At 32.1% G+C, this 72,089-nt stretch overlaps 2 long non-coding RNA genes and 1 other non-coding gene across 5 annotated transcripts; 2 read left to right on the top strand and 1 right to left on the bottom strand.

Annotated features, from left to right (window-relative positions):
- Positions 1-27,372: 27,372 nt before the first annotated feature.
- Positions 27,373-28,730, bottom strand: LOC125051706. Of its 2 annotated transcripts, none has more exons than XR_007117336.1 (2): positions 28,504-28,730; positions 27,373-27,402 (listed from the first exon to the last, which is right to left on the bottom strand). It is a non-coding gene; the product is annotated as an uncharacterized LOC125051706 (long non-coding RNA). The 2 variants fall into 2 exon arrangements; XR_007117337.1 differs by having other exon boundaries at positions 28,513-28,730.
- A 478-nt stretch (positions 28,731-29,208) lies between these two features.
- LOC125051976 lies at positions 29,209-30,667 on the top strand. 2 transcript variants are annotated; one of them, XR_007117387.1, is made up of 2 exons: positions 29,209-29,527; positions 30,638-30,667. It is a non-coding gene; the product is annotated as an uncharacterized LOC125051976 (long non-coding RNA). The 2 variants fall into 2 exon arrangements; XR_007117386.1 differs by having other exon boundaries at positions 29,209-29,536.
- Positions 30,668-37,324: 6,657 nt separating this feature from the next.
- Positions 37,325-37,397, top strand: Trnav-cac. Its single transcript has one exon. It is a non-coding gene; the product is annotated as a tRNA-Val (tRNA).
- Positions 37,398-72,089: the final 34,692 nt, after the last annotated feature.

Raw genomic sequence — 72,089 nt, 5'->3', positions numbered from 1 at the left:
ATTTAATCTTATTTCAGTAATATCACAGAGGTCAATAAATAATACCGTACGGTTAATCTTTATTAATTCAGTCCAAGAAGATAACCGTCGCATCCTAAGTAGGTACCATTTATTTATTTATTTATTTAATTATAAGTAATCTTACAGCTAACATACATAATATTACAAAACAAACACTTAGACATTACAGGAAGCCAACACAGATTACATAGATAAACAATATTATATACGAAAAATAAAACAAATAAGCGCATCAAATATAATATAATACTAATACTAATACAACAAATAATACTAAATATTTCGAATCACTACCTAAACAAAACTAGATTCTTCCCGCCTCTTCAAATATTTTCTCACATGTTCTTTGGTGAGGTGGAAAATATCAATATCCTCATAATTAGTGTCATAGTTAAATAAGACCATGATAATTTTTTTTCTTCTAATAGGTGCTTCCTTTGGAAAGCCTTTCGTATCTGACACACGCTGACATTTTTCTAATCTAAGGCATGCCGGTATCTTCGCGATGTTGTCATTAGCGTAAGATCGAGAATAAGGTAAGTCAAAAAGTCCATTGGTGCACAGCCGGGGATTAAACCTACGACCTCAAGATGAGTCGCCCGCCAATACTGCTCTAACCTAAACATGATAGCTTCATACAAATCTAATGTCAGAACGTTAGGGAAATGAAAGTGCAGAAATTTTCAGTATCTAATGAGTTCAAAGAAAAACTAGAACAGTATTTTATTTGCAAAACGTTTACATAAATCTAGTGGACTATTTAAGTATGTTTAGAAGTGCCTTTGCATACAAGCTCCGGTGTCGGCGATACGGCAACCTAGTTCCGACCTCCACTCTCTTCCTCTTGATAAGGAGTTTAGAAATGGATAAGTTATTTTCCATATTAACCTAAAGCGTGTTACTTCGCATGTCTAGTAATAATCTTGTTATACGGCAAATATGTCTCATATGGAATGATTTTCTCTAAATGTCTGTATGTAAAACCTTGGTTTAATGTAAGATTTTCCGTATAGGTATTTTACGCGTAAAATTATTGAACTTAACGTTCTACGGTCTCCGAATAAAGGCAGTGGTGCAAAGGCGACACAAATATGCAAATTAACTAATTAGTCATTACCTGTACCCTTTAAATTCCAATAGCGAAAGCGATACCGAGCTTATGTGTGTTGATGCAGTTCTCAGGGTAAAACTACCTAGCGCTGAAGGTAGCTTTAAATCTCGTAGTCATCAGTGGTAGTCTCTCAAAAACTCATTATTGATATCGGAATCGCTATCAGTATTGAAAGTTACAGAGGGGGGAACTATTAAAAAAATTGATAAAGTACTTTTTTTAAACAGTACAACAGATGTTTGGCTACAATCCCACCTGACGTTAAGTGACATGCGGTCTATTGGAGGGCACGCCTGTTCAGGAGATGACTATTTAACCACCGCCTGAATGAACCTATTTTAAACTGTCGAGGAAAGATGGAAGGGGGCAAGGAGTTACACTCCTTTGCTGTTTTTACAAGACACGACGATTCCAAAAGTGCGGTACCTGGGAATGTCAACAACGATCAAACTCCAGCTTGCTTCTAAATGAGTGTTGTTTGAAAGAGGACGACGGAATCAGTTTGTGTACTTCCATGGAGCATTCTCCGGAGTGAAATCTATAGAAGACTGAAGGGCGGGGATATGACCGGCGATAGGCAAGACTTAAGAGTTGAGATTGAATGAGTGAATCGTCGTCTATATTTCCCTGAGGCTGCCTCTCAATAGCATCCAAGGCTCCTTCATTTGACAGCACCGGCCCTGAGATACATGCAGTACTCCACGGACGAACGAACTTGGGTTTGATAAAGATTACGAAGCTGTTCTCGATGAAGAACAGCCAAAGTATCAAGATTTTTGCCTGCCACCTTAGATTCAATAAAACGCCCAAAGCTGAGATCAGCCGACAGGGTAACGCCATCCAACTCGAATCTGTCAGCTATTTCCATAGAAACACACCGGAAGTTTTTGAACTTATACTTATTTTGGCGCGTTAGAGAAAAATGATGAGAATAAATTTTTAAGATGTGCGCGCACACCGTCACAAAAAACCGACACCCTGAAGTAAGCTATAGTCAACTTTTTTTTGAAGTTATACTTCTTTTGGCGCGTTAGGGAAAAATTATGAGAGTATATTTGTTCTATTATAAGTATCGTTCTTTATACTAACGTAGAATAAGTCGAAAGATAAAATTTATGAAAATATTTTTATCCTGTTACGCCAAAGAATTATAACTTCTAACGCGTGTACACAAGTACAAACACGTTTTTTTCTTATATTTATACTCTTATTACTTATTATATACACTTCCATTTCAGTTAAAATAAGTATCAATTCAATTGAAAATATTAATTCCATGTAAAGTTAATTCCTCTGAGCGTTATGCAACGCATTCACCTATAACATGTTAATATGCAAATGGTGTTCTGATTATTCCATCATTACTAACGCATGTACCAATATATCACGGGTTCGACGGGTGTGTAAGCATTCACGACACCACCAACGAATTAATGGGCCCAATGTTACATTCGCCAACGCATCGAAAATATTGCCGACTCTAACGGTCGATTTCAGTACATTTAGTGCCAATTTGGGAATAGGTATTGGACTGTCTTGATGAGATTACAAGAAATATGGCTTTTGTAATACTTCCGAATTGCTTCTTTAATAATAAGGCGAAGTTTATAGTAAATATTGTAACAATATGGCTTATTAATATAAGGCTTTATAATAAACCAGTAGTTTAAAATATATAAGTTTTGTTTATAATTGATTAAGATTTGTTTGTATTAAAGAATACATTTCTTTTAGCTGTCTAGAGGTTTTGTACCGCCTTGCGATTCTGTAACTCACTTTTCGGACTCACACAGCGGTTTTCACAGCGGCAGGCCTCCTTATCAGAATGCCAAATCATAAAATGACTGCTTCACGACTGATTTGAGCGCGACCGATGCTGCGAAAACCGCTGTGAGAGTTCGAAAAGTGAGTTACAGAATCGCAAGGCAGTTTTGATTTAATTTTTTTTTATGTTCAGGATCATTGGATCATATTTGATCGAAAGAGATCGAGAGATTGTAACCCATATCTTTAACAAATGAAAAAAATATCGTACAAGAACTGAAGTAGCAGGTATAAAAACTTAATTCCATATATAATTACCGGAAGGACGAGAATGAAAAATATTAATTTTAATTTATTCATCCCGTAAGCCGAGGCATAGCAGTAAATTAAGTAAGCGGAAGAAAGTTCATTTATTTTTGGCCGGATGCGGCAGAATTCACATCCGCGTGAAAATACAACCGGGCGTAGGCACTCGGCACTGTTTTCAGTTAAAATTTAATTTCGGGCACAAATTACCGTCTTTTTGTTATTCGCTTTTTGAATTTTAGACGATGAGATTCATTAGTATCGTAATGTATGAAAGGTTCTATCGGTGATTTAAAGAAACCTATTTCTTCATCATTTCTGATCCAAAATAAAATTTAAAAAATAGATTCGAAGAAAACCAAAACCTTTATTATACTAGGTACTCTTAATTATAAGAGAAAGTAAGTTGTCAAGTATGCAGTTTTTGTGTTCGTTTATTTATTAGATACTTTGTTGCAAAAATCAGTATAGTAATTAAATAATAAGGAGAGCAAATGTGGCCTTATCGCTTTCGAGCGATCTCTTCCAGGTAATACAAAAATTAATTAAGGCCAGCGCAGAAAGTACAAAAATACACAACTTAAACAAAACATACATAGACACTGAAAATGTTCGATCTTCTGTATCACTTACTTACCTCATATATTATTATCAGTATCGCAATCCTAAGTTACATTCGTTAAACATCTTTAAGTATGTATGTTGATGCAGGAGGCTTACCTTTTGTTAAGTGGTACCTCCGTCTATATACATTGCTAGAGGATTCGCAAGTGCCAACGCACTTTTTAGAATTGGTACGCGCTTCTCTTACGGACCCTAAGACGAAATGGTTTGGAATAACATCAGTGGGCAGCTGGTTTCACATAGTGGTTGTGCGCGGCAAAAACTACCTTAAAAAACGCTAATTTGTGGAACGACGGATGTGGAGATGATGCGGGTGGAATTTCGTATTCTGCCTCGACGTCCGATAATGAAACTTAGCTGCTGTTATTAATCCGAACAACTAATAAGATCACTCTCCATGGTCAAAGCGGTAGAAGATAAAGAGACACCCCACAGTTCTACGCAACGCCAAGGGATCAAACCGCTTAGAAAACATATGTTCACGAGCAAGTGTGTGTGTCTTGACATGAATTGCACCACAATTTTATACAATAGCAGTATAATCTATGAAATTCAGGTTCATAAATACGTTTTCATTCTGTCGAAGCATGAGGTTTATGTGTATGTTTTAACACGAATTAAAGAGACAAAACTGTATCATAACATTATAAAAATCAATCTAGTCTCGACTGTCTGTATAAACGCGTTAATCTCAAAAACTAACGAACACATATGTTATGGTTGTGTTACGTATGTATGTATGTATTTCAGTCAAAAAATCTGGGTATGTACCACGCAGATGGAAGAAAATACTGTTTTTCGAATAACAATAGAATTTAGATTACTAACACAGATATAAACCTTAGGCTAATTTAGTTTCGATTAGTCCACGTATGTAATTGTTAAACAAATCATTGCAGTCGTTCGTCGACTGGTCCTATTCATTAACCCTCGACTGTATCGCATCTAAAATACAAGAGCTGGCCAATTAAAGTTGACCCGGCGTTCCAATGTACTTAATCAGAGTAGATACGTTAATTAATGCTTTTATTTTCCCTCAGAAAATTGGGTTTATGTTACACTTGTGACTCGCTCTGGCTTTTTTCTGCTTTACATTTTGGCTCCGTGGAATCGCATTTCAAAATACTTAGAATATAGAAGTTACATAATGATGGAAGATTCGTGTCAACTTATATTAATGGAATTTATTTTTGGAGTTTTAATTCAGACCTATAGATAATGATATTCTAGAATCAGAAAGTAAACCTATCCTGTTTTATTATTTGAATCTTATTAAAGTAATAATTATCAACGAACGAATAATAAATTATATCAACTTTTGGTCGTTAGATGAATTCTGAAGTTCCAAAACTCAAATGGAATGAAAGAATGCCTTTAGAATTCTTTCGTCTCTTTCTGTCAAATTGTCTGTACGCTGTGATGAAAAAGGACCAAGCTTTTAAGACGATGCAAAGACTGATTTAGTTTTTATATTAAAAGGTTTTATAGTTTGTAGGCTATTTGTAATTTTAAGTAAACATAACGATAACTTAATGTACTCTCTTTTCTATATCCAGTAAAATATCTAATTAATAGCCCCATTAAAAACGAGAAAATCTTAATGCCCTCCGATATTTTCGAAATCGGTTAAACGAAGTAAATTGGGTCTATGTATGTACATTGTATTTCGGGACTAATATGTTTTATTTCTCTCGCTCTGTAGAATTCTTTTGTTGCGACCTTAATGAGAACATTTTAGCTGTCAGGTTGTTTTGTTGAGTTTTTGTTAAGGATCTAAATTGGTTTTTCTTGTAGGCTGTGTGGAATGGCTAGAATGTGTTATTAATTAATGACTAGTTGCCTGTGTGCGGTATTACATTCCGCTTACTATAATCAATGTATTTAATCGAGAACTTATTGGTTTGATTACCAGAGTAACATTTTTTTTTTCTAGGTTAAATTAGATACCTGATTGTTAATAAAATGTTTGTGCTCATTTATGGTAACATGACGTATGTTTAGATTACAACATTAATTAATTTCAACAGAGCTGGTGCGGCTGAAAAAGCTAAAGCATGCACATACAGGGGTCTAGGCTACGAATTTTGTCCCATCCGGTGTCGAGACCCTTGGTCTGTGGGGTCCTAGCGCTAAAAGGCTTTTAAAGGAAATAGCAAAAAGGTTAGTCGACATCACAGGAGACCGACAAGCTGGCAGCTACCTCGGACAAAGAATTAGTTATTGAGTAGCTATACTCAAAGGGGGAACGATGCCAGTATCTTCGGAACCTTGCCTAAAGGGTCCACTATAATTATATATAATAACTAAAATATATATTACTATACATTTTAAGGTTAGTTATTGCTTTTTATTTTATTAATATTCTTAGGAGTAAAAAAGTAAACAGAAAAGAAATATTATTATGAATACGATATATTTCTATCAAACACAAAATTTTTAAATGTACCCACTTTCATGATATGACGGCATAAAGTCAGAAAATTTCGCATGAGGTTTTTCATTAGAAAAAAAATCTTTCAAACTTGCTTTGAAACAATCTACGACCCGTAGAAATTGCGACACTTAACTTGATCTAAACGAATTACACTTCCATGATTTAGGATAGAACAATAGTGTCATTTGTTAATCCTTAGGCAATTTACGTTTTCAGCAAAATAGGGGTGCATCCACGTTTAAATTACGGTACATTTGTAAATCAAAATATGCTATCAATGATTGCAGGCACGTCGCAACAACGAAGCAATTGAGTGACAGACCCCACAGCACGTAGTAATATTGTTAACTCCCTCACCCTTTAGGCTGCATATTCAATTTACTTAGCACTATACATTTACGTTTATATCGAAGTGTGTGACGCAATATATAGTTGAAAAACTAACACAATATTTAGGTAAAACAATAAAAAGTTATAAAAAAGCTTTATAGTTATAACACTAACATACTTGTCTTGTCTCCTTGCTGACGAAGACTGCTATAAAGCACTCCTACAGTATTAATAATCAAAAAGGTTTATTTAAAACAGTTCGAGTAGTGTTGGCCTAGTGGCTTGAGCATGCGCCTCTCAACTCTGACGTCATGCGTTCGGTTCACGGCTACGCATCACTGAAGTTTTCATTCTAAGTGCGTATTTGACACTCGCGTTTTAAGAAGGAGAGCAATAGTGAGGAAGCCGACAAGGGTGAAAAATCAACTTATTAAGAAAAGTTAACGATCACGAAACATACAGAAATCTCATTATATAATGTTGTAGCGCCACTCGCGTAAAGACAATAGCGACCTAAGATTTTAATTGTAAGCATATACCAACAATATTTATGAAATTTAAATGTTTATTCATTTCAAACACGTATGACAAGAGTTTTGTAAGTTGTAACATCTTGGAAACCAACATTTTCCTAGAGTCAACGTAATGCGTATTTTATTTCCATTGTTTTCCAAACAGGGAGCAATCAATTACAAAGTTAGCGAGTTCACTTAGAAATTACACTTTGTTGCCAACGTTTTACTTCTAGTCTCTAATTAAAGCTACTTTTATAAAAGTTGACTAGACATTCTTGTTGTTCATGTTCTTTGTGAACATTCTCTAATTAACTCCTAATTACGTTGTAGCACTAATTATACGTACATAATTGTTGAGAGGGGCGCAACCATGGAAATATGGACCGGCTGAGCGATCGTGCATCGAAACTCTTGATTTGTTGAAATGTTTCTAGTATTGGTGCTAATTGAGTTACTTTGGTTGGTACCATGCTTTACTGGTCAAAAAACTTCCAATTTACTGAAAGAGCGTGCATTAAATTTTGAATTGTATTAATATTATACATTTTAACCTTATTATAAAGATTTGTTGAGTTTTTAATAAAGGTTCTCTTTGAGTAAGTCTCGCTATGTCCCCCGGTTGATATTATTATTTATTTTTTTTAATTGGACAATTCACATCAATTGACCTAGTCCCATGCTAAGCTGGTGAAGCTTGTGTTATGGGCAACGGATATACATACATATTATACATAGATAGACCTAACACATATAAATACATATTTAAACACCTAAGTACAAAACCAAATGCTCATCACATCGATGTTTGTCTCAGCCGGGGATCGAACCCGGGACCCATGGATTTGCAGTCAGGGGTACTAACCACTAGACCAATGAGCCGTCTATATACTATATATTTTGTTTGCACAGATTTCACAATTTGTCCCGTTTTAGTGTTGATCCATTAATTAATAAGCTCGTTACTCTAATTCTACGTCGACGAATGTAAAATGGCACAAAAAACAAAGCTGTGTCAACTCAAAATATAACAATGCATGCATTCGTAACCAAGAGTTCAGAACTGTAAGCCCCGAAATTGGACTAAATCCCAGTTTACTTAAGCCGACTTGCATTTCCAACTAATAACAGCTTCTGTGTACAGCTCGATATGACTTTGTTGTAATATACTACATATAGTAAACATAGTGTTCTTAAACGCAAATATTTGAATACTTATTTAAAAATAAACAGTTCCAAATGCATATTTTTAAGTAAAAACCTCTGTTGTAACTTCTGAGGTCGTAGGTTGTGCACCAATAGACTTTCTTTTTATGTGCGCATTTAACATTCGCTCGAACGGTGAAGGAAAACATCGTGAGGAAACCGACATGTCTTAGACCCAAAAAGTCGACGGCGTGTGTCAGGCATCACCTACTTGCCTATTAGATTGAAAAATGATCATGAAACGGATTCAGAAATCTGAGGCCAGATCTGCACATCCGAGGAGTCGAACTACAGGGAAATAAAAGTCTAAACTAGGTCTGGAGGGCTTGGCGTCAGGTAGTAGGTTAATACAGTTTAGTAGTTCAGTACCTTAAGTATTCAGCTATAAGTTTAATATTTTATTTCTCTACATTCGCTGGTTGTTGTATAGGAAAGCAGGGCTTGAATGTTTAATACGTACGTAGCCAGAGATTTTGTGGATTACAAATATCGAAGTTGGCACTGTTTGACATGACTAAAGGTAAATAGAGGCATGCATAGTTTTCAATTCTCATTAAGTAGCATGATATTATTATTATTAATAATAATCCTTTATCACATAACCTAACTTAATCTTATACATCAGATGTGCCGGTTTTGATGATCAGCGTGTCCTGTGACATTGTTATTGTATTCTCTTTTTACATATTTTTTGTATAATATTGCTAATGCCTTGGAAATTAGTAAGTCCTTAAGGATTATTGATAGCGATTTTTTTTTATTTCTAGTAAGTTTTAAGTACACCGATGCAGTACATGAATTGCCTTAAGTGTGTGCAAGAATCGATCATCTTAATTTTAATATTTTTTCGAAGACTGCATTAAAAAAGCTGGAGATCTCGTTTTGAGATCGTCATTGAAAAACTTTTATAGAAAAATTAAACAAATAAGTCAGGACTAAAAGGTAAAAAAATTGTCCGTCATGTTTACAATACGTACATGTTTGAACATTTTAAATTTAAAGAATGGATACTGCAAATTTATAAAACATTTTGGTAAGTATTTGGCTGTCGTAATGCAGCCTTAGTGACAAAACCGCGTATTCACGAATGTTATAATCTCCAAAAGCCACTTTATAGGGCTTAAGTTGCGAACTTACAACTTATTCAAGCTTTTATACCAAAGCGGAAATTTTGACAACGTTGTTCTTTTTCTGTCAACATTTAAAACAACAAGGTTTTAATATAATTTGGTATAAGAGAAATGATGCCTGTAATTTTTGAATATTTCATTTCATTTATTTATTCAGAAGATTCACAGCACAATACATAAATAGATTTATATATATATATAACATTGTAGGCCAATTACAAATCTTTACATATAGTTTTTTTTTTCATAAAATAAGAAGGAAAACATGCCAAATATTTTTAGTGAAAAACAATAAAGAAAAAACAGAATTTAATTAGTTGACAATGAAAGGTTATCAATGCACTTCATTCATCATGGTAGAAATAATTTTGTGTCAAAGCTATCCTTGCTGTCCTCACACTCTCAGCGAACAAATCAATGTCAATTGATCAAATGTCAAATGTCAATGATGAGTCATTAAATTTGTTCGCCGCTCTAACCATAAAGTTGCTCCCTCTATAATTTGTGTTTACTCTGGATATATGCAATAGGTTCACGATTCTTATGGAACAACAACTCTCATATCCTTAAAAATAACAATCGTATTCTAACTTAACGATTTGAATACCTTGACGAACTATTACGTCTCTGCATTGGTTACGGATTACCTTTCTGAGCAGGTTCGAACACATTGAAAATCACCGTATTGTCACTAAGCCCGCAAAGTTCGGTAATAATATTTGCTGGTTGCAGAGAAATTGCACCCCGCATCAAGTTTAATCAACTCGATGGTTTGTCTTCGCAACTTCCACGTGTTCCAGAAATTTCTACACGGGAACAACGAGATTTGCTTTAGAAACATTCTTGAAGTTACAGGAGTGCTTAGGTAAACTTGGTGCATATTTTGCAGGCTTTAAAGTATGTGTAAGTTACGTTATAAGGCTTCAGGGGTAGACTGTAATAATGTCTTATTACTGATTCTAGGAACTTCATATACATAGCTGTATAGCTAACGTAGTCATATTTCAGAATATAAATTCGTTCAGTTTAATAAAAAATAGCACGTTTTCGGATGGTATAGTCTCTCGAAACCAAAGCACCACCACTATGTGGAACCAGCTGCCCACTGAAGTATTTCCGAACCAATACGACTTAGGGTCCTTCAAGAAACGAGCGTACCAATTCTTGAAAGGCCGGCAACGCACTTGCGAGCCTTCTGGAATTGTGAGTGTCCATGGGCGGCGGTATCACTTAACATCAGGTGAGCCTCCTGCCCGTTTGCCTCCTATTACATTAAAAAAAAGCAAAACTATAGCTGTTCCACATATTGCGAATATCTCTCTGGTTATTGGATGAAGTATCTTACTAAAATTTATATACAGATAATATTTTTTTTACGAATATGAGTTTCAAATAACAAAATACAGTAAGAATATTTTTTTAAACATTTCTTAAAACTATTTACCGTATAGTAAATTAATACAAATGATAAGGCACAATTAAGATGCTACATAAAATATATTTGTATTTATGTAAGGTCAAAAAGATTAAAGGGTTCAAACTAAAATATTAACAACTAAAAATATTGAAATAAAAATGCTATACAAAAACACGTAGATAATCTCAGAGCATAAAAAGCTTTATTAAAAAAGTCTTAAGCAGATTGGTTACATAGCTGAGATCAAGCTTCAAACTTTTATAATTTTGCGTTCCACAGATAAAGTTAACATTATAAATGAAATACCGGCTTTTCCATTAAGTTGTTAGAGGAAAAATAAAGGAAAGAGGAAATGGGAACCACTCAAGCCGCTCTAACGTCAAGTTTAGGCGTGAAAATTCTTTTCTCAATCGACTTACTTCCATGAATACTAATGTTTAGGGGAAAGCACCAATACAAATGGAAGAGACGATAATGGTGTGAAGCTACATTCACTAAATGCAATGGAATAATCTTTTTTACGTTCAGAATATTTTTTCATATTATCTTCTAAAGGGAATTAAGAGTAAATACATCTTTCATGTAACCAAGACAAAAGCAGCATAATAAATGAATTTTCCACCTATCTAATTTCATAAATGAGCACCGGCATCAGTCTTCACGAGGTTTAGCTTTGGATTTATATTCATAGAATAAGTGATGATAGTCAAGTCAAAGCAAGTCTTTACACGCTTTATATTAGCTTCACCTGTATGTATGTATGTAACCGACTCCTTCGGACTCGATTTTGACCCACTTTTAACAGACAGATTTAATTCAAACTTTGCGCACCTGTCAAAGATCGATGACAATGCAATAATCCGAAAAAAAAAAACTATTATTTATTTTAAAATAAAGTTTGTGCAATCACGTTTTGTTGATTTTTAAGACCCAGCTCGAGAAGGGACCTCTATTGATGAGACAGGCCATATAGATAATATTTGCTTAAAATTGTCTTTGGTGTACCCAAGTACTTGATATGTAAATAAAATTTCGGTTTCAGTAAATAATGATAGAATTAAGTCATCTTCATTATTTAATGATTTAATCATTTAAATGATTATGTAATGAAGGTGAATATCATAACTATAGTCGAGAGATAATTCGCAGACCGTGAATATAAAATGAATTCCCATTCTTAATCCGTTCAATTTTATTTTAATAACAAATTTTTAACAAGATCCTCTTTATTGCTGTTCACTAGCCGTTAAAAAGGCAAATAATAGCTTAAAGATTGTGCCTTCACACAATTTATATATTCCGAATTTAATAAAATGCTAGACTTTTTTTCATAGAAATATTAGGGCATAATATATATATATATTATGTCCTTATATGTTATTAGTTATATATATATATAATTAATAACTATTAGTTATATATATATATATCAAAATTTCGCTCAATTTAAATGCAAGTATTAAAATTCACAAGGGGAGTCTCATAATTGACTAGCTGTTACACCCAACGTCACTTGTATGCATTTAATTTTATACTAAAAATCACGTAGAATGTTTTGAAACTTAAATTGACCAATAAAAATATTAAAAATTGAGTGTTTTTTAGATGAGTGTGTTTTTCTTTCTTTTCCTTACTGATAAGTAGTGTTGGTCTAGTGCAACCTTCAGGTCGTGCGTTTGAGGCTTTGAATCAACGGTTTTTCTACCTAAAAGCCACTTGTACGGTAAAGGAATATATTGCAGGGAAACCGGCATGCCTTAGACCCAAAAATCAACAGGTGTCAGACAGAGAAGGCTGATCAACGACTTGCTTACCAAAAAAAAATCACAAATCAAGTACAGAAATCTGAGGCAAGGATTCAATAACGATTTTAGCGCCACAATTTTGTAATATTAACAGAGATACCACATTTCTAGAAATTATGCATGCTGTGTTAGCTATTATACTGTTTTATGTAGTATAAGAAAGTTTTTTTTTAATATCCAATCTACCAATCAATATTATATGGACATGGAGTAAACGTAAGTTATTTTTTCTAAGCTGTTAAAAAATACAAACTTATACTTACTTACTTATACACAAACAAACACATTTATTTGTATAGATGTGCACCTCCGTGCGTGGCCTTACAGTGGTTAATTTACATATAAATAAGTATCCTGAAACACCCTTCAGATTCAAATACCGCGCTTTGCATTTTTATGGCCGAAATTCCAATTATCGCTCGCAATTATTGAGTCAGCAAGAAGAGGATTTGATATTTGAAGTGTAAATGTCAACTATAAGGAATTAATGTTTCAGGTATATTATTTTTTTACAATAGGAAGGGTGTTTATAACGATTAATTCTTTAAAATATAATGTAAATATAAAACTAAATGTATATTTGTTTTGACACAATTTTCCGAGTGTAATTTTTCGAATTTTATTTTAATTTTATATGTTAAGCACAGTAAGTAAATATAGATAATATATATATAAAATTAAAATTAAAATTGGAAAAATTACACAGGCTGTTTTATTCATTAAAGTTTCGTTATTATAATATATTAGGTTATTGAAATCGCCAAATATATATATTTGCTAATGTCTTTGGATAGATTTTTGAATATCCTATACTATGCGTTTACTACATACGTGATACATTAGTCGTCCGTTCCACGAGGGGTATTTTCACTTTGGTACAAGGCATGAATTTCAGCGAAAACAAATATATTTACCTATATTATCCGATATTTAACTAAATAGTAAAAACTATACGATAAAAGCAATATGGTGCATTTTAAAAAGCAACTAATGATTTATTTTACGAATTTGTGATAAAACTAGTTTAAAATTTGATAAAACTCTTTTATTATTTTCCAAATGCAATTGCGATACTTAATTCGAAAATACAACAAAGATTTAGATTATATTACTGTTTGAATGGGTAATTTTTTCCGAGACTGGAATTTTTAATACCATTGAACTTTAACTATAATATGCTTATAAACATATTATATATCTGCGTTCAATTATATGTAGTGACATTTACATTTAATGTTATCCAGTAATCGAACTGATTAAAAGCTAAAACATTAACATTAGAAAATATAATCATTTCTATCATTAGAAATCAAAAATTAATTGCGACAAGATTTTAGCTATTAACGAGAATTTTAACTATTGATTTATTTGATAACATATTAAAATACGACTGAAACTTGACGAGGGAACATAAATTGGTTACAATCTGTACACCGTAGTTTTGACTTATATTACAATAATAAAAACGTGTGGCACTCGGGGACTGCCGCGGTAAAGCTATTGCATAGCAATTTTTATTAACTTATATTTTTTTATTTATTTTTTATTCATGCAGTATCTTTTTTTTCTTTGATATTAATTCAATCTACCACTCTACCAGACTCAGACTAACACGCCTGTATATAACGCGCCTCACTCTAACACGTACCGGCTGCACCGGCCGCGCTTACGTCACCGATCTTGTCAGAGAGATGTGAATACAGTATTCGTTCTGTCCCGCTCTATCGCGTATGGCCGCACCTATATTACGTCATCGTGTGTTAGGTTGCAAATGCTTAATATAATTCTTATGAATAAAATCATCCACTGAGAACTAAAAAAAAAAAAATTTCACAAATAATTGGTAGTCAATAAGTCGCCTTACGCCTATTACAATACCACCAATGATTGCTTGGGGGATGTAGGCTTGTAACGTCCATCGCTGGCCACAAGCCTGACGTGGCATGTGACATATATGAGATATTGTATGTTTGTTAAATACCCGACACAGCTGCACTTTACCCGCCTACACATCTCGATTGTGGCTTTATTTAACGCTTCAAATTGTAGGAGACAGTTATCGCTAAATGCAATTGGTCAACTTAATAATTTCTACATAATTGTGGATTAGTTAACCAGAGGTATTGTATAAAATTAACTTTAACTTTTAAAAGAAAATAATTGGATCGTATAATTAGACACAATATGGCTAGTTAGCTGTATAGTATAATAAGATGAATTCTTTTGACTGGTTATTAACACTTTGTTCGTACAGTTCGTAGCAATGATATTGTAATGTCGTAGACGACATTTACGCTGAAAATTATGCAATTGTTTCTATGATACATTTTATAATTCCAATTTTACAAGCCCTTAACATTTTGCGAGTTTTAGTAATTCAAAAGAAAAAAAACTTAAGTAATCTAAGACGTAAATTTAGATTTCCAAACTAAAATTTATTTCAATCAAACATAAATATTACGAAATTTATGTCTATTATGCATAAAACTTTTACAGAACATAGTAGTTATTGTATGACAATGGAAATTTGCCATACGTTACGATACTATTATTGTCGATTGAGTGAAAAGTTTTGTTATAGTGAGTTGTTTACATAGCATTATATCAGAGACTCGCAATAGCAAGTGTATTTTAAGATGATTTACGTTCGAAAGTTTTCGTAGTTTAATAGTATGTGCCGAACAAATGTGTAGCGTGGCATGTATAATGTATTTTTTCCGATGAGGAATTATTAATCTTGAGAAAGCGGAAATAGTTTGACATTTGCTTATAATTTAAAATCAATGAAATTAAATTCACAAAAAGGTGAAGTGATAACAATTATATTCATAAAAAATTATTAACGCGTTGTGAACTAGAAAAATATTATATGTTGTTTTTAAGAGTAAAAAGAAATAGATACCGTATATAGACCCAGAATGTTCTCTCACTATCCATTGTTTGAAAAATCACGTCACTGAAATTATGAACTGTATGAGCTATTGTATAAAGCTTCAGTCATTGATGTATAATAATACAATTAGTATACATAACAATTTAAATATTTATTGATATTAAACACGTAAAGATAACTGTAAATAATTATTCATTGAAATTTCTACTCGTTTTCGGCTCTGAATTTTATCAGTGTGTATTTACTGAAAACGTTGCCATAAGAGAATCCAAACAATAAAAACATTTTGTCGCTGTAATGCCAACTCGAATTCAGTGCAAATTGTATTACGTACATTGCTTACGTAATATACTCTTGAATCAGCATTTTATACGTTCATTATTAGTCTTTACGTCAGGTCTCCCTTATTTAAGTTACCTTCTCTATCACAAAAGGCTTCTGTTAAAAGTGTATATTTTAATGATATCAATAAACTTTGCAAGCATACATATTGATTTTATGTTGAAGTAAATTACGTGGATTATAATATGTTAGTCCTCAAAATATTTATAAGTGTTATATTGTTCAGCATAATTAATACTTTTGCATTTAAGGTACAAGAAAACATGTTTATCTCTCCATAATATGGCTAAATGTTTTTTGTTATGTCTATAACAAAGTTTAAGTACAAGATACAAAGTTGTTCAATAAAAAGTGACAATGGGAATAGCGAAATTATTTGTTATTAAATGCTATTTTATTTTTCAACCTCGAAGTTAACTCAATTTTATACACCATTTTTTCTAAAAGTAAAATTCTCTTTTAATAAAATCTTATTTCTGATCCCATAACATATCGTATGGCCTCCAAATTGTCCCTTTTACCTGAGAAATTACATATCACTAGAAGCTAGGTCCGGTGAATATGGAGGATGTTCCTTCAATTCGAAGGCAGCTTCATGAATGCAGCTCTGACAATATGCGCGGTGGCGTTATCTTGGTGAAACAAAATTTATTGAACCTTCTTCTTAGTGCATTACAGTTTAGTTTGCAGATTTATTGGTATTAGCAAAACAAATGATGACTCATATATGCAATTAAATTTTGAAGATTTTTGAAACCTATAGAATCTACACTAAAAAGGTTTCAGAGATTATTTATGAATTAAATAGTCGGAGGCATTCTAGATCGTGTCCCGAAGTAGTAAGTTACTTTGAGACACGCTACTGCAGTACGTAGTAATCTTGCCGGTTCTTTTTCAGCCAGAAATAAAATAATGCATTAACAAGCAATGTACCGCGCATATTTTATATCGTAAAGTTAAAGCGTTTAATAAACAAAGGTTGTCAAAGCGCTGAGTAGCGAAATTTGAAATTTTATATACGTCATAAAACTGAGGGTTACATTCGGAGATGTTTAGCCTGGCTTTATGCTTCGCTAATGAATGCAACCTTCCATGTTTTATTGTCCACTTAGCCTTATGCGAGCTCTTTATTCAAATAACAAATGAAATTAAAACTTAACAAAACGAGGTTATTACACGACGGTTTTTGTAACATGAAGTATTTTCTTTATTTCTTTATCAAGCTTATCGAAATAAAATGAATAAAAAGCTCTTATATCTATGGGGGACTACAGAAAACTATAGGGATTTCTAAAAATGTGAACCTATATTGAATATTTAATGTAATTGTATAAATATGATTTTACAAAGGATATAAATAGATTATTATAATAAAAAATACAGTAAAATATTTGTAGGATAATAACAATATAGTATAATTCAAAGCTAAATTATTTAGAATCTCTAAAAATGGATTAAAAATTATCTTCGGTAACTTTATATAACTTAATGTGTCTATTCCTAGTAGACACATTTTTATCACTAAATATATTTAAAATAAGAAATAAATTAACTTTTTACAACCTATAAGCCGATATACCTTTAACATAATTATTCTATTAACCACAAGAGCTCAGGCCGTCCGGTCTTCGCTCATCGGCTAAACCACGTCCACGATTATTCAAGAGAATTCACTAGCTGCAATATACCTACGTACCGAGTCAAAAGTTACCACGAGAAAAAAAAATACGTTGTTCCGCAAAAATTCATAGTAATAATACATAGTTGCAGTTTTATTGCGGGTTTTCGTATTAAAATTCACGCCGCTATGGGACATTGATCTACAACTTCCCCGCCAAAGTTCCGTCGAACTATGCAAATTTTAGTTAACACTACAAACTCGCTTTTATATTATTTCACACAACATACCGCAACGTTTCTCGTTGTTCTTTAGTATTATTTTAGTCGTCAACTTAAAGTATTCCCATAATGGCACGTTCTTGCAAGCAAGTTTAATTTTGGCGAATTAATTATACGCTTAAAAAATTTTCTTTATTTATTAGATATTACAATGTTATGATAGAATACTGATATAATAATGACGTGACATAATAATTATTAAGACCGCAATATTGTCGTAAATATTTAAAATAGAGGGTATAGTGTCAATATCGCTATCCCGTTTATTGATATATGTTAGTGATGTTCTGTTTACAAATACTCGACAAAGAGCGCCGTCTTCTTGTATGTCCTAACAAAATGAATACAATGTATTACATTTTATATAAACAATAACATTTACATATATTAATTACATTAAATAAAAAGATAGCTGTTAATAAATATTTCTTTTATTATTATATAATAAAGATAATATTTTTTTATATATATCATCAACACTTTTATTAATAAATAGTCAATCTAAAATGACAAACTTGTAAAGACAAAATATCTATGATATTTAATAACGACTTAATTAAATTATTCATAAACAAATCAACATAATATGTTCTCATCCACATAACATTTATACATTTTTCTTAAATATGAGGTAAAAAGCAAAATGTTACTTTGATTGCACGTACATGTATGATAACAGAATTTATAAAATTTCTAAAAATTTATTGCTTTATAGAATACAAAAACTAAAATAATTTGTCAATGTAATCATTTATACACAAAACCTAAGCAAATGCCATTTGTGAGAAACAAAAACAATCCTAATATCTTTATTAAGTACTTAGTAATATTTTTAATTAAAGGCACGTTGTGGTGTTCAATTATAAAGCTTCTGCTCTATCTGGTAGCAATCTATTTCTTTTGTTTCGTATATATTCCCAACCTCTGAAAAGAGTCGCTCACTGTAAACGGAACTTCCCGCAAGTAATAGCAAAGGTGAACAGACGGTTTAGGGCAGTGCAAGCGGGATATTGATCATTACCATTGTCACTTATCGTGCTTTATCACTGGTAACGCATGAGCTGCGCTTGAGCTGAAATATGAGACTATTTTTCGTAAAGTAAATTATTGGTAGCATTGCCAAAAAATCCTGTGTGTTGTTGTTTGAGTATCTCATTATTGCTAGCAGGATGGTGATTACCATTGTTGCTCTTTTCATCAGTCATGATTTTTTTTTGACATTATATTAACACAACCTAATGAGATCCTGTGTCTTGAAAAAAAAAGCACCAGTGCTAAGCGAAAAAGAAATAACAATGCGAAGTAAACAAAATATATTGTGACATGCTCGCGGGGAGCTAGTAGCGTGCAAATCGAATTGTGTTTTTTCTTTTGGCCGACCTATTACAAATTAACTAGTCGATTAGTCGCCCAAAGTCATAGTTGAAACATCGCTAATTATATATTAAGATATCAAAAAAATTTATATTATTAGTGAAATAATATTAGTAGCTACATGAATAATAGATATTTTGATTTTGAAAGTGAATTATTTAAGCGTAATTAAGCCTTGGTGACTAGGCTAGTATAGATAACTTATTGAACACTAATAAATGCCTGAAAAAATGGTACTTATAAATTCAAGAGCGTAGAAGGTTGGAGAACTATAAAATCTCCACTCTATTAAATCGCCAAGGTTTCAAGATACGTGGAACCTGCCTAAAAATGTAACACAAGAACTCCAAAATGTTTGTGCTTACATACAAAATTGATGCAATCCGAATTAATTAACACGGTGCGGCTCGCCTTGTTCTGTCTGACTTACTCAATATTTGTCTTTGTCGGAGTTCGTCCACAAATAGTAACTTAATATTACTGTTTGCGCCAAGTTACGTTTGTAATCTTATATCAAAGGGTGTTTGATGCACACAACTAACTAGATTTATACAATACCAGCTTCCTCTTACTCGCTAGAATCTACCCATGTAATAAGTTGCTCAAAGCACCATGTACTTTACTCAGTGTATTAATGTCAAGAAATTATTTATATCGGATTTTTTATGGTTTACTACTGTCAGCACGAAGACGTATCGAAAAGGTAACATTAAATTGTTTTTAAATTTGGACCGTAACTACGCATTAACAAATATTATCATCATTATCATTAACTATATCTGTCGTTATCATTAAACGCGTCTATCATTATCTAAGCCTTTAGCTTATGTTTGCCAGCATATGGTACGTCATAACCGTAAAATTTTATCGTTTCGATGCCGAAATGATACACGAAACTATCTAAAATATGTGCATTGGCACTGGGCCAGCGATCTTGATGACGGGGCTTTACAATTTGTGACGTCATCTATTGTCAAATAGTCCCACATAGATATTGCTTTCAATATCGATGTCGTGTTACACGATGTTTTAAATTGCTACTTTCGTATTGTCATTTGAACTGTACATATCTATTGTACTCCATAGAAACATAATATCTGTTGGCATGGGTTGTATTAGCGAACATCCAACAATACTCTTAGTATTAATTGTAAACTTAATTATCTACTGTCAAATGAGAATTAGGTATCGCAAAGGATTAATAATAATTCGGACCGTACGAATCTTTTCCTGAGTGGATATTTTGAATAAGTGATTTTCTTTAAACCATTGTGCAAGAGTATTAGTTAATTACTTACGTTAAAAGTACTTAGTCTCTTTAAATACATTCTTCTCCTTTTAATTTCAGGTGCCACTTTATTACTAAATGTTGCCCGTTAACTACTTGAAATGCCGGATATCTTGCGCTGGTATAAAAAGCTCCTTGGCCGGTCCACACCCGTTCGTTCCGCAACCACGATTTCTTCCTTCTACCAGCCCGTCTGTTGCCTTGAATTTTGCCCATCATTATAAGCTGCAACAAGTTGATGATGATGATGATCGATGATAACGAAAAACGTCTCCGAGATATGCGACTTTCCGTATTTTAATAGTCTGTAAATAAATAGTGGGTTTGATTTAATATTGGTTAACAGTCGAACGTTTTGTTTTAATTCAACATTTGATTTGACAGAATATTCCATATTTAAAATATGCAACGAAAGCTCCCTCAGTATAAAACTTCAATTCTAAACAAAAATAACAATATTTTGTTCTGATAGCATCGTTATGTTGGAACTATGTTACATTGCATGATAAAACAAACAGCCACTTTTTATCAGCGTTGACTGTCGATACAATCGCGATGCATATCGGTAGCATCAAATATCGCATGTGAGACTTTATAGTTGGAATATTAAACTACTTGCAACTTCTGCGTATTATATGAACCCTTTACATTAAAAGAAACAATAATTTGCCAGTATACTTCAGATTGTCTATGTACACATTTGCTAAAAGTATCAGCATTAAAGCCTAATAGATTTAGGGCAACGAACAACTTCATATATTGTTCCGCGCCTTTTTAATTGTTTACCCTCAAATCTTAAAATAGCACCCGAAAATTGCAAGTGTACCCTTAAAAGGTATTTTTGGCCAACCTGGGATGTGATTGATTGGCTCCATAAAGATGTATTAATGTTATGTTTAATGTATAAAAACTTTTTTCTCGCTCGGTTTGTGGTTATGCTTTCATTTGTTTTTTGTTTTTTTAATTGTATTTTTTTAACTCTTTAGTTCATAAGGAATTTAAAATTTGTACTGTGGCGTAGCCCTTCAGGCACCAAGGAAACTTCTTAGTGTTTATTTGGTGTTAGCACAGAATGCTTTTAGTTTATATATATAGCAATAATAAACTACTAACTAAACTTATGCCAAAGATTGGTGCAACTTTGTTATGAAATTGAAACCCCCATGAATTAAAACTAGAAAGCATTAATAATTAAACGATTTTTAGTTAAAGACAATTAAATTAATAGTTCAACTTAAAATCTAAAGTATAATGTGATTTACATATTTACACTTAATTTACAAGTGGCGTTACCCTTAAGGTCTGGATCTCAGATTTATATCTGCTTCGTGATCATTTATTCTACTTAGTAGGCATGAATTGTATATATCTATTGTACTCCATAGAAACATAATATCAGTTGGCATGGGTGGTAATAGCGAATATCCAACAATACTCTAAGTATTAATTATTGTGTACTCAATTATCTACTATCAAATGAGAATTAGGTATCGCAAAGGATTGATAATAATTGGTGACCAGGTGACCAGTCTTTTCTGTCTGACTCATGCCGTCAATTTTTGGATAGAAGCTACGCCGGTTCCCTCATGATGTTTTCGTTCATCGTACAACAGGTCCTAAATGTGCATATAGACGGAAACTTGGGCCACCTGCCGGGTTTAATACAGCAGTAGACAAATCATAGAAAGGCGTTTTAAACAAATTCCACGCAGACGAGGTCATTAGCTTAAAACGAAACAGCCGCAAATATAAAAAAAAACACAAGGGTTTAGAGAAAAACATTGAAAAACGAGGGTTAAGTACAATAAATATACGGGAACATTACATCGTTCAAAAAGAAAAAACATACCGCAAGCTTTTAAATCTGCAGTGATGATTAACCCTCAAGCTGCCATTAAAAATAGATAAAACAAAATACTGTCGGGACGGTCTCTAGAGCCCGCACGTGCTGAGCTTGCAATTCAATTATGTAGGTATTCGCAAGGAAATCGAATAGCTGGTTAGTTTGAAATGTCAGCTGGAGGGTTATTGAAATCTATAAGGCTATGGTATGGTGATGTTATAGGGATATTGTAACTTAATTCGTAAACTTCTATTCGGTTTATGACTACTTAGCGATAGAAGGGGTGGGTATGCAAAGGGATGTATAAATTGATACTGTTGGTGGTTTTAAGTATTTAATATGGTTAAATAGAATTATGTATGTGACGAGAAAACGGGACTACTAAAAAGCTGCATCTATTCCATTGATATTTGGTGCCACAGATAATTATTTTCTTATAATATTTCTTGACTGAAGTAGGAATGTATACTAGTATACTAACATAAAAGTAAACAGTTGTTGGTACACTGCATACTATATTTTTGAAGTTATACTTCTCTTGGCGCGTTAGGGAAAAATGATTAGAGTAAATTTTTACGATACACGCGCACACCGTCACAAAAAACCGACACCCTGAATATCTGTAACGGCGGCAAAACAGTCTGGGCAGCTAGTTGGCGCTTGCTCTGTTTTATTGACAAGTTGCATTGTCTCACATGGCGTAGAGTTTTTCAGACGTGTTCATTTAAACCAAAATAATGATTTCTATACGAGAAAACTCGTTCCAATGTGATAAAAAACATTGTTTATTGTAAAACATCATGATTACTACATTGTTGAGTCATTGGAAGTGACCATTAAAATGGACAAGAAAAATGCAATTCGAAGAGGGAAACATCCCTCTGAAGTGCTCAAAGAAAATTATTACGCCAAAGAAGAATAAAATCTAACGCGTGTACATAAGTAAACACATGTTTATTTGTAATATATTGACTGTTGTGGGGTATTGTCATTGTTTGTTACTTTGGTTTACTTTTAATAATAATTGTCATCATTATAAACACGTGCATTCCTTTTTTGAATACAGTTTTAAAGTATCCACTGTTGTTTTTTATATTGAACAGAGCAGTTAAGCAGATTCCATATAATATTATGTATTAATATTGCATTTCAATGTCGAAATGCTTCCGCGGCAGCATCTGTTCCGACACAGACTGACCGATTTCATATGCACCCTTCCGTCCCAACTGACATCAGACATGATTGTTTCAATATACAAATGTATATACGAAATTATGTCCGTTTTGTTGAATAATGAGGTTTTGACTGGGTCCGTTTGAGAGGCAAGACCATTAATCCTAGCATGTTGGTATTAAATATAGATGGCTGATATTTAAAATATAACGATAACGTTGTAGTCCGTCCGTTAGATCTTCGTTGTGTAATTTAATTTATATGATCGTTTGGTCTTATAATAATATGAAGAATGAAGGAAAAGATCGAAACAAAATAGAGTAAAAAGAGTTACAATACTTTACTTTTAATAACACAATATCTCAGACCAGATAGATACAGACCAGATAGACCAGATAGTAAAAATGCAAAAACCGCACTAACTTTATGGAATGAAAAAACCAGTGTGTATAAACGATTTTTTAACAGATCCTTCGGGATATCGTGCTATCTATTACTTATAATAATTCTCAAAAACATGCTTTAACTACTTAAAAAATGTCATACAAAAACTTACTGTAATAGCGTTTATATACCGCTCGCAATTCCAAATATTCTTTAATCGCGCGCAAGAGAAGATCAAAATGTTCAAACCCTTATGCAACCAGCTAACACTTAAACCGGAAAATACATTTTTAAATAATATATATGTTCAACTAATTGAATGACTCAGACAACTCAACATCCTCGTTTTAATTCAGATTTATTTAACTAGAAATGAATTCGAAAATTAAGAGATTTCAAGCGACCTCAGTCGCGAAGGATATTTTTATAAAACAATTAATATTCATTGATACAATCCGGTTCACAGCACTCGTATATTTGAATAATTGGCTGATTTTTATGCAGAAAAATTAATGCAATTGGTACAACGATTTCATTATTTTTCCACTCGAATGGAGGCTACTGTTTCTGAATTGGAAATTTTAAGATTGTGAATTTCAGTATCGAATTGATGAACTTTATTGTCTCATGAATTGATTACAAGTTTAACAATGCCTGTTATTTCCACTCTGATTTTTATTTGCTTATGAGAAATCATTTTTATAACAGTTTTAACGCATATTGTATCACTATTGATAAACAAATGAGTCAAAACTATTTCTATATAGATTTAAATTTAGTTTACAGTTTAACTTTGAACTTAACGCAAATAATAAAGAACAAATTATTAGACAGGATAAAACCCAAAACTGCTACAAATTAGAGTAACATTAGTATTTGGAGGATCCAATTAGGGCTTTCCCTAGGGTTGCCCATTCGATTATAATAAATTAGTTTTTGTGTTTAATTTTACATTATTATAGCTATCTACAAAAGGCAAAGATGACTTTTTATAATTAAATTTGAATTAATTAAGTTACATTAGCACTTTGAAAAATATTCTATTTTAAATTTATTAAGGTTAATTATGCTTTTCCTGTCCCATTTTGCAACACTACTATAACTGATCTTCCAATGATGAAGTTTAATAGTAAGGTCCATACAACTCATTTGTGATTAAGGTTCATATATATAACGATTAGTAAAATCTAAAGAAAACAGAGGACAAGCTGATCTAACCGGTTGCAATACAACTAATTTCACATTAAGAGTTTTGGATGATGTATACAATATACATTGCTAGTAGTTATCCGATAATGTTTAACAATCGTCTATTTCTACAATATTCATAGTTTATTTATCATGGTTAAAAGGCCGGCAACGTACTTGCGATCCTTCTGCCAATGTGAGTGTCCATGGGAGCCGGTATCACTTAACTTCAGGTGAGTCTCCTATTACATTAAAATAATGGTGCATTTTAATTTTCTCTTTTTCATTGAAAAATAACTTGTTATGTTACTTAACTGATCAGCTTTTGTTTCGCAGTTAGTATTGGATCCCTATGTTCTACGTACGTATAGGTTTAGTATAATTTACGATCATGATTATTTTTTCCGATAAACCTATCATTGAGGCAACTGTCATTGTAAATGGAGTTTTACAAAAAGGAATTCTCATCAGAACTAACCAGGCAATTTATGCAATATTGACCAGTTTAGACGTGCTTCAGGTACTTTGGACATGTACAAAGTTTTGGCAACCCTGCCCTGCGATTCTGTAACTCACTTCACACACCCTCAGCGCTGATTTTTGCTGTCAAATCGTTCGTTTCGGTGTCATGTTACAATTTGGTATTCTGTTAAACAATAACCGCGACAAAAGCGCCGCTCAAATGAGATTGTTAACATTTGGAACTAAAATTTGGCACTGCTACACTTACGCTCCAAAATTGTTGGTATTTGGTATTCTGATACATACCATTTGACATCTCATCTCACTTAAATGTACATTTTGTACGACAATTGACAAATTAAAAGTTGCTCTTCCCTCGCTGAAATCGTCATTTACCAGTGAGTTAGCCATTTTTAGCGAAGTTAAAACTTGTTTTATGTGAAAATATTCTAACATAGGACAATCTATATGTATCTTGGGGTAAGTTTATAAAATAATATTTATCAATACAGCATTATTTTACGAAAAAAATTATATATATAAACATTAAGCTTCGTGAAATTGAACTTTGTTATTGTTACAGAAGGCCCGTTTCCACTTTTAAAGTTTAAACCTCTATTTCAAGAAATAAATGATGTAATCCATTAAAAAATACTTAATATAATATCTATAGATGGCGAAGAAAATGTAGGCACGAAACGACCAATTGGTTTCTCGGCGTTGGTTATTATCGCTTTTTTCCAATACTCAAGAAATTATATGGTATTGACGAAACCTAGAACATATGCTGCTGAGATGAACGAAGAGTCTAGTAAATACTAAATAGATGATCTAAGGTAAACATTTTGATTACTTTAGCATTAAAAATATAATTTTTATCCAAGAACCAATTTTTCGATGCAGTCTTGATCATGTCTTGTCTCCAGCAGAGATAAGTCGAACAAAAAACGATAAATAAGATAGGTAAATATTGTAATATATTTGTATTTTTCTACTATACTAAAATTATAAATCTAATAATTTCAGAGATCCCCAAATGTTCAAAATTCCTGATAGAAAAATACATTCTGCCTTTGAAGAAGAAGAATATTACATGTGTATCATACAACAAGGCCCCTGGATATAAAAAGACACAATAGTGCAGACATTTTCAAATTATTGAATTTCGACTATCCTTCAATTTATAATAAATGATAACACAGTACAATTTCGGTTCCTATATTTTTATAAAATATATTGATATAACATTAAGGTTTTGGATAAAAACATTATTCTGCTTTACACAAGTATGAAATACCATCATTACATACATGATGGTTTAAGTACTTATTAAGCTTTTTTAAATTTATCGTTCATAACTATTACTTTTTACAAACTAATTAGAAAATATATTAAAATAAATATATTTATCTACAAAATAAAGTAGATGTTATTGATTAGCTCTATGTGAGGCTGTGTTTTAATTAGTTTTTATTATACTTAAGTTTGTTTTACTGAAAGTTATTTTGTAGTGTGTTAAAAGTTTACTATAATCATTAAATTAAATGTTTAAAGTTATTATATTGTTCTTTTATTCACCTATAAAGTAACATGGCTTATATATTTTTCATTTCGGCTTAGCTATGTATTTAACTCGGTTACTACGTTTTCTATAGGCAGTCATTAAATAAGTGGTAGATTTAATTAATCATTTTATTAATATAATATTATTAGATACAAAAAAAAATATTATGAAGTACACAATTATCTTAAACACGGTAATACAATTTTTCATATAAAAATCATAGTTGTCCAAACTGCATTCAAAATAGATTAGTGGTCTCGGTTTAATATCTCTTCTTAACATTTCAATAATTGGTCATTTTCTTCCTCATTCTTGACAACTACCACTGATGGCTGTAATACAATGATTATCTGTTAAAATTGTAAATAGGAAAATGTGGTAGGTCACTGTACTGACACAATAATATTGCATAGCAATTTAATTATTGTAAAGTTAAGGTAAATAATAAAAAAACTTGCATAAAACACACAAAAACTTATATATGGGATATCTTTGTATTTCTAAGTAAAGTATCTTAAAAACATGTTTGATAATATTATAACTAAGCCAAATATTATTAAAAGTTTTATGGTAACAAGGCTTAGTAATTTCGCACAGTATTTGATTCAGTACTATGAATAAAAAAAATCTTGAGCAAACCTATATTTAGACTCAAAAATCCAAATCCAAGTATGTACTTTAAAAACAATTATTTATTAATGAAACAAATCCAAGACCCATAAAGGGTATGTTTAGTTTTGAAGTGTAGTCAGCAGCAATAACTATCTTTTGATTGCTTCATTAAATAAGTTATGGCAATGTTGTTTCCAACATTTAAAATTAACGTTGATCACTTGAAATGGTATGAATTTGAGCAATTGAAAGCTTATATATTTGATCCAACATACCTAACATGATTATTTATACTTGTATTCTGAAATCTGAACAATTAAATTAAATTCAACTTGATCAGTTAAAATTAATACTTCTTATATTTCATGAATGGAATTTGAAGTTAGGAAACCTAAAAATATTTTTTTATTTGACATTTTTAACCAACAATTTCATTATTCTTTACAATGTCGCTTCGATTTAACCTATTACATTTGACTTCAAATTTGCCATCAAACAAACAAACTTTGTTAACTGTTTTACTAGTCACTACTTATTCCTATTTATTTACTATGATAGTTATTATATTTCTAAAATAGTTTTAATAGAATTCAGTTTTTATGAGTGTTAGTAAAAACATAGGTAATATTGTTGTTGTGTGTTTGACCTCTGAATCACTTAAAAAGGTTGCAATAGTAGTTTCATGGCATCTAAAAAGTACCAACACTTGCACTTACACAAATGAATAAATATATAAACACTAATTTTTCTTCTTTATAGATAGGTACCCTTTTATTTTATAATTACTCAACAAAATATTATATGAAAACATTGGTATTAACCTTGGTTACCTTTAGTAACATTTTGAAAATTTAAAACACCTATCCATCCTGTTTACTTTGAATCCGTAGCCCATTTGCTGAGAGAATCACTTTTAGCGTGACATCATCTTTTATCTTTTTGTTAAGATAATATTCTTAAATTTTTTACAATATATCCAGATGTTAGGTATCCCTTGTTTCGTGCTGAAACATAATTAATATTTTTAAGTTTCTGTCGGTTTATCTTTTTTTTTTAATTCAAACGTCGACCATTTTGTTTTATTAAAAATATTTTGTTTATGTATGATGAAAATTTTGACAATTAACTCTTTTTATAAAATAATAGTTATTCCGTGAGTCCACTACGCAGTAACAGCGCTCCCTTCGTCACTGACGTAATTTTTGGAATTTCATGGTATTCTGTTAATAAATTTTACATTACGTCTTGATAAGTGGAGGGAGGTAACCTAGTGAGTTGTTGTCTATTAATATCGTGACAATTGACTCATTTTATTTTATAAAAAGAGTTAATTGTCAAAATTTTCATCATACATAAACAAAATATTTTTAATAAAACAAAAAGGTCGACGTTTGAATTAAAAAAAATATTAAAAAAAAAGATAAACCGTGAAAATATCTCAAAAATGATTTATCTGATGGAAAATAATAGAATAGCGAGGAAAATTATTAAAACCCATCTGGCAATGGGGCCGCTTAAAGGTAAGTAGTGAGTTTATTTATTAGTCAATCGTAAGTTACGTATTTTGTTTATAACTTCCAATTAAGAGTTTATATTTCGTATTTACCCGACAACTGACCAGCCGTGGTGTATATGAGCGACAGAAACTTAAAAATATTAATTATGTTTCAGCACGAAACAAGGGATACCTAACATCTGGATATATTGTAAAAAATTTAAGAATATTATCTTAACAAAAAGATAAAAGATGATGTCACGCTAAAAGTGATTCTCTCAGCAAATGGGCTACGGATTCAAAGTAAACAGGATGGATAGGTGTTTTAAATTTTCAAAATGTTACTAAAGGTAACCAAGGTTAATACCAATGTTTTCATATAATATTTTGTTGAGTAATTATAAAATAAAAGGGTACCTATCTATAAAGAAGAAAAATTAGTGTTTATATATTTATTCATTTGTGTAAGTGCAAGTGTTGGTACTTTTTAGATGCCATGAAACTACTATTGCAACCTTTTTAAGTGATTCAGAGGTCAAACACACAACAACAATATTACCTATGTTTTTACTAACACTCATAAAAACTGAATTCTATTAAAACTATTTTAGAAATATAATAACTATCATAGTAAATAAATAGGAATAAGTAGTGACTAGTAAAACAGTTAACAAAGTTTGTTTGTTTGATGGCAAATTTGAAGTCAAATGTAATAGGTTAAATCGAAGCGACATTGTAAAGAATAATGAAATTGTTGGTTAAAAATGTCAAATAAAAAAATATTTTTAGGTTTCCTAACTTCAAATTCCATTCATGAAATATAAGAAGTATTAATTTTAACTGATCAAGTTGAATTTAATTTAATTGTTCAGATTTCAGAATACAAGTATAAATAATCATGTTAGGTATGTTGGATCAAATATATAAGCTTTCAATTGCTCAAATTCATACCATTTCAAGTGATCAACGTTAATTTTAAATGTTGGAAACAACATTGCCATAACTTATTTAATGAAGCAATCAAAAGATAGTTATTGCTGCTGACTACACTTTAAAACTAAACATACCCTTTATGGGTCTTGGATTTGTTTCATTAATAAATAATTGTTTTTAAAGTACATACTTGGATTTGGATTTTTGAGTCTAAATATAGGTTTGCTCAAGATTTTTTTTATTCATAGTACTGAATCAAATACTGTGCGAAATTACTAAGCCTTGTTACCATAAAACTTTTAATAATATTTGGCTTAGTTATAATATTATCAAACATGTTTTTAAGATACTTTACTTAGAAATACAAAGATATCCCATATATAAGTTTTTGTGTGTTTTATGCAAGTTTTTTTATTATTTACCTTAACTTTACAATAATTAAATTGCTATGCAATATTATTGTGTCAGTACAGTGACCTACCACATTTTCCTATTTACAATTTTAACAGATAATCATTGTATTACAGCCATCAGTGGTAGTTGTCAAGAATGAGGAAGAAAATGACCAATTATTGAAATGTTAAGAAGAGATATTAAACCGAGACCACTAATCTATTTTGAATGCAGTTTGGACAACTATGATTTTTATATGAAAAATTGTATTACCGTGTTTAAGATAATTGTGTACTTCATAATATTTTTTTTTGTATCTAATAATATTATATTAATAAAATGATTAATTAAATCTACCACTTATTTAATGACTGCCTATAGAAAACGTAGTAACCGAGTTAAATACATAGCTAAGCCGAAATGAAAAATATATAAGCCATGTTACTTTATAGGTGAATAAAAGAACAATATAATAACTTTAAACATTTAATTTAATGATTATAGTAAACTTTTAACACACTACAAAATAACTTTCAGTAAAACAAACTTAAGTATAATAAAAACTAATTAAAACACAGCCTCACATAGAGCTAATCAATAACATCTACTTTATTTTGTAGATAAATATATTTATTTTAATATATTTTCTAATTAGTTTGTAAAAAGTAATAGTTATGAACGATAAATTTAAAAAAGCTTAATAAGTACTTAAACCATCATGTATGTAATGATGGTATTTCATACTTGTGTAAAGCAGAATAATGTTTTTATCCAAAACCTTAATGTTATATCAATATATTTTATAAAAATATAGGAACCGAAATTGTACTGTGTTATCATTTATTATAAATTGAAGGATAGTCGAAATTCAATAATTTGAAAATGTCTGCACTATTGTGTCTTTTTATATCCAGGGGCCTTGTTGTATGATACACATGTAATATTCTTCTTCTTCAAAGGCAGAATGTATTTTTCTATCAGGAATTTTGAACATTTGGGGATCTCTGAAATTATTAGATTTATAATTTTAGTATAGTAGAAAAATACAAATATATTACAATATTTACCTATCTTATTTATCGTTTTTTGTTCGACTTATCTCTGCTGGAGACAAGACATGATCAAGACTGCATCGAAAAATTGGTTCTTGGATAAAAATTATATTTTTAATGCTAAAGTAATCAAAATGTTTACCTTAGATCATCTATTTAGTATTTACTAGACTCTTCGTTCATCTCAGCAGCATATGTTCTAGGTTTCGTCAATACCATATAATTTCTTGAGTATTGGAAAAAAGCGATAATAACCAACGCCGAGAAACCAATTGGTCGTTTCGTGCCTACATTTTCTTCGCCATCTATAGATATTATATTAAGTATTTTTTAATGGATTACATCATTTATTTCTTGAAATAGAGGTTTAAACTTTAAAAGTGGAAACGGGCCTTCTGTAACAATAACAAAGTTCAATTTCACGAAGCTTAATGTTTATATATATAATTTTTTTCGTAAAATAATGCTGTATTGATAAATATTATTTTATAAACTTACCCCAAGATACATATAGATTGTCCTATGTTAGAATATTTTCACATAAAACAAGTTTTAACTTCGCTAAAAATGGCTAACTCACTGGTAAATGACGATTTCAGCGAGGGAAGAGCAACTTTTAATTTGACGTACAAAATGTACATTTAAATGAGATGAGATGTCAAATGGTATGTATCAGAATACCAAATACCAACAATTTTGGAGCGTAAGTGTAGCAGTGCCAAATTTTAGTTCCAAATGTGAACAATCTTATTTGAGCGGCGCTTTTGTCGCGGTTATTGTTTAACAGAATACCAAATTGTAACATGACACCGAAACGAACGATTTGACAGCAAAACTCAGCGCTGAGAGTGTGTGAAGCGAGTTACAGAATCGCAGGGCAGTTTATCTTTTTTTTAATATTATTAATTTTATTTCAAACGTCGACCATTTTGTTCTCTATTTTGTTTTATTAAAAATATTTTGTTTATGTATGATGAAAATTTTGACAATTTACTCTTTTTATAAAATAAAATGAGTCAATTGTCACGATATTAATAGACAACAACTTACTAGGTTACCTGCCTCCACTTATCAAGACGTAATGTAAAATTTCTTAACAGAATACCATGAGATTCCAAAAATTACGTCAGTGACGAAGGGAGCGCTGTTACTGCGTAGTGGACTCACGGATTAACAGTGAGTTACAGAATCGCAGGGCTGCACAGAACGTGAGCTGCGTAAAATCCATTCAATATGCGTGTACGCGTGACACAATATAATTATTCTAACGCGCAATTAGCGAAACCGACGCCATTAGTTTAAAGTACAAGTTAAATTAAGGGTTAAAGTCACTCGAAACTTCCATTAAGGTTAAACATGGATATTCGTCTTCTGTTTTGTATCGACTTCAATTTACCTTGCTGGAAATTGTTTTTCGTAAAACATATGAAATCCAAACCAAAATCAAAGATGGAAGAATATTTATGTAATACTAGCTGACCCGGCAAACGTTTGTTTTGCCATGTAAATTATTTCTAGGAAACATTTTTTTAGTTCAATAAAAATAACTATCTACTATAATAAAAAATAGGGGTTGATTGCAGAGGGGTGAAAATTAGGGGTTGTATATATTTTTGTATGCTGTATCATAAAAATATATAAAACAAAAAAAAACTAAAAAGAAAGATAATTGGGATTAAAAACCCCTTATCACTTAGGGGTTTGAAAGATAGATAGTAGCCGATTCTCAGACTTACTGAATATGCACAAAAAATTTCATAAGAATCGGTCGAGTCGTTTCGGAGAAGTTTGGGAACGAACATTGTGACACAAGAATTTTGTATATTAGATAAAAGCGTGCCTTTTTTCTCATTATGAACTTTTGCCATAGACACAAGATTTAGAACCGCCTAAGCTCGCTTTAAAAAAAACTGAATTTTTAATATCAACACCGTTTTAGTACAGAATATAACGCAAATACAAAATAACTCGTTTTAATGTTAGCCATTATTTCACGTCATTTTATCACTATTATACCGCTATTTTATAAACATGAAAAATAATTGGATTGCTTGTAAAATGTATGCAACACGCCAGAAAATGGCATGTTTGTGGTTACATTGTTTTGACAGTTAGCGAGCCGCAAATCACGAATATTCGCGATGGAACACAAACTAGTGCTAGCTATCATAAACAATAATACTGCTATTTCAGCATAATTTAACCAAGAATTTCGGCGTAATGAACACACTCGTGTATCAATCGTACATTCGAAGTATCAATTGCGAAGCAAAAATGATATAAAATTTTATCAACAAAAGACTCTAAAACATAAGAACCAGCGTATACATCTTACAGTACTTACCGTACAGTTTAAAACGCTACATAAAAAAGTTCGCTAAAGCAAATAAATGTATTGAAATAGTTACGTGAAGTTAGCGTATAAAATTTGTTTTCTTCAGGATCCCATCATAAGTCTCCAAATAGTAATCAATTATTCAACATATATCTGAGGATGAATCAAAATTTTTTATATAAGTTTCGACCTAAAAATAACTTTTATATATTATTTTCTTTTGAGAGGTTTTTAATGTGCTTCCATAACCTGTGATTCGGGTTCAAAAAGCTGACATATTTTTGACAAAATCTACTAAGTACAGCGCGTTTCCACCACACTGAGCCCACGAAGAAACGCAAAATTACTAAAAGGCCAACAACGCACTTACGAGAATGCTCGTATATCCAACGTACTACGCACTTCAAGATGTTGTCACTGGAGAATCGCAGAAAATTAATTGACGTATCTTTTGCCATTAAGATACTTAAAAATCAGCTAGATTGCCCCAACCTTTTAACAAAATTTAAATTTCGTGTAGCCATATCCCAGACATCCCATCATTCCATTTATCCCTCCTTTCCGGTGAACGCGTTTTGGCCGAAATTCACCGATGTCCAGATTGAGCATTCTGTTAAACGATCTGGATCTGAACATCTATAGTTGCTCACCTCACACTTTGAGAGCGATTTTCTTTTAATTTTAATTTAAATTATATTATTGTTTTGCTTAATTAATTTTATTACTTCTTGTATGCCTGTAAGTGCTTGACACATTAAAAATTGTATTTTATTTTTCTTTTATCAATGTATCAGTGTGCCCAGCGTTGGCAAGCAAAATAAATAAATAAATAAATAAATTCTTTGTCATGGTAAAGGTTACGTTACCTTCGAGAGGTGAACATTACCCCTAGTTTATAGAAGCCCCATCACAATAATTTACGTATTATTATGTTATTAACAAGTTGTAGCGGCAAATGGCGTCTTCGGCATCGATATATTGCCTTCTCGCGTGATGTCGTTACCAGCAGCTGTTACAGCCTACTTGTTTTGAGTCGTTTCATATAAAATTCCATAAATCTTGAAAACTATCTACAAATTCTTTGTTTCGGATTGTTATAAGAATACAAAATGTAAAAATCTATATTACATCGTAATAAATATATAAAGCGTTTACATTTCCTTCGACAATTACAAACCAATTCGACTAAGGGTCAAGAAAAGAGCGTACTAATTCTTAAAAGGCCGGCAACGCACTTGCGAGCCTTCTAGCTTCTAGGAGGGTCAACATCAGTTGACCCTCCTCCCGTTTGCCTCCTGTTATATAAAAAATTGGTTAAAATCATCATAGCAGTTGTCATTGTTATCATCAAATAACTTTATTAAATATATGATACTATGAACATTTATTTCGTATAAAATATCAACCCCAAATATATTTTGACATACTTCTGTGGCAAAAAAAAAATCTAACAAAACATTCTGTCACTAATTGAGACTTATAATATATTCATAAGACAAATTTTGCTTCGACTTGCGGTTATGGAAAATTTAAAATAAGTTTTATTGTAATTTATGCGTCGGTAAATTTATGAAATTATCAATGCAGTGCTCATTAGCATATCGTGTGCTTACTTCGGTCGTTGTGAAGTGAAATAGAAGAAATTTATTGCACTGCAGGGGAATGCATTGCGGAATATTATTTGCTGGTTGCGAGTTCGATCAAACAACTTCATCATCAGACAATTGTCACAAGTCGAACTACTTTTTTGTTCTGATATTACGAAGAGGATACGCACAAATAACAATTAATAAAGAAGACGAGAGCAGTGTTGGCCTAGTGGCTTGAACGTGAGCTTCTTTAGCGGTTTTCACAGCGGCGGTCACGCTCAAATCAGTCGTAAAGCAGTCATTTTATGATTTATCAGAATGCCAAATCATAAAATGACTGCTTCATGACTGATTTGAGCGCCACCGCCGCTGTGAGAGTTCGAAAAGTGAGTTACAGAATCGCAAGGCTGAGTTCGACATTGCATTCCAATCAAGGCTGTGCACCAATAGACTTTTATTTATGTGCACAATTATTACTATATCGTACGGTAAAGGAACCGGTAATCAATACAGATCAGACACACAAATATCTCGCATGTTTTGTAGCACTGTAAAACAAAGAAGTAACGATGCTTGGAGAAATAAGTAATTTTTGAAGTGAATCTTCTTTAGGCGCATGAGGATAATATTTTTACGGATGAAACGCAATAATGATAATATTAGCGTCACGAAGATGTGCAGCGTTTTTGTCGAAGAAAAGGGAAAGACCGATTGAGAGAGAGTGAGAAGGGCAAGTTATGTTATCGATATTATATTTTTTACATTAAAATTTCGTAAAGAGAATTTATAAAATATTTATATTTTTTGCAAAATAATTTATTCAAATCTCAAATGACCATCGAAGAAATAAATTTATAAATTAAATTTATAATTTGTATTATTTTTCGACACTTTTAATATTTTAATGCCAATTAAATTTCTAACATATCTTCCGTTTTCCCTCCCTCTAAGTCTCGGCGATCTAAAGTTTTAGATTTGTATAAATATGAACAAAACTTAAAAATTAGTTTGCCAAAGAAGTTTCACTTCTGACATGTGTACTTTGTACGCACGCACTTTTTTTATTATTTTTTCAGTTTTCTTCTACCAGATGACACAAGCTAAAAGCAAGTACCTTATACAAGTCTAACGAAACGTCATATGGCCTACAGCTGTGATATAGTAATCTTAGATCTAGGCCGAGATACGGACGTCATCTCACGCGCCGAGACCGCATTATAACACCTTTTGAATAATCCTCGTAGAATCCATTCACCTTTTTCTAAAGAGCCTACTATTTTCGGCACTTTTCCGAAGAACTTGAGATGATAAGACACGACTTTGATTCTGGTAACATACTAAACATCTATTGTCATTAAATAATATTCCTTTTTATTAATAAGTAATTTATAGTAGAATTATAATTATTTTTAGAGTTTTTTTACATGTTTTTTACAATGTTACAAAAATATGTATTCTTGGTGTCAAACTTAGCCTCAACAGATATCCGCAGACAGGACATGATAAACAAGGCCACACCTGAAGAACCAAAGAGTTAGAAAGGGTAGCTAGAGAGAATTGGGCAAAAGAAACATAAGGCTAAAAAGTTAGAGGAGACTTTTCCCGTTATTTTTCTATACTGTTATGTAAACTAGATGTGAATAAACAAAGTCTTATTATTTTTACTCATCTTGCTCTGGAACTTAAGTGCCTATACGCTACGATCATATTCGCGGCATATTCTGCAGATGTGGACGCACCCTTACGTAGCTACATAATATTGTCATCCTCACAATTGTACTAAAGATTGAAGAAACATGTACTGATTTTTATCTAGTCTAACTCTATTTCGCAAGTAGTTATCAAGTTTCCGTAGTGTAGCGGTTATCACGTGTGCTTCACACGCACAAGGTCCCCGGTTCGATCCCGGGCGGAAACAGTGCTTTTTGCAAATTAATTTTTTTTTTTGCATAAAAACGTAGATTAATTTTATCAGACGCTGTAACACAAAAATGAAAAAATTGAATTATCAACACAAATCTATTTTAGTCCTCGGCATCCTAAAATTATACCTAAATATTCTGGATAAAATAAAAACATCGCAATAAATATATTGTAATTTAGATATAAATTAAAACGTATAATGGTAAACGTATCTATCTGTGTATGAAAATGTGTACAAATAATGTTATCTACCACATGACGCGCCACTAAAAACACATATATAACAGGCAATCAGAATAGCCATTTTAAATTGCAAAGACTTGTTTAACTTAGCAATAATAATTGATTATTCTGGAGGTCAGTTGATTTAGTTTCTAAGTGAATATTTGCATGTCGTTAATGAAGTATAGTAAAAAATGGACGTTTTCGTAGCACGTTTTAATTAAAAATGTTATAAATGACTCCCTTAATAGATTCTTATGAAGGATCGTGATTTTAGTTTCCTATTCATAATGAGCTTCATTAATTAGTATAATTAATTGATAATTATGGTACTCTTTCATTTATATCTTACATACATTTCAACTACAACACGGTGGCATGGCATAAATACACTTTTTTCTTTGTTTGTTTCTGATTTTATTATAAACAATTATGCATATGTAGAGTACCAACTATAAAATAAATCTTTAAAACTTTTAAATGCCATATTCAGCTTAGGATGTAGTAATTATGATAAACTCAACAGATTCATCGAAGACTTGGCTTCACGAATAAATTAAAAAAAAACCTAATACACAGTATAATAACACTACCTAAAAAACAAATTTTATAAATAACATTGCTGACTTCGGTTGTTAGAAACAAAGCTCAACTAAGAATCAAGCTTTCCTTATAATAAGATAATTGTTTTCCTTTTTCTAATACAATATGTTTGTTATCATCGTCATACAATGTTTTGTTCATTAGGTTACCCAACAAAAGTCATATATGTATTCCAAATAGCACTTGAGAACCTAAATCAGTTAAAGCACCACAAGGCAACAAATCTTATTAATCATAATATTCCATACTGCACAATATATTACTGTGATGTGAACAGTTGGCGTTAATGGTCTTACCCCGGGGGAAATGTGAACTGTAATTTTATGTTACAATAACGATTTGAATAAAGATAGTCTGTGGTAATTAAGAGAATGATTATACATTGTTCTAGAGTCTATGGTTTGTTCTTTATTTGAATTTGTATTTGTTTAAGATGCTTACAATCTAAATGCGGCACCATCACACTAATGTATCGCAAAATTAAATAAAAATTTTGTGGTACGAAAACATTTTTGTAATTGCCTTAGAATAGATTAAAACAGTATTATGAGAGTAATTGTGTATGTGTCATTTCATTTGTATAGGTAAACGTCATCGTGCAAAAGTAATTTCGTAAAAACCTTATACAGTATGTATTAAATCTATAAAAAGTCTGTAGTTCTGAGCGAGATGTATTAGATATATTTATATATCTTGTAGTTTTAACTTTTTAAATAAATAGATGATAACATCCTATAATACCATGATATATTGATAATAATGTTTTCATTACGCCTCTGATATTAATTATATTATACTAATAATGTTATTGCTGCATAAATCGTAGAATTAACATATTTGCTAGTGCATTATAGATAGCCTAATCAGATTTAGTACTTATATAAACACAGCCGAACCATATCGTGGTAAATTAATTTAGTACAAATTCATTTTTTGGTCCCAAAAATTATTACTGTCATTTTTTTTGCAAAGTTCGATACGAGAGTGATAGATAAAATAATTAATTTATTTGTGACTTGTAATGCTTTTGTATGAAATTGTATATATTTTAATTCAGAATAGATATATCATATTGAATAAGTTGCGAGCAGCTTTGGCCTAGTGGTTTCAACGTGCGACTCAATAGAAGGAATACCCTGACGTCTTAGGTTCGATCCCCGGCTGTGCACCAATGGAATTTCTAACTTTGTGCGTATTTTACACTCGCTCTTACTGTGAAAGATAACATCGTGAGAAAACCGGCGTGCCTTAAACCCAAAAAGTCGACGGTGTGTGTGCACGAAGGTTGACCATCAAGGTTGCACTTGCCTATTAGAAATGAACACGGAACAAATCTGAGGCCTAGACCTAAAAGGTGGTAGCGCTATTGGTATATAAGTTATGTATTAACTAAGATACAATATACAATTTACGAAGATCAAGGGTTTCTGTTTAATTGAAATAGCTGAGTTTTCTAGTAAATTAGATTTACTTAATAAGAATTCTTTCCAGGCCAATTCCAATGACCCACTACTGCTCTGGTTCTGTGAGACTGTGATACATAAATAATATGAATGAAAATTTCTATACAAAACGATTAAAAGTTCTATACGTTTATCGTTTCCAATAAAATTGGCGTAAGGAAAAAACGACCCTTATGATCTCCAAAAGGTAAATCGCACGTAAATCCTTTTGAACAAAGAATCCTTTCCTGCCCATCAAAGGATAGACATTGTACAATATAATTTTTAAGAGAACACTAAATCCTCTAACGTATTTCCCACTTCTTCGGGAAATCTATGGCCCTTTGTCGATGCTCAACAATGAGACAAAAATAACATTTTCTTCAGTTTTTCCTGTTATACACGATATCTTGTTAAATAAATGTGTTCCTATTTCTTGTATTTCCGCATTTATAAAAATATATAGAAATAGAATTTTACTTATTGAACAATATTCTTAACCTACACAGAAATAATAATAAATATTAAAAAATTAAACATAAACAATAAATAATGTGACGGTAAATTTTTTTCCAACGCCGATAAAGAAGTTTGACTTCAAAAAGGAACATGTCGCGTAACCGAAAAACGTGACGCGTACGGCGTAAAGAAAAAATGTTACACTCATTTTTTTCCAACCCCGATAAAGAAGTTTCACTTCAATAATAATTAAAACATTATAAATAGACAATTAAAACAAACTTAAATAGTTCGCCCATGCCCTTTAATGTCGGCAGTATTTTCGCTGTTATGTGATACTTATTCGTGTCGAATGAATAAAGCTCCAGCTCTGGGGTCATCGTTACTTTATAACAGACACCAACTTAAATGTTTAATTAGCGCCTGTGCACTTGAACCCCAAGGAACAAGACTCTCTACTCTAAAGGGAATAAAATCAAAAATTAAGGGAAGACTCTTATGTTTGAGCCGTTTATTATTTTCTGTCTGCTCTGTGGCTGACCCAGGTCCGAGGCAGGTGAGACGGGGTTACCATGTCCACACAAGTAGTATCCCACTACTTATTGAACTTCCTTTGCTAATGATTTGTAGTACTTAATTACACTTTAAGGGCACCCATATCCCGACGACAGGACTTTGATTCGGGAGTCATTTCCGAATCAAATCCACTACAGTTTGAAGTATATGAATCAGTCTTAGAGTTAAATTGTTTGTTTCTGAACCTTGCCATACGTCTAAGATGTATTTATAAAAAAAACTCTTTCCTTCTGGAACGTTTTTCTATGAATAATATATTTCATTACTTTGTCATGTATAACTGACGCCGTATTCTTTCTTCAAAATCAGCAACCGTGAACCAAAATCTAATTATAATTATTACCAAGACATGAAGTTAATTATTACTCGTAATCGTGCCTCGAATATGAATTCAATGAAACCCACAACCAAACATCAGCAAAAACACGTGTCAAATGGCCGTTACCGTCCCTTAAAGTTGGAAACGGAGGTCCTTGATTCCAACAGTCAAACAGTGAATGTTTGTGCAAACAAAATATGCAAAGTAGGTGCGGGTTTGCGAGATACGGGCTTAATTATGTGAGAGCATGTCCGTTTCTACATAAGCTAATAAAAATGCAAAAAATGTGGTGAATTATCAATTATAATTAGTATGAAATTACGGACACGCAGAGCGGAACGTGGTCTAATTGTCGGCCTTCCTTTTGAAGGGCTCGTTTACATTTGAATAACAAGGAGTTAATAGCCGAATGTTCAATTGCTCAAAATTATGCATTTTACGCCGGATGCTTTTAATTACGTTAAATAGAGGTATTTTCTTTGTTATGAATAGGTGACGGAGAAGAAAGGATTCAATAATGGTATATAGACAAGGAATAAAGAGTATATAGGTCCATTCAAGCGGCGGCTAAATAGGCATCACCTGTACAGGCATGCTCTCCAATGGGCCGCGTCTCACTTAACATCAGGTGCCATTACGACTGTCCAGTTTTGTATAAGAAAAAATATATACTAATATACTAGCATAATGTGTAATGTATGTGTACAAAAAATTACCGCCGATTTAACAATCACACTCAATTTAAGTTTAAACTCGAATAATCAGCTCACGAAAGTTGTTCCAGGTATTCATTCACAGGTAATTATATTATTAACCGTTTTATTCAGTGGGAAACTATCGGCCAATAACTAAGCCGATTTGAGAATTTTAGATAAATAATGACTATTGCACAAAATTGAGTGTTTTCCTTTTTCATTTTTTCAAATTCAGCTAGAATAAAAATAAAACTAAGTGAACTACCAATATATGTACTGTTACTAACACAGAGACACAGAGCATAAGAGTTTAATAAATAATTGACTACTCCTTGGAAAATTAGCGTATCGGAATTTCTCAAGAATGTAATTAAGTTACGTCCTTATTTATCACATCGAATTCCAAGAATTCCTGTCACATGCTATGTATCTTAATTAGTGCCTATAGTACGCACTAGTTTCCCGCTTTGACTTACTTCTGTATGAATAGCATATTAAAGCGATTTTTTTCTAGTAAGTAATTCGACACGTACCAGTGTCACGTGTCATGGTCAGCGAGGGTATAGAAGTATGTATATATATATTTGAAAATATGAAGGCATTTTGGTTGTTTCAAATCCATTTATATTTATTTCCCTTTTATTTTTTCGTGTATGCGGTCAATTACCTAAAATTTTTAAATCGGAAGCGAAAGCTTAACCTGTTTGCTTTAAATAACAGACGGAGAAACTTATAAATAGAGATAAAGCTAATCTTATGACATATGAAAAAATTTCACAGATTTATGATAACAATCAAAATCTTATTTTATCTAGTCACTATGTCTTTGTCAGTTAGACCTTCAAGGTAGGACTTTATATTGATCCCGTGGGGAGACCGTCCTCGCATCACCTTATTAGCTTGCAAATTTTGTATATATATAAATAAAAATGTGGTCATTAGATATTGTTATAAAAAATATGTTTAGACTGTAATGTATACTAGTAACTATGAATTTTACTGAAATATTTACAATAATATAAAATTATCTAGAATGTCTCCAATAACGCTTTCTAATCGAAATAATGCGTATTCTAAAATGTTTACCATTTTAAGGGTACAAAATGGGGACAATATAGACCCCAATACTATTATGCGCCCTTATCTGTGGGGCGGTTTTTCGTGTTACATGAGTAACCTGCGATATATATTTCAAAAATTCAAAGAAAATGATTTCCATTGAATGAAATTTCACAGACTAACTACAGCTATCTAGTAAAAAAAATCAGTGGCGCTACAACCTCTTTAGGTCTTGGCCTAACATTACTGAATCTGTTTCATGATAATTTTTACATCTAATAGGCTAGTAGGTGATCAGCCTCCAGTGCCTGACACACGCCGTCGACGTTTTCGGACTAAGACATGTCGGTTTCCTCACGATGTTTTTCTTCACCGCTCGAGCAAATATTAATATGCGCACATAGAAAGTCCATTGGTGTACAGCCGGGGATCGAACTACGACCTCAGGTATGAGGGTCGCACGCTGACGCCACTAGGCTAAACTGCTCACTAACAGAGCACTCAGCTTTCTAGTAAATTCGAGGCAATATAAATTGGTTCAAAGTGCGAAATATAAACAGAAAAATTACTCATGTAGGTTTGCTTCATACCCCCTTTGAGGACATGCGACTTCGCTCTCTATAAGTACTTTAGTGCAGACGAAGATTTATTAAACGTAAGCCGATTCTTTATCTCCCCCAAGTACGATTTATAACACCGAGATGTTTTAGATTTTAATAAATCACAAATGGATATCGGATTTCTAAAGTATCACCCCTGGATTTTCTTGTGGGGAACTATGTTTATCACAGTGTATGTAACAGACAGTTAGTTGATGATAAAAAGTACAACACCACCTTTATTAGTATAATATAGTTGTAGGTTGAAATAATCTTTTTATTAAATATTTTATATTTTGAGGAGAAATTGGTTTTTGTTTCAAATAAATTGTACAATATCCCATGTCAGGTAAGAGATATCGCCCCTACGTATTTATGATATTATTACAAACATTTTCTAAAGAATTTATGAAGAATATCATTCAAATCGACTCATTCCAATAATTACATAAATTCGACCAAATTGTAAATTTTTCAACCTTATATATTTTATTGACATCGAAACGTTACATCATTTAACCAGATATAATTTAAAATAATGTTTTTTTTATTTATATCATTAATTAAACTTTTGGATAACAATGCATTTCGAAGTCACAACTTAAATTGGATAAAATTCGTTTAAATTTATAAGTATTCGTAAGTTATAAGTCATTCAGACTCAGACAGAATGCAATTTGACAGAAGTATACGTGTATTTTAGCTAAAAGGGTACAGAAAGATTGATATATTTGTCACCGTAAAATTGTAAACACCGTTAGATTGTAATCTATCTCGCGAGATTGTGAACTGTCAAAAAATTGTGAACTAAACGTACTGCTTACAATTTAACGTTTCACTTCGATAGATTACGTTTGTAAGCAGTACGTTTAGTTCACAATTTTTCGACAGTTCACAATCTCGCGAGATAGATTACAATCTAACGGTGTTTACAACTTTACGGTGACATATTTGTATGATTATAGAGTGGATTTAGGTAAGAGCGCAGGTCAACATTTATTTGTATTACTGCCTGTACAACGCGCTGTTGTGTAACAGAGGGTTGACGAAAGAATGTTAATCTTATAAGTTCCTTTTAAAGCACGTGTCGTATTATAAAGACACGATACAGTATACACGTTACACCTTATTATACTTTATCTTGAATTCTTTTGAATCGCGAATTAAAAGGAATGGGTTTAAGCAAGAATACCATTGTTAAAGCTCGATTATGAATAGCAGGTAAACTATTTTTGAATTATTTATTTATTTTATTAAAGTTCACCACATAATACATAATGCGATATATAATGTTACAAGCTATATTTTCTAAAATATGAAAAATAGGGTCACAAAAAATAAAAAATAAAAGTATTACACTTCCAGTTTTAGATTTTATTGCTAACTTTTTGCTTATTGTTATCTAAAATTACAGTGGATTATGGATCAGATAGACACTTAAGATTGCTTTTTTTTAATGATGAATTTATTCAAGTGTTATTTGAATAACGCATTTATTGAAATAACACTACTAAAACTTGACTAGCAACTCCGCAACTCCTCAAGCAACGAGTTGAAAGTTATCGTTAATTACTACTCTTTTGGTAAAACTACTCAAATAGTAGGTAAGTAAAATAATATTATAAGATAATTTCAAAAAAATTATCTCGTATAAATAAAATAAATAAGATTTTGTTTAAAACTGTAAATTGTTTTTGTTAACATTTACTAAGTAATGTTTGGACTAAATTATTACATAATAATTAGTTAACAAAGTGGATTTTGTTAAAATCTATTATTATACTATTGCAAATATATTTATAAGTAACGTTGAAGTAAGTTGTGTTTTTAAACACGTGTTAGTTTAATTAAAAACCTACTATATCAAGTATTTATATAGTAGTTAATCCATTGAATCTCTTTGTTATCCTTTAGGAGTACTTCATCATCGCAATATTAAATTTCCCCAGAGCTCAAGAGTTCGAAACTAAAAATTTGGGGGTCCAATTTGTCATTTTACTAGATTCCATGCTTGAGAGTTACTATTGCTAGTAAATCATATGATTCAGGATCACATTATACTTTCTGACTTACTTTAAATCTACTTTGTAGTTTTGAATTTAAAAGTGAGGTTGTGTTTTATACTTAAAGTTATAGGTGTGTTAGTGCTAGAAGTAGTTGAGTGTGTGAGTGTGTTCGGATTCTTAAACAAACACATTTTGTTGCCAGCTATAACGATATTTAAAAGGCTTTTATTTACGTTTTACGTAACTCCAAAAAATATGAGCTCCTTCAACTAATCATACAAGGTAAAGTGGCAGGTAGAAGGAGACCTGGCCGCAGACGCACGTCCTGGTTGAAAAACTTGAGACAATGGTTTGGTCAAAGCACCAAGACATTGTTTAGAAGCGCGGCATCCAAAATTAAAATAGCCATGATGATCGCCAACCTTCGCAAGGAGATGGCACTATAAGAAGAAAAGGCTTCTCATGGGATGATCTTTAAATAAATACTTTTAATAATTAAAGACTTAACTTTCTTTTTAATTACGTAGAGAAAAAACAATTTTGTATGTTCGTTCCTGTTGCATGCTCATGTTTATTCCACGTTAAAAAATGTAAAGTTATGTTCCAAACACAAAATTCGTTTAAAACTTGATTAAAAACTGCATTCAAACCATTATCAAAAACGCGGCAACCTCCAGGCGAAATCGCCAGGCATGTACAATATGTAAAGATACGAAACATCACCTACATAGTTAAGACAAAAGCGATGTGCAAACAAAGACAAAACATTGGAATCGTGAATTTTAAAACAAGCGAGTGCACGTAATAAGTACCTGTCAAGCCTGCGTGTGGGCACAGGCGAACAAACATTTACCTTTCGTTCAGGAGTAATTGTTTAAAATTGAGCCTAACTGTGTGGGCCATCCTAATATTATACGCGAAAGCAAGTTTGTCTGTTCCGTTTTCACGAGGTAACTAATTTTTATTTAAGAATATTTTTTACGTACGAAGCCCACGTATATTATATATGTGATAATAATTAATTTAATTTTGTATGCTCTGCATTTACTATTGAGTCTTTTTATAAGTTACTAGCTGACCGGGCAAACGTCGTTTTGCCATGTATATCATTTATAATAAAAAATAGGGGTTGATCGTAGAGGGGTGAAAGTTAGTATTTTTTAATTCTGTATCATACAAAAATAAAAACAGAAAAAAATATCTAAAAAAAAATATTTAGGGGTGGACTACCCTTAACATTTAGGGGGATGAAAAATAAATGTTGTCCGATTCTCAGACATACCCAATATGCACACAAAATTTCATGAGAATCGGTCGAGCCGTTTCGGAAGAGTTTAACCACAAACACCGCGACACGAGAATTTTATATATTAGATTATATTTGCAAATTAAGACATTAATAAACGAGTATACTGTTGTGAAACTTCATTGACATTAAGTGCCTTGATGCCCATGTACGACAAAATATAACTTTTAAAGCTTTTTATGTTTTGAAGGTACTAAATTTTAAAGTTGTACTTAATAACCAGAATTGAATTTTTTAGTCTAAATTAAAACTACCGATTATTAAATTAAAAATACATGTGAAATACGTTATTTGACAACTATTAAACATTTTAGCCAGTACTGTATAAACAAAGTCAACGTCACCAACTAGTCCTATATCTGTGATGCACTTAAGGTATGAGAAATGGGCTTTTGTTGAGTTATATGAAGCAAACTGCGCTGTAAATCTAGTCATTCATAAGTGGTTATGTATTCATCTAAACCTAGTTATCCCATATTCTTTATGGGCGTTTCTATGCCTACAATATCCGTAAGAAATTTTTGAACCAAATGGAAAGAAAGCTAATATGAAATGAATATTAAGAAACTGTTTTATTAACACAATTGTAATCTAAGCTAATTTACTAAAGAACTTACTAATTAATTAATAAATGAAATACTAGCGTGTTGTACAATACGTAATATCCGTCCATCATTCCCTTATTGATCTCGTAAGCTTGTTCTACAGACCTTAAAGTTCTCGGTTGAAATCTTTGGTGCTACTGAAAATTTAAATACACCATTGCGATTTTGGTGTGGAAAAATTTGTACCTGTGCACACGTGTGTGCACTTCAATATATCTTGAGTACATTGCCATTCCCAAACAAACCCAAAGACCAAATTGGTCTGGAGAACATTATTATAATGTTCTATTACGCACTGTTCTTATCTATTTCTGTGTCTCCAACAGGAATGAGTCTTTTATAATACATTTTGAATGGTGTAATAACAAGTTGCTTAATACTTCAATCTCAGCTGTTGCTAAATATCTCGATATCTTAAGCTCAACTACGGAGCAACTTCAATAGGATTTAACTTTGCACTTCTTGCTGTGAATTTTCCGTTAAACTTTCTCTTCAAAGTAGTTAAGTTGTCATTATTGGAGTTTTTGTGAATCATATGAGCTCTATATTTTTTTAAAGGCAATGATTAAATTCTAATTCTAATATATCCTGTATTACTTTGGGATGCATTCTAATTTCTAATGAGTAAATTTAAGTTTATTCGTTACAAACGTAAAAAAATACAAATCTTTACTCCTTCTCTCGTATATAGGTAATAATAATTTTATTTTAAGTATTAAAACTTAGGCTCTTCACATAAATATTCTAACTAAACGATCCTCGCAATACATTGACAAAAATCCATCTTGGAGCTTATGATTACTGTCAAATCAAGACTGACTGATTATAAATTACACAATAGCACAAAGCATTAACGCTAAAACGCTAAACGCTTGGGTAATCCAAGAATTCAAAGTAATATTAAACCTACCATGTTAATGTGCAGTGGTGAGCGCTTAATACATTTATAACAATTTCTGTATCTAACCAATAAATAAAGCCAAGTAAAATTGCTTTCCAATTGATAAATGGAGGCTTTATTTAATTAAAGCCTCAATTATTAGAAACATCTCAATAAACGTAATTGTGTGTTATAAATCAAATTTGACAAGTAAAGGTTATGATTTTTGAGCGTAAATAACTATCTGACAAGATAATATTATCTGTTTTGCATTTAATACAGATAACGGTTAAATCGATGCTGTAGTATTATGTAAATATTTTTCTTGAAACGTTCATTTATATTCTTACTCATACCGCTGGCTTAGTGGTTGACGCACAGGGTTGTTGTCGAAACAAATCAAAGCCAGAGTCCCTTCGTTGGATTTCCCAAATTATTAGGTATTAATTAATCAAGCAAAGGCAAAAGAAAGCAAAAAGAAATCACCGTATAAGACTTTTACACAAGTCTAAAAGACCACCCGTCTTCTAAGAATCTAGCCTGTCTATTCTATTATATTTTGGACTGTAAATACGATTTATTTTATAAAAAAGTATTAGAAGCAGTACTGATATGGTATTTAAACGTAAGCTTGCTCTTCACCGCATTCAACCCAGAACGCTTGCAGTCGTTTACTGATTTTTTTTAGTTTATTATGTCAAACAAACACTTTTGATATAACTAAAAATTGGTTATATTAATAAGTCAGATTTATCACAAAAATAAAACACCCGGTTATCAACTATGGAAATAGTTACCTCTAAGATGCAACTAACAACAATAACATTGTGCCCAAGAAATCAAGAAATAAAATAGCAGCGATGAAAATCCTTGAAAAGAACGTTATGAAAAATACAATTTTTCCATAGAAAGGAAAAATGGAACATGATAGAGGGGAAGTTACAATACACAACCAGTGAACCGATGTCACAAAAGAGTATTGTTTTTGTTACTTCGCGTGTATCGAACGAACATCGAGTTTATTAAAGTCGGAAACCAGTCAATTGTGTACAGTTATGTAATTCGCATGACAATTGCACTCACAATTTCTCTGTTAATTTTGAACTTGGTCAAAACATAATTTCGCTTTTATTCTCCTAAATCGTTGCGAATCGAGCAAACTATCTGTCATAATCCAATAAATGTTTGATGTACAGGAGATTTACTTATAAAGGATATGCTTATGATAAAAACTATATGTGCATATTATTTACGTATAATATTGAATAACTTTACACTTACTCTCCTTTTCAAATGAATATTTATTAATCCTTAGCCAATCATTCAGCATGTAAAGTAATGAAAACGCGGCGACGTATTTGAAAAGCTTAAAGTTATTATTACCGCAACGCACGCACTAAACGAAATTAATTTCGTTCCACATATTTGTCGCCTTTAATAAATCCGACATTGATTTATTGACAGGCGCGTCCTATTCTTAACAGATTCGATATAATTTGTTAGCCAAATAATCCGGGATTTCGATGCAAACCCCATGCCGTTAATAAAAGAAATTCGTACTTCGTACAGCTAAATTTCACCCACATTACGCCAAATAATAGCAAACAGTAGGCCCCCTAAATGCCAATGCTAAGCCCCTACAAATGCACAACGCAAAAAATGTTCCGTAGGGCAGTTAGTAATAATGTGAATATTTATTTCGTGGACACGTGCTGATTTGTCGTAATGGGTACACGAAATTCACATATTTGTAATTACATTTATACTTGTTTGATCGGTATAAATCTCTTTGATATATGTATTTAATAACGCTTTTATACAAATATAATTATTTCGTTTTTGATTACTATTCGCATGATTGAGTTTTAAACAGAATATATTTATAAATAAGATTTATATATATGTAACTTATATTTTTAGGCATTTATGAAGTGCTATATACTGAACCGAATGCAAAGTTATACATACTATGTACTCGTATAGAAATTTCAGTAACAGTTCGGTATAGGGAGGGATATTAAATGAACGAAAAGCAGTAAAAATATTGACCAAATTCACCAAAAGTTTTATATTACACGCATTATAATCATTTTTAAGAAATCCCAGATTGTTATACGTTGAAAGTAGTTATTAAAAACGGTGTAACGCAATAATAGGACTCAAAATCAATACACATTTCAGGACATAAGTCTGAAAGCTATATTCGTTCTAAAGGGATTTTAAGTAAACGATAAAAAGAGGTTTTTGTAAGCCATTGTGCAGCAGACAATAAAGGCTAAGAACGAGCCAATTTTTAGATGGTAGGGTGGCACGATTGCCTTAGGGGTCGATTGCCTCTAAGTCTATTAAGACGACTGCCCCAAGCCCCCGGGGACAATCCGCCTGTAGTCGATAGAAAAACATTTTTTGCTGGGAAAAACCACCTGTACTGAATTGAAAATTTTTGGCATCATTCCATATTTCTTTAGGGAGAATGAAAATATTTCCAATTTTAAGGTTCGGTCTCTGTAAGGTTGTATTTTTAAGAATCGAATATCAATTGTATTTTGGTGGCTAGTTTTAGGTTGGTTGGTTGTAGAAAGCGATGTTATATGATATTTTATGTAAAATTAAGAATTCTTAACGTAGTATACATAAAGTTGCATTCCGTGTTTAGACCTAGTTCTTTTAAACTGGGTTAAAATGTGATATTAATTAATATCAATATTGATTAAAGAGGAATATTTATAAAAAATAATCTCTATAATTAAAGTCACATTCCACAGTCTGCACTTTTTTAATCTATCCTGTTCCAGTACTCTGTAACTCCCATTAACGACAATGATTTAGATCCAGACCTCAATGTTGAATTTTCCTACCGTTTCCAAGTTTACGACATCAGCACTACGGATATCGAACGAACAGTGTCGAAATTATATACAAAAACGGCTTAATCTTTTTAGTACAACAAAATATGGCAATCGCATTTTATCTCAAATCTATCAATGAGTGAACTATATTTACCAGAGACAATAGAATAAATAAAACACCAATAAGTTTCATTCAAATACCCCCTGACTATTAATTATTTTCAATATCAATAAAGTTAAATTGCGGATTGTAAATACTAGTTTTAACTTGGACAGATGTATGGCCTCGGGAGACAGGGGTAGATAACAATGTTACTGCAGTTCAGGGGCAGTAACTGTGACCGTAGGGGTTGATGCGACCGAAGAAATTACTTTGAGGTAAACGCATCAACGCTATAGCTGAATACTATAGAGCTGTTTACTGGAGGGTTTATGTCCGATATTCTAATATATGGTTTAGTCTGTTAATGTACATTCATGCTGCAGTCGTGCATGTTATATATATGAATGTCATATAACACATATATAAACATATTTATTAAATGACTCGTATAGAATCGAAGTCGAAGACGGCTGCAGCTATTTGAGTATTTTTTGGATAAATACCTTATACTTGATGGTTTTTATGAAGAGAAAAATTAAAAATTTAGTTTCTATTTGGTACTACTCAGGTTTTTATTTCGGAAACGCGAACAGTTTCTATAGCATAGCAAAATGTTCCATATGTTGGTATATAGCTATAAAAAGGTAGGCTAAGTAAATCATTGTATTAAGGCGAAACGAAGTTCGTGGGGGTAGCAAGTTTATATAACAATTAAAGCTATTTTAGTTAGTGCTTAGAACTGATTCTCAGTAATGGAAAAAAAATAAACGAGTCAACCTGTATCTATGCTTACTGTCAATTACTCAACAACTCAGCAGTAGTTCAAGCCATCCCTGCGAGGTGCTTCTGTTACGATAATTTTTAGGTCAAAAGGCCACAACCATTTGTAACGATACCTACAACCTGCACTTACAAATCACTGCGATGACGTCATATCTTGAAACAAGCTAAAGAAGTTATTCCGGCCGCTAAGGCTATATACAACTTCTCCACCATAGCCACTGAGTACTTTGAGCCAGCCAGTCAGTGATAAGACTGGTCTAGAATCCTCTCTTTAGGTTGGAGGATCACACCACCCTTCCAGCACGTACCTATATCCTTCCGCCCAGTCCCCGCCAGTCAGTCGTTAGACTGGTCGAGGATCCTACCTTTAGGTTGAACAGTACACCATCCTTCCTCCACATATTACTTACCTTCCGAATAAAAGAGGTCCATAAAGTTATAATACCAATGAATGTATTTTTTTACCTATAATTGTTTCGAATATAACGGCATTTAGCCGAAAAATGTCTTATGAGAAACAATGAATTCTATTGATGAAATTAGACGACAAAGGCGAAGACCGTATTAAGTATAAGCACTAATGTTACATTTATATTACAAATAAAATACATGTGACAGTCGTATTTCTATTCACCTTTTTTGAGAATCAAGTAGACAGAACGCTGTATATGATATTGTGGATATGCACCGTTACAATTTTAATTAACTGTGACGTTGTTTTATTACTGACAAGATATTTAATACTGTTTGCCTTGCATCAAATAGAATAGTATAGGATCCTTTATTATTGTTAGAAGCTAATACTGTGATCGCTTGCAATTTTTAAGTCGTTCGTTGTAGCACAATTTTTCTTTATGCGCAATTGACTGCTCATAGGGTGTACAACTGTACACATATTGAGATAGTCACGTCTTACGGTTTCAGACTTAGCGTGAAGTTCATAGTTCAGCCGGGAAATCTTCTGGAGTGATGTGTAATGTCAAAATCTAATCAATTTGTCATACTTAATTACATACAACACAGAAAACTGGTCACCTATAAATAAAACGAACTACAAAATAAGTTTCTCTAATGGTTAAATGATTTTTGCTAACCAACCATACTTACACATTATTACACATTAATGTGTAAGTATGGCCCTGATAAAGCATTTCGAGTTGATGTGATTTTCATCTCATTTCGTACGTGCAACTCATAAAGTAGTGGACGAACCATTACACATGAGAATTACTACTTCGCCCTTTATTACGTCCGTACGTTTAATTTATATGTGTTAAAGTGACTACAAAGAAAGATTATCAAAAATAGATTTTATGTATTCCAAAGATGACTCAAAGCAGTAGCTAGTAATAATGCTGTTTTTTTTTAAACAATGAATTAAATAGGCACTTGAGATTTAATTAATAGTTTCAAATAAGCAAATTAATATCTTAATAATCTTAATATATATAAATTACGTGTCACGTTGTTTATCCGCTATGGACTCCTAAACTACTTAACTGATTTCAATCAAATTTGCACACCGTGTGTAGTTTGATCCAACTTAAAAGATAGGATAGCTTACATCTCAATTTATACCCGCAATATTATTTTATTGCAAAATATTTTATTTAATAGTCACAATTCTTACAGGTGGCGCTATGTTGAAAGTACCAACGTTTCACATAAGCTACAATTTAATGGCATTACCACCAAAAAAGCATGGTGGTCCCCATGACTGGTGTTCTCGTACCGTTTCCCTTGAATAAATTTTTGTTATACTACTACGTAATACATATGTATAACAAAAACCTTAGCCACAGCAACGCTTGGCCGAGTCTGCTAGTAATAATATAAAAAGGAGAATGTGACATTTAAACTTGAATTCTCGAATGTGTTAATATATAAACGAATCTTGGACTCTTTGGCAACCTCCTAAATACCGTGTCACCACAACCCACGCCTCTATTTTAAAGATTATTTTTATAGGTACTCGAATAAAATAAATTACGTTGAATTTTGAACTATTATGTATGACATACATACCAATTTGTATTTTTTATAGACTTGTGTTAATTTCATATAAAAAATATTGACGTCAAAGCTGTAATATATCATACAAATTTCTCTTAAGATTTAATGTATGAACACGAATATAATCTTACAATATTGTCAGAATCTAATCCATTCTCATTAATATGGCATTAAATCGAGGGATTATTTCAGCTACGAGTATAAATACATGTGTCTATGTTCGGATGGATTATTTTCACTTGTTTGGCATATTCGCATGTCTGGGTCTATCAGACAATAATTAATAACTCTTATTAATAACTTTGAGTTTTATACTATTTATTGGGACTGTCCAGACGCAAGTTAAATTTCTACAGCTATTGTAGTTATTGTTTAGCTGGATATCGAACCCTACTAGTCTAGGGAAGATCATTCGCTACGGCATCTGAACTATGTATCATCAGGATCGATATCGGTGTCGCTATTGGAAGTGTCGGGCGTTGTTCGTTTAACAGAAATTTTAAAATACTTTAGTCAAGTATTCGTAAACTTCAGTACAACAATGTTTGTATCTAGATGAATCGAACAATCCTATTAATATAATGTGTTAAGGTTATGTACGAATTATATTTTATTCTCCCACGGAGTGTTCCATACAAAAACCTATCTGTACTGAGTCATCCGAGTAGATGAAAGTCATATAATCTAAACATTATATTAGTTTTTGTACTCTTTTATTATAGCTGTTAATATTTGCTACCATTTACTTAAATATGTTTCACTGAAGATCTATTTTAGAGGGTGTTAAAATTTTATAACCCTTTCACCTTTTTTATAGCCCGTTGACTTGTAGCATCTGTGGTAGATTTATTCGATTTCCTTTACTTCGAACTTCCTCTACTTTGACTATAAATTTCGGCGATAAAAAATTAACGGCTGTTCTTTTTTGGGAACAATACTGAAATAAGACGCGGAAAACGTTGCATGGCCCGTATACAATAATTATGACAGGCCAGTCTTGAGTTGTGTGTGCTTTTCTGTTATAGTGTCATTGATATCATGAGTATAGATAGATGTCTTTGTTACTATGTTTACGTGTTTTTTGTTATTTTAATAATTACCCTCTTATTCATAATAAAACTAAATCAATCTTTTGCAGCTTTTAAATTTTACTTTTTCGTCTGTTTAGTCAAGTTATGTTTAGTAATGAAAACAAACAATAGTATTGTCTTAGATTTACATAACTTTTACACATTTAAAGAAAAACGCTTTTTACCGGATTAAAGTTATGTATTATTATTATAAATTTACAACTATTTGACATAATTTTAAATTTATCCGACGTTTCGCGTGCTTTACAGCGTGCGTGGTCACGGTGACTGAAGACAAAAGATGTTGAATGTCAAAAGGTATCACAGCTGCAGAGAAAGTTGCCTTATCTGTATTTGTTTCCCCGGAGTTGGTATCGACTAAAAGATGGAGGGTTTTGGCAAAAATGGCTCACGGTGTCCTCTATTTTCGCGGATTGTTTTTCTTTTTGAGATTTTAATTTGGATATTATTGGATCCCAGGTGTTTGACAATTTTAGGCCGTCTTCTCTATTGAAATTGGGATGTTTTTTGATTTCAATGGCTTCGCGTACCAATCTTGGGAAGAATCTTTTCTCTTTCGCAAGTACTTTCGGTTGGTCAAAGCGTATGTAGTGATTAGGCCTATCTAGTATGTGTTCACAGACTGCTGATTTTGTGTGTAAATAGAGGACCGCGAAAATAGAGGACACCGTGAGCCATTTTTGCCAAAACCCTCCATCTTTTAGTCGATACCAACTCCGGGGAAACAAATACAGATAAGGCAACTTTCTCTGCAGCTGTGATACCTTTTGACATTCAACATCTTTTGTCTTCAGTCACCGTGACCACGCACGCTGTAAAGCACGCGAAACGTCGGATAAATTTAAAATTATGTCAAATAGTTGTAAATTTATAATAATAATACATAACTTTAATCCGGTAAAAAGCGTTTTTCTTTAAATGAAAACAAACAATTCGTACGTACTTTTAGGTACATCTTTTTATGATTAAGGTAACTATAATATAGTAGAACCTTTTGTAATAAAAAAATTGTGTATTTCATACACACTTCTAGGTGACTCATTGTGTGTATCAGAGCCACACAACACACCTTCTGAGAACAGATTGACATATCTTGATAGCGAACTCAAGCTTAGAATACAGGACGGATACTTGATATTACGTCGATAAAATGCTATTCGAAACTTTATTGGCGTTTTTGGACTAGTCTATTAAGTTTACAAAAGATATTAAATGCGTGTTTTCTTGGCAGTAAACGATGCTGACAGTAACTATCAATATGCAACACTGTTGCCAAATGGGGCACGCCGTGATGGATTTAAGTTGGATTAAATTTTAGTACTCATTTGTCTTGGAAGATATGTCGTTTATTTTTATGATGTAGAACATTATATTGATTTAAAAATAATGTTACCCTTTTTTCCACAACTGAGCGTTTGTAAGGCACTTTTCCCTTACCAAAACATAAAAGGCACACGCACAAGGCAATGCACTTTCGAGCCTTCTAGCAGAGTGCGTCCATGGGCGCAATAAATGATCATGAAACAGATTCAGAAATCTGAGGCCAAGACCTAAAGAGGTTGTAGCGCCACTGATTAATATTTTTTACATCCTGCGTTTAATATGTTTGTCATAAAACAAGTTCTACAAGCAATGAGAGAATAATAGTCTCCAAATCCGGAAGTACTGATCTCACATCTATCTTTGTACTTTGTGTTTAGTCACTGAAGTTAATTCAATAGACATAGGAACGGCACTTACCTAGAACTGCCTTGCGATTCTGTAACTCACTTCACGACTGATTTGAGCGCGACCGCCGCTGTGAAAGCCGCTGTGTGAATTCGAAAAGTGAGTTACAGAATCGCAAGGCTGGCCTTGTTGTAACGTCTTTACATCCATCCATCTTAGGCTCTAAGAGACTAGGAGCCATCAGGAAAAACCGAGGACACAATTTTATATCAAATCATTGTTAACAACTACTGTCTATGATAAAACATTGCATATGAAGGCTCTATCATGACCTGGAATCATATGGATAATAAATTTTGAGTTTATTCTTCACTGAAAAGAAATTAAGAAAAATTATTAATTAATTAATTAATTATTAATATATTAATTCCCTACTTTCCCTTCCATCCAGCCCGATCGTCAAAATTTTAGGGAAATTTATTTCTGTTAATAAATTAAAGTTATAAATAAGATTCTCCCCTCCATACCTTGTAGTATAATGTTAACCTCTTGTATATATTATTAGATGTCTGTGTGTGTTGTCTTTATTGTGACGCATTTTTGTTTTGGATAACTCAGCTTATATTTATTAGATTAAATTCAATCTATCAAAATTATCGAATCTACTCCCGCACCGTGTGAAGACTTAGAACGCGACATTGGCGGAATTGTGCTTTACACAGAAGTCGCCATTATAAATAAAGTGAAGTGAAGTGAAGAAATTAAGATATTAATAAAAATAGACTAGACATCCTCCCATACCATTAATATAATACCGATGTTAATAAACATGTTTAGATCTAAATCGGTTGACGACAGGACATTTTTGAAACATGTGGTACCAATTAACTTTTTCAGAGTAATAAAGATAACACATGAATAATGATCTGTGGAGAACGCTTTACGAATGGCTGCCACTCGGACAAGTGACAATTTAGTGAGGGCTAAAATAAAAACCGTTTTGCCGATAGCGGAGACTGTTTGGAGCAGTTCGGAGGAAATATAAACGCGAGGTGAAAATCGTAAAACACGGTATTCTGTTCCTTCCCTTTAGTGCCCTTTTTTTATTTAACTTTAGTCGTACTAATACAATTTATAGTTTATTTATTGAAAATAAGAATATAAAAGTCTTTAATAAAATTATTTTAGTTTGTAAAAATGTTTTATAAACATTGTACATGCCCTAAATATATAAATAAGGGAATAAACTAAAAGTAAAATAGTGTTATGAAAAAAATTAAAATAATCAATGTAAACTTGTTATATCAGACTATGCCATCAATGCCACATCTAGTAAAAAATCAAATTCGAACATCCGTGTTTTGCTTGGTTGACTGATCAAGTTTATTATGTCTACCCACATTTTTGGTGCTGTTCTGTTTTGTTATTTTATATATGTACCTACATCTGTGCGCTCTAATTTCAAATTTTTAATCTTAGTTTTAAATATGTGTTTCTCAGTAAGTGAATTTTGTATGCAATTCTTATGAGAAATAAAGTTATTCTTAAACCTAAAATAAAATTATAAAAGTTACTCTTTAGCTAAGGCATAGTTGACAGAATAAAGAAAGATTAAACAGAAATGGAAAAACATAGCTAATTATATTACAGTTTTATATAGTTTTTTTTAATGTTTAATATAAAATTGTTTATGTATGATATAAAATTCATATAGTTTTTGGGAAAAATACGCACAAACCATAAAGCACAAAATTCAACTTTTTAGTTTTTATACAACAAAATAATGTTGTGTCCTACTGATTTGAGTAATCTGTGCCGGCACCAGGACGGCGCCAATCTTTGTATATGAAAAAGTGCACGATTCGGCAACATTTTTCGTATTTTATCGTATCTTATTCATCTGTTTCCTAGTGAATGAAGAAAAGCTTTAATTATATTGATCTTAATATCTCTTAAAACATAAATATTGTTCACGATGTAATAAGTCATCTAACGCCTGCACATATTTTTTAACTTTTGATATACGAACAACATATGTCTGTCACATATCTTTATATAGGTATATAAAATTCTATTGTGCGTGTGTATGTCACTGAACTCCTCTTAAACGGCTGGACCGATTTGAATGAATTTTTTCATGTGGGTGGCGCCCTGGATGGCTTAGGTTCACAAATCAGCCCGTCAGATGGCGCTGCAGTAGATATCTAGGTAATTTATCTATACAGCAAATATAAACCTTTTATGCATGTGTTCGTAATTAAACTCCTAAACGACTGGACAGTTTTTTATTAAATTTTTGTTCAAGTAGAGTCTAGAATGATTTACATTATTAGATATTTTTTTGTACGTAAGACGTGTGTACAGGACAATTGTATTATAACTTTAGGAAAAACTTCCACTTCACTTCACAAAACTTTTACTTTTGAGCAACCGACTTTATAATTATTGCTAACTATAAATAAGTGTTCAAAACTTTATGTACCTCTGAACACAAATAACCTCAAAATAAAAACGCTAAAACATGCAAATGAAACGTCATTGTTCCTAAGAGCCTAGGTATTAGTTAATACATACGTTTATTCATGCATAACTATCAGCTTAGGCTATTAATAATGCTCAGTTACAATTAGCAGGATAAGCAGTGGCTTAATCGGAATTTAGCTGCAAAGTGGACGTTAGCAACTTGGAATAGGAATATTGGATTTATGTATCAGAGATGGAATGGCTTAATGGATTGACTCGCTGATTTAATGTTTTATTGTGAATTCCTAATCAAATTGTATACGGGAAATAACTGGGAATGCTACACAAAAGCGAGGTACCGTTGCCTATTTAAAGGTGAAATGATATTAGTATGTATATCAATGCTTTCATAGTAGTATATGCAACTGTCATATAACAGAGGGTATTAAAACATAAGTGTAGTTTAAATAAGATTACACGAGTGTTTTAATACCTAATTATATGCAGTTGCATACACTACTTTATTTAATCTAATGTCTATAGGTTTCCAAGTCACAAAGTCTTGGTAACATTTGTCACACGCTTTTCTTGATTTTTCTGACAAAACACTATTCGTCAGTTTCATAGCTGTTTCTAGAATGTCAATTTTCATCGGTATCGTTGGTGTTGCTTGACATTTTTGCTACTAAAGTTTTATCCAACAAAATATTACTCAAATTCGTATGTACGAAATAGCGCCAAGATGGAAAAAGTGTGTTATTGGTATTAGTAAAGTTGCGCGCGCAGAGCGCTCACCACAGATTATGTTTACTTAAATTGAATTGAAACCTCCTTGGTTGGGACACATTGTACTTTAATAATTTAAAAAAAAACTTTGTTTTGTTAGGAGAATAATGCTTTAATTTAATTTCTTAAAGAAGGTAAATAAAATATGCCAATAAAGGTCTGTATTTCATTTCATAATTAGAATATTACCAAATAAGATTATATAAATGCTTTTTCTTATTATAATTAACTATTAGATACTTAAGATGTCATGTGGAACATGGTGTAATGGTTGCAGCTCCTTACAAACATTGTGTGTGTCCAAAAAACTTGGCGATTAAAAAGAGTGACGGAGAGTTTATTACGAGTTCTTCTCGTCCGTTCTACGCCCTTGATTTGATAACTGGCAGTAAATGTAAAATTAGAAGCATTAAGCTTTTAATATGTATTTCTTTATTGATATTCATAAGTGTACATTGTGTTACCTAAATGAATAAATGATTTTGACTTGACTTCATAATCGTACAGTGGCTATTTGTTTGGTAATTTGTGTAATGGGAAAGTCCTTTAAGGATTTTTTTATGGAACAGGGTGTTGGTTAGTGTAAGACTCTCATCCCTGAGCTTAGAACCCTGGCATGCCTTAGACCCAAAAAGTTGACGATGTGTGTCACAGCAGGTTGATCACCTACTTGCCTATTCGAAATGATCACGGAACAGATACAAAAACCTTAGGCCAAGAGCTAAAAGGTTGTTGGTATATATATGTATAATGTGTAGTATTTTATCCACTATTATCATATAAAAAAATAATATTTTTCCAATGAATCGAGAATGGGTAATGTAATGTACGTAACACCTTAAGCATAAACTAGGTATATTATTAGACGTCTCACTGCACACCATAATATATATAATTGCGTCGGACTAATTGAGAGATTGTGTAAAAAATACCCAGTCTCAGTCATCGACTTTTTGGGTGTAAGGCACGTCGACTTTCTCACGATGTTTGCCTTCCCCGAACTAGCAAGTGTTAAATGCGCGTATAGACAGAAAGTCCATTGTGTGCATTGGGATCGAACCTACGACTCCAGGGATGAGAATCGCACGCAAAACCAGGCCAACACTGCTCATTCGTACATTACAAACTTTAAAAACCCACTTAAGAAATCACTCATTACCGAAACGATGATGGCTGCTAATTTGTAACCCGGCCTTGACGTGTTCAATTAAAAGGATTATTAATTGCAAGTCAAGCTGACAGGACATAAGGACGTGGAGATCATTCACTTTTGTATTTATGCGAATCTGTTTGACAGGTGAGGAATGATGCATATCTTTTTGTTTAAGTTGGGATGTTGTTTCAAGTGGAATTCTTAGAAGTATGTGTATCTTACGGCAAAATATATAATATACTAGCAGACCGGCCAAGCGTTGCTGTGGCTAAGGTTTTTGTTATACATAGTAGTAAACTATTCAAAGGAACGGTAGGAGAACACCAGTCATGGGGACCACCATGCTCTTTTGGTGGTTATGCCATTAAATTGTATTATTAACTTATGTAAAACGTTGGTACTTTCAACACAGCGCCATCTGTTAGAATTGTGACTGTCAAATAATTTGCAATAAAATAATATTGGGGGTATAAATTAAGATTAAGTTCTAATCTAATCCTATCTTTTAAGTAAGATCAAACTGCACAGTGCACACGGTGTACAAATTTAATATATTTGGACAAACAACAGTATCATAAGATGCGCCGAAGTACCTATGTTTAAAATTATAGGCCACTTGCAAAGGACTTCTTTGTAAAAATCTTAAAATTAATAAATTCAGGCATCACTGCACCCCAACGTCGCATTCCCTCTTCACCTTTAAATAAAGAAACGTTACCCAAACTAAACCTCTACTAGTATTTTCGCCATCTCAACCTATGCCAGGCCACTTTTAAGGTCTCGAGTTCCTCTGCAACCCCAACCCTCTAGTAGCCTCCTTCTACGGGATACATTTTTATGTAAGATACAGAATAATAATTTATTAATTTCTCAGGCCAATCGTTTTGGTCCAGAGAGTATTGAGTAATTGTACTTTGTGTTTAAACTAACCAATTTATAAACATTTTTATATAATATTTAAAAATATTGTTAGTTTTACCTCCTAGTGAACTTAGGAGAATTTTTTTGCCCTACTACCTCTGTGTTTGCTATACTTCTCGTTTTTATTTTATTTTACCTGCACAATGGTTCTGAAGTACTTAGAAGAGTATTTCATTAGTAAGGGCTTGGGTTCAGTGTATCGTGTAATTGAAAATCGAGTTAGAAGATGAAATTCGTAGGTGAGGATAAAACGATTATTGAAGGTCAATAATCGTTTTATGGGTATTTTTCTCATGTTTTAAATAAAAAATATATTTTTTTATATTTTTTATTACACATGAAGGTCTCCCTTTAAGTAGTCTAATAGCTTTTACTTAAGAATATAAGTTTTAAAGATTTCCTATGACATGAGTTACAGGAACAATTTCTTGTATTAAATGTTACAGTTTTCAAGAATTTGTAAATAGGTTTCAAATTTGATAACCTTGTTTAAAAAAATGACGTTAAAACGTATATGTAACACCATTCGAGATGCTTAAGAGATTTTCACTTTTGTTAGTAACAGTTGCCTTCATAGGCAGATTGGACAATGCTTTGTTAAATCCATAATAAAGCCTCTTAAAGCCTCCTTGGCTTTAAGTTCGGAACACGGTAAAACTGTATATGAATGTCTTAGTTAGAGACTATAGAAAAAGCTGTAAAGAACAATTAATCTGTGAAACAAAGAGGTGTGTCATTATCACTGGACTTTGTCTTTGATATTCTTGATATTAGAAGACTTTGTATAGTATTACTAGATTTCCTACGCAGAGCTGCGGTAAATCGCCAGTGAAATATAATATCGCTGAGTATAAAAGTGTAATAAAGGCGAGATCTCATCAAAATTCATCAGTACGAGGTGAGAAAGCTCTTAAGACTTCTTTGAGACTTAGTTGATAACCGAGTTATTATCACTTGAAATTGGATACGTATTATTTTTATATATATTGTAGTAAAAGATTCATTTCTAACGGTGTGAAAAATTATTGATTTCTTACTTTATTTATGTGCTTTATTTATGTGTAGGTGTGATGTACAAATATGTATGCAAAGCCAACAGACAAAAGAAATAAAGTTTGGTACTTTAAAGTGTTTGTAAACCTGTGTAAATAATTTCAACATAAATATTGTATATTGATTTTAATAGCAGGAGAAAAATCGTGATTGATTACATATAGTAAAATAATTAGAGATTTCTCGACATTCAGTAAATTGCAAAAGTAATATTATCTTCTAATTGAAATGTCTGTATAATAAGCTGCTCGCCACTCTTATGTATTTATCATTACAATATCAAATATAGTTACGACATAGAATTGAAGTAAAGATTACAAAAATACTAATATGATAATTGCAGTTACAATTTAAAATTACACATGCTTCCTTTTACTACAAGTATTTAAAATACAAAATAAATATAATAGTTGCACTACAACCTTTTTAGGTCTGGGACTCAAATTTCTGTATCTGTTTCATGATCATTTGTCAATCTAATAGGCAAGTATTAAGTAGGTGATCAGCCAACGACATTTTGTGTCTAGGACATGCCTTACCATGTTCTCCATCACCGCACCAGAGAGTGTGAATTGCGCACATAGAAATAAAGTGCACAGCTGGGGATCGAACCTACGACCTCAGGGATGAGAGTCGCACGCTGAGCCACTAGGCCAACACTACTGCAAGTATTTACAGTAAAAAGGAATATTATCTGAAAAAATATGAATTTCAAAACTATCTTGTGTTACAAATCTAGAGTACTATCATATTCGGGATTAGGAATATAAAAGCTTTGTAAAATGAAACGTTATCCGAAGTGAGGTATAAGGCAGAAAGTATTTTTTTTACTGAAATCGAAATTTTTGAGCGCGAGTTCTATTTTCTATCCGCATACAGTGCTATGCAATTGCGACACAATAGATGTTTCATCAATTTCGTTCAGTAAATCGTTCAATCTTGTATAAAATTCATGGGGTGTTCTGAAGAGAATGATAAATAAGTTAGAGGCTCGCCCGAATATTCTCATTTTATACGTGACTTGTTTTGTGAGTTTTGCCGATATGAGAATCGCGATGGGCCTTATCCGTTTTTATCTAAATTCAGTTAAATTTCCGTTTAATGTATTGGAGTTTGAGTTTTTATGTTGTTAATGTTCGTTTGTTCAAAAATTATTATTTTTCTTAATTTAAATAATTTAACATCCCGTAATTCACATAACTTACACAATGTTTCTTCCGAAATTAGATTTGATTCCTGAGAAAAACTAAATAACTACGTTTACTATCGAAACTAATTAAATCAGCTGTCTATTCAAAAAGTCACGTTAAAAATTATTAAAAAGAAAATAAAAAAAGTTTGGTTCCTGTGGCATTGAACCTATAACGTTGGGATCATTTCCTGCGATACTTATTCGTTGAACGAGGAAAGCACCAACTCTGGGGTCACCGGTACAATCTACCAGGCGCCAACTTAAATAAACACCTGTGCACTTGAACCCCAAGTTCGACGAGTCCAAGAGTCTCTTCTCCAAACTCCAAAGGGAACAAAATCGATGTTGGAGGAAAGACTCTTATATTTGAGCCGTTTATTATTTTCCGGCTGCTTTTTTGCTTGTCCGAGGTAGGTGAGACACGCCTAACGTGTCCACACAAGTAGCTTCCCATACCAAAGCTATGTAGGTTAAAAAAATTGGAAATACTGCGTTTTTGATTGTTATGCTTAGGTTTTAGTATTTTTTTCAATAATTATTTTATATAAGTTCATCTATTTTCTGACTCCATAGATTTTTGTTTCAAAACTGTTTTAGCCGGGATAGGAAGCAACTGTAACGCAGTCAATGAGTCAAAGCTCAGAGAAAACGCATTTTATGCAGACGTTATAATATGGTATTGCTAAAGTATTACTTTGTTTTTGTTAACCCCGCAGAGCGGAGGAGCCTCTTAGAATACCTTATTAAGTAGTTTCAACAATTTCGTCTACATCTGGCTATCGCACAATCGTTTTGCCTCACAAAATCTAAACACGTGGAGTGCATACATATAGTGTGAATTTAAACACGATGAAAACATTATCGTGAGATCTTTTGAGCGGCCATTATTTAATGCATTTTAAGTCAATCCGCGATGGCTTGAATTTTAATGGTTCTGGAAAAAGTTTTCGTACGCGTCCTAAATCTTAAAATGTGTGGGCTCGTAACTTCATATGGTATTCATTAAACACATGGAGATGCCATCATAATATTTTAGTTTAAGATATATGTATTATGAATCTTCTCTTTTATAATAAAAAAGTTCTATGGTTGTTGCAGCAATAACACGAGCAGTGTTGGCCTAGTGGCTTCAGCGTGCGACTCTCATACCTGAGGTCGTAGGTTCGATCCCCGGCTGTGCACCAATGGACTTTCGTTCTATGTGCGCATTCAACACTTGCTCGAATGGTGAAGGATAACATCGTGAGGAAACCGACATGTCTTAGACCCAAAAAGTCGACGTTGTGTGTCAGGCACTGGAGGCTGATCACCTACTTGCCTATTAGATTTAAAAATGATCATGAAACAATTTCCGAAATCTGAGGCCAAGAGCTAAAGAGGTTGTAGCGCCACAGATTTTTTGTATGTGTGTGTTATGGAACCGGCCTGTCTGTGTGTTTTAGGCATTAACTATAATATTTTTGTTCTAAAGCTCTGAATGCTACTAACATATAATATGCGTAAACAAACCTATTTTATATTATTTTAGTATCTTCCCAAGTTTCTAATTACAAAAATCCTGGCGATGTGCCGCCACTTGATATCCTGTTGCCAAGTAAGATCCGTTTCCGGAAACCGGTAGATTGCTAACGTTTACGTTTTATTAGCTGTGGTAACAAAATAGTTTAACTTCACAACGGAAATAGTGACAACGTATTTTAGCTTCCATATATTGTTGAAAAGGCTTCGAATTAAATTTAATAAATCTTGAACTCTTAATGGAAAGTTAGTAATATCTTCAAAAAGCCGGCTACGTAATCTCAAAACTTTTTGCTCTTAAATTTATAATACAGTTAGTATATCACAAACAATGAAGATCTGAATTAATGAAATGACGCGATGAGCATTAATCATACAATTATTTAGACAATGGTGTTCATTGTTATACATAAACTAGGTAGTATATAATAATTTATTACTCAATAATGAAGAAAGTATATATGCATATAATAATTAGTCAATATAATTATATTATAAAATAGATGGAACTCGCACATCGACATTTTTACTTTAAGAATGGCATAAGAGAATTCAATCGACTCTAACACTATTTTTGTAAGACTATTTGTCGGTGTAAAATAGTGTTAGAGTCGTTTTCACGAAGTTATCTGTAGCCAATTGTAATTAAAACCTCTTTTGTTTTTATTTTTTAAATTTACAAAAAATTTCTTGTTTTCACTTTAAACACCAAGCTACCAAGCTACGCGTAAGTATCTTTTTGTATGGGAATTAAATTATAAGAGATGAGGGTTAAACACGTTATTTTTCTTGCACCGATCATCATTCAATGTCAGTATGTAATGAAGTGGGGTTCCGTAGTATAAATCAGATAAAATTATTCACTCACGCCCATTCGTACAACTTTTGCTTTGAAAAATGTATATTTAATTGCCGTTAATCGCGAATATACTTGAATGTATTATTAATGAATATTGATATTTTGAGAAACGCTTTCAGTAATAATAACATCCCGGATATTTTATATCAACATATGAATTAATACTCATGTTATGGAACTGCTGAATGTTGAACGAGAGAAGTTGTTAATTCATTAAAAAGGTAAATAAATGCTTTATCAACAGAGATTTCAATTGTTTTTTTGTTATAATTTTATTGTTTATTTTATAAAGATTTGTGTATCTTGCAATGTGTTATTTTTCATATTGACGTTTTTAAAGAAACAATATTTGAAATTATATTTCAAAAATTTGGCAAATTCATGGAATTTTTTTTTGCTAATCTTTTTTTTTTTAATTTTAGAAACTGTTGACGACCTAGACTAAATAAGTTGTTTGGTCCACAAATATCCATCCAAAGCTTTTGTAGTAACACAAAAGCTATTAGCCATGATAGCTGTTATAAATGGTCAAAATTATAAATTATTCAATAAAGGGCGCTTGCTCAACTTGTATAAGGAAAGCGCAGTTCAAAAGACCTCTGTATGTATCTGCTGTTCTGTCTGATCTGTAACTCCCAGTAGCGGAATTGTAATCCCGACTTCAATGTTGATTTTTTGTACCAACATTTCAAGGTTGCAACATCAACGCAATTTAGAGAACTACAACAAAATTGCATACAAAAACGCCGAGGTCGGTATTGGAAATTTCACATACACAAACTTTGTTTAATGCTTTGGACTAAAGACATACGGATAAACTTTCCTATTCCGTCTATTATGGAAATGTATTGCATAGTTAAATTGCAGAGAGCGTCTTTATTTTTTAACCTTTCGGTGTTTATTTAATACGAAGGTATAAAGTGAAGAAGTTGCATTTAGGTTTTCGGACCCTTACATTATGGCGCGCACCTGCGAAGACCTCGTAAGTAGTATTAATAGCGTATGGTCAGGACTAAGTAACTTTTCCATTAACAGTAACGTATGTCTATACTAATATTATAAAGAGGAAAGATTTGATTTGAAATGAATAGGCTCTGAAACTACTGGACCGATTTCAAAAATTCTTTCACCGTTGGCAAGCTACACTATTCCCGAGTGATATAGGTTATGTTCCATTTTTAAAAAAAATTGGGATGCTTACTAAAACTTTAATAATCTAACCCAAGGTGTAAAAAATAAACAAAAAACTTCCTTCAATCGCGTGCGCTGCGAAATCTATTAATGATAGAACAAAATGATGTATTACAATTTTTCAGGACACATCACTTTCTATGTGGCGACAGCATGTCTCTATCTTTTATAGTTACGTCACAATAAGCGTCCTTTTATAAAAAAAATTTAATTAAAATACCACCGCTAGAAAAGGCTCTTTATTCGTATTGATCCTTATCAAAGTAAATACCAACGTTTCACATAAGCTACAATTTAATGGCATAACCACCAAAAAAGCATGGTGGATTGGTGTTCTCCTGCCGTTTCTCTTGACGAGTTTACTACTATGTAATATAACAAAAATCTTAGCGACAGCAACGCTTGGCCGAGTCTGCTAGTTGTATATATTTGCTTATAACTAAAAATATAGATCACAACCAAATCATAGGTATTATGATAAATTCCGCCCAGATTTTTTGTCGAATTTCTCATTGACAGTGAGTCCAAAAATTACAGCCTAACGTAAAGTTAGAACGTAAAAGTTGGTAAAGCTGTCGAAGCGTGGATAATCTGACAGTTTCGTACTCCACGACGAAAGCAGACGTTTTGTACGAATTTACGAGCGAACTTTTCCACATTTTTCTTATCCACTTTGTTATCCTTGATCTTTGGTTATGTTTCACAAGCGCTTGAACTTATAGGAAATTGAACTGATAATACAATCATTTGAGTGTCTTTACAATAAACGTAAAATGCAGAAATACTTTTTAATATATAATAAGGCCGGCAACGCACTTGCGAGCCTTCTGGCATTGTGAGTGTCCATGGGCGGCGGTATCACTTAACATCAGGTGAGCCTCCTTCCCGTTTGCCCCCCTATTAAATTAAAAAAAAGTTATTATTAATTAAATAGATGTGAGTCAAAAAGGATGCTACATTTTCAATAGAAGTAAATTTGTTTTGTTTTTTTGTGTAAACATTGCGTAATAAAATATCTGTGTTAATAATAACAAACAATAATGTTTGTTTTTTTTTAATATGTGAATAGAATTTTGAGCTCTTAGTTCATCAATGCATTTAATCCAGGTTTGGTTCTCGGTGAATTAATAATTATTTCGGCTCATACACATCTCTCATCTATGGAAGAATTAGTTACTTGCCTAAAAGGAGAAAGAAATGTTTTTATTAAATAAATGTATTATCAATGTTACTCGCAGTTATTGGCTAAGGGTTTTCATCTAATGAAAATCAATTTTTACCCAGCCGAGAGTCGAACGGATGACCTCAGGGTTGACGATCCACTAAGTTTTTTTTACACTTTGTTTATCAACATTTTTGATCAATTGTTATTGACACCTTATCTCCAGGTATGGATAAATCCAATCATGCAGCTCAAGCTGTTCATACAGTGCAACGGTACATACCCACTACATACTTAACAATTTAAAAATACATTAATAAGGGTAAATTGTACACAACTCTAATTATAGTTGGTTTGCAATATGCAAATTTCACGAAGTATAATAAAAGTTAACTTATGGATGCCGTTGTAATTAAGATATCTTGATAACCAAAAATTATTAAAAAATTCGCAATAATCATGTTTATAGGTCCATCGTGGGCGGTGAGGTAAAGGAAACATATTAAACTTCGTTAACGACAGCTTCGGTAATCCACATTCAAGACAGAAGGAGTTTAATGATAATTAGTATGATCCCAATAATATAGTGTAAAATTATGGTGTAGCTTAATACTGCTTTTTCTGCAAACACTTCTATCGTCAGCATTCTGTGCCTGACACACGCCGTCGACTTTTTGAGTCAAAGGAAAGCCGGTTTCCTCACGATGTTTTCCTTCACCGTTCGAGCGAATGATAAATGCGCACATAGAAATAAAGTCCATTGATGCACAGCCGGGAATCGAACCTACGACCTCAGGGATGTGAGTCGCACGCTGAAGCCACTAGGCAAACACTGCTCTATCATTAGAGCTGATTTAAAAGCGGAAATCTAAAATTAAAACGCATAACAACCCAAGAACTTAAAGAACGTTGAGAAAAAATGTGACAATGATAAATTACCAGGTTACATGTAAAATTTACACTAAAACAGAGTGATCAATCAAACATATATTGAAACGCAAGAGTAATCAAACTAATATTTAATAATAATGAATCGAACCCAAGACCTCCAGGTTGTCTACTAAGTCAAGAACGCGTTAAAAGGGTTGCAATGTACTATAAAATATTACATACTATTTGGGAGACAAATGAAGACTAGTTCCTATTTACCCTATTCCTTAAACATTATCAAATGAAATAAACATTCTGCCGTGACATTTTAGGTTTTGACTGTTTTATTTAACATTTATATTTTAACGTAATTATTCTAATTTACAGGTTTTAGCCTAGTGGCTTAAGAATCACGGCTGACCCGAATGGAATATTCATTCTATGTCCGCAACATCAAGGGGAATTGGCATGTCTCAAACCCAAAAATCGATGACCCGTGAACACAGTCACACCTACTTGCCAAGGCCCATATAGGGTTGTAGCCATTGGATTTTTATAATTTGTTATTTTATTTCAACTGAATTCAGATCAGGCTAGATAAGGCTATTTTTATTTTTTATTTTTATTTTATTTATTTAATTCAGATCAAAGAACACGCTATGATTTCAAATCTATACTAAAAGTTAGCATTTTTCGTGGACACTTTTAATTTCGCCCCAATCCACGTAGTATTTGAATTTGTCACCAAAGCTTCACAGCGACCTCTGCTATACCAATATTTATTGCTGAGTTTTATACACCGCCCTTTCATCTCGCTCCTTTTTATTAGTATTGCTCTAAATCCGGTTCACTCGAGGCTAATGAGATTCGAATGCTTTTAGTGCGATTGAAATAATGGTAATAAGTACATTTGTATATTTATTTAATTGTACAGTTGTTTGCAGTTTTGCGAGCTTTGAATAAACCTAATGTACGGTTTAGGGGTCTAAGCCAAATTCATTAATTTTATTTAAAATTTACCAGTTTTAATTTTCTCCTTTCTATATGTGCAGCTTAGATTTCTGGATTAATAATTATTCTCAAAAATAAATTATTTATTTAATAATATTAGCTTAGGTTAGAAAATTAAAATACTTTATATTTGTGTGTATTAGTGATCGCCGACACTTCAACTGTATTTATAATTTTTTTTATAGTTCTTATTATTTTACAAAATACAATTTAGTTTTAAATACAACTGCTATTTTCACTCTAAGTGGTGTAAAATTCCACGTATATAAACCTGTTATTATATAAAATAATAACACCACACATGCAACCATCAATCATTTTTTTTAGGAAGAAAATGAACGTCGCGTGAAAAAATGCGTGAAAAATTACGTCAATTACCCCTAATGATACGAATTCGGGCGAGTGTCATTGTACAAAGTGATATAATTCTGACCTCCATTTGGACTTGAGAAAGGCTCTTTTGTGTGACGGGAAATTGCGTAAACGACTGTCTTTCAAATATATGAAAATATGTTTTATTTCATTTATTTACACAGGTAAGTTTGAACTATTTTTAAAATAGAATACCATATATTTTATATCTTCATGGACCAGCGACTTAACTACTAAACCCGAAGATTTGTATGTAAGTATGATGTAGAGTTCTCAATATCTGTAGCATTACTGTCGCAATCTTGGTATCGTGCAGATTAACTACTCTTTATTTTTAGAAGTTACAGATTAACGCCCATAGCAATAGCCAATTTCTGACCTCCACTTGGACTTGAGTCAACCTAAAATTATTCTTAATAAAAGAAAAAATATGTAATTAAGTGCACGAATACATTACTGTATTTCTACATAGCAGTCTTATACAGTGGTATAATGTTTGAATAAACTTGTAGTTTTTATGTTTTTCGCTACTATTTCGACCTTGACGCAACAGTAAATACAGTGAAAGCAAAATTATAATCTAGTCAAGTCAAAGTCAAAACTCATTTATTCTTGTAAGTAACACAATGTTCTTTAATGAACGTCAAAAAAGAATATTAAATGCTTCTAATTTTATCTACATTTACTGCCAGTTCTCAAGGGCGTAGAACGCAAGAGAAGAACTGGCAATAGACTCACCGCAACTCTTTTTAATAACCAAGTTTTTTGTTTTACACAACGTTTGTAAGGAGCTGCAACCATTACACCATGTTCTACATGATATCTTAAGTAATAAATAATAATAAAATACATTAAAAT

This window comes from Pieris napi, chromosome 8 (genome assembly GCF_905475465.1).
Source record: "Pieris napi chromosome 8, ilPieNapi1.2, whole genome shotgun sequence".
NCBI classification, from domain to species: domain Eukaryota; kingdom Metazoa; phylum Arthropoda; class Insecta; order Lepidoptera; family Pieridae; genus Pieris; species Pieris napi.
The sequence above is the reverse complement of the archived record's forward strand: the minus strand, read 5'-3'. Positions and strand labels throughout refer to the sequence as shown.